Genomic DNA, 72,089 nt, shown 5'->3' on the forward strand with positions numbered 1-72,089 from the left:
GGCCTATCTATAGCCCTCAATCCCATTAAATCCCATGTACTCATCCAGAAGTCTCTTAAAAGACCCCAACGAGTTTGCCTCCACCACCACCGACGTCAGCCGATTCCACTCACCCACCACCCTCTGAGTGAAAAACTTACCCCTGACATCTCCTCTGTACCTACACCCCTGCACCTTAAACCTGTGTCCTCTCGTAGCAACCATTTCAGCCCTTGGAAATAGCCTCTGAGAGTCTACCCTATCCAGACCTCTCAACATCTTGTAAACCTCTATCAGGTCACCTCTCATCCTTCGTCTCTCCAGGGAGAAGAGACCAAGCTCCCTCAACCTATCCTCATAAGGCATGCCCCCCAATCCAGGCAACATCCTTGTAAATCTCCTCTGCACCCTTTCAATGGCTTCAACATCTTTCCTGTAATGAGGTGACCAGAACTGTGCACAGTACTCCAAGTGGGGTCTAACCAGGGTCCTATAAAGCTGCAGCATTATCTCCCGACTCCTAAACTCAATCCCTCGATTAATGAAGGCTAGTACGCCGTACGCCTTCTTGACCGCATCCTCCACCTGCGAGGCCGATTTAAGAGTCCTATGGACCCGGACCCCAAGGTCCTTCTGATCCTCTACACTGCTAAGAATGGTACCCTTCATATTATACTGCTGCTTCATCCCATTGGATCTGCCAAAATGGATCACTACACACTTATCCGGGTTGAAGTCCATCTGCCACTTCTCCGCCCAGTCTTGCATTCTATCTATGTCTCGCTGCAACTTCTGACATCCCTCCAAACTATCCACAACACCACCTACCTTGGTGTCATCAGCAAACTTACCAACCCATCCCTCCACTTCCTCATCCAGGTCATTTATGAAAATGACAAACAGCAAGGGTCCCAGAACAGATCCCTGGGGCACTCCACTGGTCACTGACCTCCATGCAGAGAAAGACCCCTCCACAGCCACTCTCTGCCTTCTGCAGGCAAGCCAGTTCTGGATCCACAAGGCAACAGCCCCTTGGATCCCATGCCCTCTCACTTTCTCAAGAAGTCTTGCATGGGGGACCTTATCGAACGCCTTGCTGAAGTCCATATAGACCACATCCACCGCTCTTCCTTCGTCAATGTGTTTGGTCACATTTTCAAAGAACTCAACCAGGCTCGTAAGGCACGACCTGCCCTTGACAAAGCCGTGCTGACTACTTTTGATCATACTAAACTTCTCTAGATGATCATAAATCCTGTCTCTCAGGATCCTCTCCATCAACTTACCAACCACTGAGGTTAGACTCACCGGTCGGTAATTTCCCGGGCTGTCCCTGTTCCCTTTCTTGAATATAGGGACCACATCTGCAATCCTTCAATCCTCCGGAACCTCTCCCGTCTCCATCGACGATGCAAAGATCATCGCCAAAGGCTCCGCAATCTCCTCCCTCGCCTCCCACAGTAACCTGGGGTACATCCCATCCGGTCCCGGCGACTTACCAACCTTGATGCCATTCAATAGTTCCAACACATCCTCTTTCTTTATGTCCACATGCTCGATTCTTTCTGTCCACCGCAAACCAGCAGTACAACCACCCAGATCCCTTTCCACCGTGAATACCGAGGTAAAGTATTCATTAAGCAGCTCCGCCATTTCTAACGGTTCCGCACAAACTTTTCCCCCTTCACCTTTTAAGGGTCCTATGCCTTCACATCTCATCCTTTTACTCTTGACATATTTGTAGAAAGCCTTGGGATTCTCCTTAATCTTACCCGCCAAGGTCTTCTCATGACCCCTTCTCGCTCTCCTAATTTCCTTCTTAAGTTCCTTCCTACATCCCGTATACTCCTCTAAATCCTTAACACCTCCTAGCTCTCTGAACCTTCTGTACGCCTCTCTTTTCTTATTCACCAGGTTCATCACAACCTTCGTGTACCACGGTTCCCGTACCCTACCAACACCCCCCTGTCTCATCGGAACGTTGTCATGCAGAGCTCCAGACAAACATTCCTTGAAAATCCTCCACTTTCCTTCGGTACTTTTCCCCAAGAATGCCTCCTTCCAATTTACCCGTCTAATTTCCTCCCTGATGACACTGTATTTCCCTTTACTCCAGAGAAACACTTTCCTAGCCTGCCTGATCCTATCTCTTTCCAATGCTATCGTGAAGGAGATAGAATTATGATCGCTATCCCCAAGATGCTCACCCACCGAGAGATCCTCCACCTGTCCAGGTTCATTAGCCAGCACCAGATCAAGTACAGCCTCTCCTCTAGTAGGCTTATCCACAGACTGTGTCAGGAAACTCTCCTGGACACACCTAACAAACTCCTCTCCATCCAAACCCCTAGCCCTAGGGATATTCCAATCTATGTTTGGGAAATTAAAATCTCCCATCACGACAACTCTGTTATTCCTACATCTCTCCAGGATCTGTTTCCCCAATGCTCCTCAACATCTCTGTTACTATTGGGCGGCCTATAGAAAACACCCAGCAAAGTTACCGACCCCTTCCTGTTCCTAACCTCCACCCACAGAGACTCCGTAGTCAATCCCTCCACGGCGTCCACCTTCTCTACAGCCGCGACACTATCCCTGATCAACAGTGCCACTCCCCCCCCTCTCTTGCCTCCCTCCCTGTCCTTCCTGAAACATCTAAAACCCGGCACCTGAAGCACCCAGTCCTGTCCCTGAGACATCCAAGTCTCCGTAATGGCCACCACATCACAATTCGAAGCAGCAATCCACGCTCTAAGCTCATCCACTTTATTCACTACACTCCTGGCATTAAAATAGACACATCTCAGACCTTCAGCCTGAGCACTTCCCTTCTCCATCACTCGTCTAACCTCCCTCTTACCCTGTTTACGTTCCTTATCTATTTGCGAGCTAACCTCCTCACTCTCAGTCCCCTCATTTCGATTCCCTCCCCCCAACCTTTCTCGTTTAAAGTCTCTCCAGTAGCCTTAGCCAACCTTCCCGCCAGGGTATTGGTCCCCCTGGGATTCAAGTGCCACCCGTCTTTTTTAAACAGGTCACACCTGCCCCTAAAGAGGTCCCAATGATCCAAGTACCCAAATCCTTGTCCCTTGCTCCAGTCCCTCAGCCACGCATTCATTCTCCACCGATTCCTGTTCTCACTCTCCCGCGGCACAGGCAGCAATCCCGAGATTACTACCTTTGCATTCCTCTTTCTCAGCTGTCTACCTAACTCCCTATATTCTCTTTTCATGACCCCTTCCCTCTTCCTACCTATGTCAGCAGTACCTATATGCATCACGACCTTCGGCTCCTCTCCCTCCCCCTTCAGGATTTCTGGGACTCGACCAGAGACATCCCGGACCCCTGCACCAGGGAGGCAAACCACCATCCGAGAGTCCCGTCTGTGTCCGCAAAAACGCCTATCTGACCCCCTCACCGTAGAGTCCCCAATTAGCACTACCCTCCTTTCCGTACCCTTTTGCACTACTGGGCCAGGCTCAGCTCCAGAGACACTGCCACCGCTGCTTCCCCCAGGTGGGCTGTCCTCCCCAGTAGTACTCAGACAGGAGTACTTATTATTAAGGGGCACATCCACCGGGGTGCTCACCATCAACCGAGCTTTCTCCTTCCTCACTGTTACCCAGTTACCCTCCTCCCGTGGTCCCGGTGTGACCACCTGCCGATAGCTCCTGTCAATGACCTCCTCACTATCCCTAACCCGGCGAAGGTCCTCGAGCTGCAATTCAAGTTCCCTAACATGGTCCCTTAGGAACCGCAGCTCAACACACCCAGCACAGATATGGTCGTCCGGGAGGCTAGGAGCCTCCAGGACCTCCCACATCCTACATTGGGAACAACATACTGGCCTCACACTCATAATTGCCCTTTTAAACACACAGGGAAAAAAAAAGTGAATGAAAATTTTAAACTTACCTTTCCTCCTCCTGTTTTCTCCAAAGCCCTGCTCTCACTGGGTCTTTTTTTTTAGGTTAGAGGAGGAGGGAGGGTGGGATACTCTACAAGTGTAGAGTATCGGGATTCCTCTCTGTTCCAATTTATTGGGGAAAAAAAAAATCTCTCTCTCCCAGACCTCCCTGCGCGACCACTTCCGGGTTTAGATATTTAAAAAAAAACCCCGCGAAAAAGTAAGTTAAAAAATAAAAGCGCTTACCGGCAGCACTCCTCTCGCGAATCTCTCCCTCTCTGCTGTACTTCCAAGAAGCAATGAGCTGCTTGCCCCTCCAGCATGCCCTAGTATTTTTCAATATCGTTGCACATGACTTTATTAATAAATAGCTTGCAGATAACTTCCATTAAATCCATATTTTCTTTCTACAGATGTATTCAAAAATATATCAGTTCACACTAATCTGTATAACTTTCAAACTCGGAAATGCTCAGCTATTCATCTAGCCCATTTCTCAATCTCTGCCATTTCCCAAATTATTATTTTTGCCGCATTTACTTGAGTCACTGACACACGGAGTGATATGATGTGACACCTGGACGTAAGAATCGGTTCACATAATTTTATTCGAGTACAATCGCTGATAGAGTAGCATTCGGTGAAAATTTTATAGGTAACAAATCTCAACCAGAATAAATCTAAAATGGATTATTACAAATGTCAGTTAGATTTGATTAACCATTGCAACAAAACGCAGTCAGATAGAATCTGCAGTGCCAAAACTGTTGATGAGCTGTGTCGAGTAGTTGACTTGATGTAGTCAAAATAATCAATAGCTGATCTCACTTGTATTAACGCGAGTGACCATCGGGATAATCAGTTGCACGGTGCTAAATGTGGCTGGGACAGATCTGCCACAGGGAATTTCCTGGCATGCGCTCAGGGCTTTTAATCAAAATATTATTTCTTTCAAGGGATACGTGTAGAAGTCCAGTCCATGAAATGCGGCTGTATATAGTTGTTAAAGATAAGCATGCACGGTATTATTTATTCTAAGCAGCCAGAAATAAGACTCATATGCAGCAAGGGATGACAAAATGTCAGTCTGCCAGCTAGACTTGGATCAGATTGCAAAAGGTTATACATTCACTATATATTATATTATTGCCAGGTGGTTAGAGTACCCTACGATATATTCTGTGATCCAATTTGCCCAACTTTCTTACTGTATTTAAATGTTCACACAAGGCACAATTCATAAAAGTTTATATGTGTTAATATCTGGTCATATCTCACATTTTGGGAACAAGCAGCGTTTTTAATCTAAATTTGACTATTTCATGCAGAGTAAAATAATGACCAAGGAACTTTCCAAATGGTGGCAGTGAGAAAATGAAAGGCTGAGAATGAGCCCATCACATGTCACAACCACAGAACAGTATCTGTCCCAAAGCAAAACTAGAGCAATGGATGAATTATTGAATGTGAACACATCATGGAAAAAAAACACAGCTGCACATTTAATCATTTAAGCAAGTATTAGAAGGATGTAGTAACATACCAGGAACTCCGACCACAGCCAGGATGGGATAGTAAATATTTTCTATCTCCAGTATTACAGTGAATACCACATGCATTCCCATTATTTCTTGTCACTTTTGAGCTGCTGCTCCCTGCTGGTGTCTGGGCTGATCGACTCACTCAGACCAAGATATAGCACATTAACTTCTGTCTCTTATAAACTGATGGGGAAAATCTCCAGTTACACAGTAACACAGTCGAAGGAGACAGACACTAATTACAGTCATTGAACAAACAAATTCAGTTCACCCCTTCAATTTACAATTTTGAGATCAGGAAATGCATTTTAGATTTTGTATCTCGTTTATCTGAAGTCTGGAACTAAAGTTGCCAAAAACATTAAGTATGATGTCATAATGCAGCTTTCATATTATTTATCATTTCCCAACAGGTGTAAAATAATGAAAACTCTTTTTGGAACTTCAATTAGGAGACGTGGACTACTAACCAATATTTATTTGAGGGAGAGAATAGTTAAAACCGTTCCTTTTCTGAATGAAATTAAACTTAAGTTAGTGGAAACAGTCCTTTTCTTCTGGGTTTACAAATGAGAAGCAAGAAACACATTTGGATCGTTAAATGTCGACAATGTTGGCACTGCAATAAGACTATTTGGTGCATTTGGTCGTGGGTGACACAAAGTAGTGTGCAGTATGTCGGCCACAGTTTTCCAATTTTGTGTTAGGTGTTACAGAACCACATTTTTGGTTTAACCTACATTCTAGTCAAAAAAAACTTTTTACAGACCCTTTGATAACGAATCCTTAAATACGATCAAATCAGTAGGACAAACTCTTGAAAATTTCATCACCAGTTTACCATAGCGAAAATTTCAGGTTGCAAACGTGATTACAATAAAAATATGTTTTACAAAACGTTTGAGCAGAATCGATGAGCACTTCAACACTGTGAAGCAGGATTGTGTGTTTGTGTGTGTGTGAGTGTGTGTACGTATGTGTGTGGTTGTGTGTGTGTACGTGTGTGTGAATGTGTGTGCATGTATGAGCGTTTGTGTTTATGCGTGTATGAGTGTGTGTGTGAGAGCGTGTGTGAGTGTTTATGTATGTGAGTGTGTATGTACGTGTGCATGTGTGTGTGTGTGTGAGTGGGGGGGGGGGCGGTGGGGTCAGCAGCAGTGACGTTACAGGAAACTTGTAAGTGTTGTGTTGTTAAATGTTAATTTAAGTGGCATTGTGTCAAAATCCAGCTTCTTAAATAATGAAAAGTTATGTTCAATGCAGAAAGAGAATAAGAGGAATCAAATTATTGTATATATAAATGAATAAGACTATAAGATATAGGACCTAAAGGAGGCCATTAGGCCGATCATATCTTCTCCACCGTTCAATCATGGCTGATAAGTTTCTCAAACCCATTCTCCCGCCTTTTCCCCGTCACCTTTGAAAACGTTACCAATAAAGAACCTATTTATCTCTGTCTTAAACACATTCAATGACCTGGGCTGCACAGCCTTCAGTGGCAATGAATTCCACCGATTTGCCATGCTCTAGCTCAAAGCAATCCGCCACGTCTCCTCTTTTTATCAATAACATAATTAAAGATATGTCATGGCGGCGAATCTCAGCTCAGTGGAATGCTTGTCTGGTAAAATATGCAAGTCCATAGATGATATTAGTGTCCTAGACAACTCCATATGAAGGACCTTATGTCAGCTGCAGATAATTGAGTTCTGGTCTTCAGAGCTGGAGTGGGCGATTGAGTCACTGTGGCTCATCCGGAGGCTGAGAGCTACAGGGATAGTACGTTCACAGAGTTGCACAAAGTGGATGCAATCAGAGAATGGGTGTCACAAGAATTATAACAGAGATGGCAGATAATGCAGGAGTCCATTGGGAATCCACTCATGGATCGCTTTTTAAGCTTTGGAAGCTGCTCAGGCCGTCTGTCCCTAACAGTGGTGCAGTCAGAGCCAGCTTTATGCAGCGGTAACATGTTATTCATGTGCTGGGGAATGGACATCCGTTTTTGTGTCAGTATGTTTGACCCAAGGATGAAATGTTGCATCAAAGATGGGCCGCACAGTGGTTAGCACTGCTGCTTCACAGCTCCAGGGACCTGGGTTCGATTTCCGGCTTGGGTCACTGTCTGTGTGGAGTTAGCACATTCTCCTCGTGTCTGTGTGGGTTTCCTCCGGGTGCTCCGGTTTCCTCCCACAGTCCAAAGATGTGCGGGTTAGGTTGATTGGCCATGCTAAAATTGCCCCTTGGTGTCCTGAGATGCGTAGGTTAGAGGGATTGGCGGGTAAATATGTAGTGATATGGGGGTAGGGCCTGTGTGGGACTGTGGTCGATGCAGCCTCGATGGGCCAAATGGCCTCTTTCTGCACTGTAGGGTTTCTATGATTTCTATGATGTCAAGCATGCCATAGAACTGGCTGCAGCAAATTATTCCACGGAGTATGAAAAGCAATTGGTTTTTGTACACATTGGTGCCGAGATGAGGTCCTGCAAAGAAAATGTATGGAGCTTTGTGGACAATTTGCATGTTGGATCATGGATGCATAACTCTAAGGGTAACTCCTAGTGCTAACTGGGAATACATGAATAGAGGAACACGGCAGATGAATTCCTGGATCCACAGATGGTGCAGGAATGCGGGGGTTAGTTTCATGCTGCATTGGAATGGACTATGGAAAAAAAAACAGGTGTACAATCCGGGGATGTTGCACCTGACCAGAGATAATACTTCGTTCTCTTTTGTTATTGCTGTTTGGAGGTCTTTCAACTAAATCAGCAGAGGTGTGGGAAGCACGAGGAGACTTTCCAGCGGCATACCAGGATGCACAAGGCACTGGACGAGAGATAAAAAACTAATATGGAGAACTGCAGGTTATTAGGTGAAGTCGCAGTTAGTTTCAAAACTGAAATCTTTAGCATTCCACATGCAAAGGCCTTCATCGGATTTTGAGCCAAGCCAGTTGATGGATTTTATGCATGCATCATCCGTGATCCAAATGAATAGGAATATAGGCTTGAGGCTTGACATGAACATGTTTCCAGTAATGTTTCAGCAGTTCTTTTACTGAAAGACTTACTAACCTGCAGGTATATCCTTTGCGTTCATTTTTTTTCCATCAGCAATGATGCTCTTTATCAGCAGCAGGAACCTAAGTACCAAGTTCAGAGTATTCCTTATCTTGAACTGATCCACTCAGAGTGATAATGTGACGAGTGGATCACGAATGTTCTTTATCTGCAGTTGCAGAGTAATGATGTTGAGATGCCGGCGTTGGACTGGGGTAAACACAGTAAGAGTTTTAACAACACCAGGTTAAGTCCAACAGGTTTATTTGGTAGCAAATGCCATTAGCATTCGGAGCGCTGCTCCTTCTTCAGATGGAGTGGATATCTGCTCTCAGTAAGAAGTCTCACAACACCAGGTTAAAGTCCAACAGGTTTATTTGGTAGCAAATACCATAAGCTTTCGGAGCTTGCTGCTCCTTCGTCAGATGGAGTGGTCTCTGTTCTCCAACAGTGCACAGACACAGAAATCAAGTTACAGAATACTAATTAGAATGCAAATCTCTACAGCCAGCCAGGTCTTAAAAGGTACAGATAATGTGGTTGGAGGGAACATTCAACACAGGTTAAAGAGATGTGTATTGTCTCCAGACAGAACAGCTGGTGAGATTATGCAAGACCAAGGGCAAGCTGTGGGGATTACTGATAATGTGACATAAATCCAACATCCCGGTTTAGGCCGTCCTCAAGTGTGCGGAACTTGGCTATCAGTTTCTGCTCAGCGACTCTGTGTTGTCGTGTGTCGTGAAGGCCGCCTTGGAGAACGCTTACCTGAAGATCCAAGGCTGAATGCCCGTGACTGCTGAAGTGCTCCCCCACAGGAAGAGAACAGTCTTGCCTGGTGATTGTTGAGCGGTGTTCATTCATCGATTGTCGAGCGGTGTTCATGAATGAACACCGCTCAAAAATCACCAGGCAAGACTGTTCTCTTCCTGTGGGGGAGCACTTCAGCAGTCACGGGCATTCAGCCTTGGATCTTCAGGTTAGCGTTCTCCAAGGCGGCCTTCACGACACACGACAGCGCAGAGTCGCTGAGCAGAAACTGATAGCCAAGTTCCGCACACATGAGGACGGCCTAAACCGGGATGTTGGATTTATGTCACATTATCAGTAACCCCCACAGCTTGCCCCTGGTCTTGCATAATCTCACCAGCTGTTCTGTCTGGAGACAATACACATCTCTTTAACCTGTGTTTAATGTTCCCTCCAACCACATTATCTGTACCTTTTAAGACCTGGCTGGCTGTAGAGATTTGCATTCTAATTAGTATTCTGTAACTTGATTTCTGTGTCTGTGTACTGTTGGAGAACAGAGACCACTCCATCTGACGAAGGAGCAGCAAGCTCCGTAAGCTTATGGTATTTGCTACCAACTAAACCTGTTGGACTTTAACCTGGTGTTGTGAGACTTCTTACTGTGCTTACCCCAGTCCAACGCCGGCATCTCCACATCATATCTGCTCTCAAACAGGGCACACAGAGACACAAAATCAAGTTACAGAATACTGATTAGAATGCGAATCTCTACAGCCAACCAGGTCTTAAAGATACAGACAATGTGAGTGGAGGGAGCATTAAGCACAGGTCAAAAAGATGTGTATTGTCTCCAGACAGGACAGCCAGTGAAATTCTGCAAGTCCAGGAGGCAAGCTGTGGGGGTTACTGATAGTGTGACATAAACCCAAGATCCTGGTTTAGGTCATCCTCATGTCTGCGGAACTTGGCCATCAGTTTCTGCCCAGCGACTCTGCGCTGTCGTGTGTCGTGAAGGCCGCCTTGGAGAACGCTCACCCAAAGACCAGAGGCTGAATGCAATGGGACCCTGTGCGAGAACCTCTCCGGCTATGTCGAGGGCATCCTGAAACCCATTGTACAAAGAACCCCAGCTTTTGGCGTGACACTATGGACTTCCTACAGAAACTCAACACACATGGAGCAGTTTAACCAGGAGCACTCCTCTTCACAATGGATGTCTCAGCACTCTACACCAGCATCCCCCACGATGATGGCATTGCTGCAAGGGCCTCAGTACTCAACGTCGACAACTGCCAGTTTCCAGATGCAATTTTACAACGCATCTGCTTCATCCTGGACCACAATGCCTTCACCTTCAACAACCAATTCTTCATCCAGACACACAGAACAGTCATGGGCACCAAATTCGCACCTCAATATGCCAACATCTTCATGCACAGGTTCGAAGAAGGCTTCTTCACCGCACAGGACCTTCAACCGATGCTATACACTAGATACATTAATGACATTTTTTTCCTTTGGACTCATGGTGAACAATCACTGAAACAACGATATGATGACATCAACAAGTTCCATCCCACCATCAGACTCACCATGGACTACTCTCCGGAATCGGTTGCATTCTTGGACACACGCATCTTCATTAAGGACGGTCACCTCAGCACCTCACTGTAGCGCAAGCCCATGGATAACCTCACGATGCTCCACTTCTCCAGCTTCCACCCTAAACACGTTAAAGAAGCCATCCCCTATGGACAAGCCCTCCGTATATACAGGATCTGCTCGGATGAGGAGGATCACAACAGACACCTCCAGACCCTGAAAGATGCCCTCATAAGAACAGGATATAGCGCTCGTCTCATCGAGCGACAGTTCCGACGCGCCACAGCAAAAAACCGCACCGACCTCCTCAGAAGACAAACATGGGACACAGTGGACAGAGTACCCTTCGTCGTCCAGTACTGCCCCAGAGTGGAGAAACTACGGCATCTCCTCCGGAGCCTTCAACATGTCATTGATGAAGACAAACATCTCGCCAAGGCCATCCCCACACCCCCACTTCTTGCCTTCAAACAACCGCACAACCTCAAACAGACCATTGTCTGCAGCAAACTACCCAGCCTTCAGGAGAAAGTGACCACGACACCACACAACCCTGCCACAGCAACCTCTGCAAGACGTGCCGGATCATCAACAGGGATGCCATCATCTCACGTGAGAACACCATCTACCAGGTACACGGTACCTACTCTTGGAACCCGACCAACATTGTCTTCCTGATACGCTGCAGGAAAGGATGTCCCATGGCATGGTACATTGGGGAAACCATGCAGACGCTACGACAATGGATGAATGAACACCGCTCGACAATCACCAGGCAAGACTGTTCTCTTCCTGTGGGGGAGCGGGCATTCAGCCTCTGATCTTCGGGTGGGCGTTCTCCAAGGTGGCCTTCACGACACACAACAGCGCAGTCACTGAGCAGAAACTGATGGCCAAGTTCCGCACACATGAGGATGGCCTAAACCGGGATCTTGGGTTTATGTCACACTATCAGTAACCCCCACAGCTTGCCTCCTGGACTTGCAGAATCTCACTGGCTGTCCTGTCTGGAGACAACACATATCTCTTTAACCTGTGCTTAATGCTCCCTCCACTAACATTGTCTGTATCTTTAAGACCTGGTTGGCTGTGGAGATTCGCATTCTAATCAGTATTCTGTAACTTGATTTTGTGTCTCTGTGTGCCCTGTTTGAGAGCAGATATCCACTCTATCTGACGAAGGAGCAGTGCTCCGAAAGCTAATGGCATTTGCTACCAAATAAACCTGTTGGACTTTAACCTGGTGTTGTTAAAACTCTTACTGTGTTGCAGAGTAAGGCATAGTTAGTAGTCTCACAAGTTCTCAAACGAAAAATGCTTTATGTTCCAACACAATTATTTTAAGTTCGCTATCTTTTAACTGAGAAAATGGGTGACGAGAATCAAAGAACAAATGTTTCTTGAAAGTTAATTTATTTTGGTGATTTACAGAAATCCTGTCTCTGTTAACATTGATCCGGCAAATGCTTAAAGGAAATCATACTGTGCTGTCAGTAAGGATCGTTCTGCAGAGTAGGCTGCCATTTGGCCGATCGTCTCCCGGTTGGCTCTTTCAAGGAGCTCCCAATTTCCAGTTCTTCAACCTGTGCTCTTTACACATAACGATTCTCCATTTTTCCCTTTGAAGCGTCACGAAATATGCTGATGTTTGTTAGTTAACGGAAAGTGAGTGGCTAAGAAAATATGAACATTTACTGATCTTTCCTAATTTGCCTTGAGAAGTTGTGGGGCCACATTGTTGAACACTTTGCAACTAATTTGCAGTCTGTGAAATTGAAGCGTTCATGGTGAAATATCTGCAGCTTCTGACCAAACAACATGGAAAGAATAGGGATATAGTTCAAATCAAGAAGTGATGTTGAAGGGAATATGCAATGGCTCTTCACAAGTATCTGCCACCCGTACCTATCTAGGAAATGGAGATCGTTGGCTCTCAAATTGATGTTAAAATGCGTTGGCGAGTTACAGATTGCTCATTCATTGTGTGCCTGTGGAGTTGATATCCTGTATCTTTGGCCTGTACCCACGAGGCTTCATGGCATCCACAGCCAATGTAAAGTGTTCAATAAAGCATAAAATATTGGAGTAGAATTAGGCCATTCGGCCCATGGATAATTCCGCTATTCAATCATGGCTAAAAAGTTTCTCAACCCACTTCTCCCTCTAACCTTTGATCCCCTTACCAACCTAGAACCTATTTATCTCTGTCACACTCAATGATTTGGTCTCCACAACCTTCTGTGCCAATGAATTGCATAGATACACTATCCTCTAGCTGAAGAAATTCATCCTCATCTCGGTTTTAAAGTGTCATCCCTTTAATATGAGGCTGTGCTCTCCGATCCTTGTCTCTCCTACAATGAAAACTTCATTCACACGTCCACTCTATCCATGCCGTTTAGTACTCTGCAAGTTTCAATGAGACCCCCTCCACCCCCCGCCCCCCCCCCCCCCCCACCCCCCCATCCCCCAAAGCCTCCCACAGCCTTCTAAACTCCATCGGGTACAGACCCAGAGTCTGAGAATACTCCTCATACGTCACATTATAAATTCCTGGGATCATTCTTGTGAACCTCCTCTGGACACTCTCTCGGGCCAGCACATCCTTGCTTAGATACGGAGCCCAAAAATACTCTCACCAGTGCCTTATAATGCCTCAGCAGCACATCCCTGTTTTTGTATTCTAGTCCTCTCAAAATGAAGAACATTGGATTGCCTTCCTAAGTACCAACTCAACCTGCACGTTAATGTTAAGACAATCCTGTACTAGGATCCCAAGTCCTTTTGCACTTCTGATTTCTGAATTCTATCCCCAGATAGAACATACCCTGCACCTCTATTCTCCCCACTAAAGAGAATAACTTCACAATTCCTCTGTTGTATTACATCTGCCACTTTTATGCCCATTCTCCTAACCTGTCCAAGTCCTTCAGCAGCCTCCATGCCTCCTTAATACTAGTTGGCACTCCACCAGTCTTTGTATCATTTGAAAACTTATCTACAATGACCTCACATCCTTCATCTTGATCATTGATATGTCAAGTGAAAAGTTGTGGTCCCAACACTGCCCCCTGTGGATCTCCGCTCGTCACTGGCTGTCATCCAGATAAGAACATTTTTATCCCCACACTCTACTTCCTGCAAGTCAGCCAATCTGCTATGCATGCATTTACGTTGCCTCTAACATCAGGTCTTATCTTATTCAGCAGCCTCCTGTGCAGCACCTGGACAAATGCCTTCTTGAAAACCTAATAGATAACATCAACTGGCTCTCCTTTGTATAACCTGCCTGACACCTTCTCAAAGAATTATAAGCCATTTGTCAGGCATAACCTTCCCTTGATGAAACCATGCTGACATTGACCTACGTAACCATGCACTTCCAAGGATTCCAAAACCCCATCCATAATAATGGATTCTAAAATCTTTACAATCACCAAGGTCAGGCTAACCAGCTGTGGAAGTTAGGTTACAACAATTGGGAAAATTAAAGTTCAATAATTGTAAAAAAATCTGTCAAGTAATGGAAAATGATTATTAGCCAAACACGGCCTTCAGTGAGGCCAACACTGACGTATGCAGGATAAGCGAGTATGTCTAAAATCTTGTTCTAAAAACACTGCATTCCAGGTCAGGACAGTAGGATTAAAACAAAAAACAAGTTACCATGGCAATTACGAAACAGCAAGATATGGGGACATATTACACTAGTAAAGGATTTGTTTTCTATTGGATAAGAAAGGGCAAAAGGGCAAAAGGGCTATGCTATGATTGGTGGATATGTATGCCAATGAAAGATGTGAAAAATCTCTTGTTCCTGATTTGCTGTAGTTGACTATAATTACTGAGCTGTTTCTCTGTAACCTCAGAGCCACTCCGGTCAATCTGATTTGGCCATGGAGAGTTCTTCTTGTGAACAAGTAATTAAAGCCCTTACATTGGATGCATGGTGTCCAGCGCTGTTTGTGTTAAGAGTCAACTGCGAGCCTTTAGATTGCTGTTACCCAAGAGAAAACTAACAGTTTTTGGAGGTTCCACCGAGATTACAAACCCCTGGACTCTCTACATGGTAAGAAAACATCGGAGACAACGGCTGCCTGATTTTTGGGCATTGAGGCAACTTGGCCAGGGGAATGCACATGTTGTCCTGTGTGGCGTTACCAGGTAGGCATGAAGTGGGGGTTCTAGTCCCCTGAGGGTACAACTAAATGATGGGGGTTGGACCCCCTGTATGTCAGGGTTCGAGTCCCTGGAAATCCGCGGTCCTGATTTGATTGATTAATTAATTCCAAATTGATTCAGATCTTTTTGCTGTTATACCCTTTGCTGCCACATGATGGCACTGAGCCAGATGATCTCGCGCTGCTCGTCAGTGTTTTAACCCTTTGTTAGCCTTTTTCATTCATGTTGAATGTTTTGGCTGTGTTAGTTTTTTGTCTGTGTGTAACCGTTTCTCACGCCGGGCGGCAGGATAGAACAGATCCCCTCTTTGGTCATGGGAAATTCATTAGGGTCGACATACGAACCTCCTTCAAAGAGACTGCATTGAGACTTTGGGATGGGTGTTAAGAGTAAAGGAAAAGAAAGGTAAGAGAAACGTGGAGTGGTCTGCAAATTTCCACTGGCGAATGGAGATGCAGAAGCGGTTGCATGAGTCCAGGAAAAGGGGTTTAGAGAATGCTAGAAGATCTGAGGAACTAAGGAATTGTTAGCGAGATGATAAAGCCAAGATCTCGGTTGTGCAGCTCCTCACAAACAAAACAAATCACTTTCTGCAGAACAGGATGATGATGAGGAGGAAGGTTGGTCGCCCCGTATCCTCCTCCACCGAACTCACAGTTGAGCCCAGCTGAAGCCACACAAAATCTCCCCCCTCCATATGGGTGGACCCTCCCTGCCGTTGTTTCTGACAGGACTATCAGTGGGGATTCCCCCCTCGCGGGCCCCTCAGGATTCGTAGCAGCTGAATCTCCAAAAACCCCCATCTTATCCCCAACCAGATCCCAGGCCCCCCCCCCCCCCCCCCCCCGCCCGCACCGGTGTGACAATTGCCCCTCCGTGCCTTTCCCAGACCCCGGGGAACACCCTTGATCCCTTAGATTTTTTTTCTATGGGCTGTATTTTAATAGTCTGGACTCTAAACGTACATTGGCATAGGATACATAGCACGGTACAGAACCTGAGAAGGATGTATTATGTAGAGAGGTTTCGCTCGGTGTTCATGAATTGTTTGGATATATCTCAAAACGCTGGAATGTCAGCGCTTGTAGATATTCTTGTACCGGGGTTGCATCCTGATTTGAAGAAAATGTTTGCAATGACTTGTGTTGGGTGGGAGGCAAGACAGGACCTACCCAAGCTTGTTGGAGCCCTCCTGCACTGTGAATGCCCGTTCCAGTACCAGAAGCCAAAATCGAGAAGTAAGGATACAGATAATGTATTATACACCGGCCAGTTGGGGTAGAGGTGGAGGACATGGGCTAGGGATAAGGAATTCAGCTCGCCGAGGCAGCGACGCAAGAGCCTGTTTCACCTGCGGTCTCCAGCGACACTGATCCCGGGGCCGTATCCAGAGACCTTCAGCTGTGCCATCCCCAACAACTTCCTATACCATGCACCGGCATTTAATTTAGCCATAAATGTCAATATGTTACTGCTGCTTAAAATGTTGTAGAATTTACTTGTATAATTTGCTATGTAATGTTCTTCCTGGGATAGCACTTTTTGCTTTTTGCTTGTTTTGATTTTCTTGACCTTGTGAAGCTTCAGTTTTGCTGTGTCATTATCAGTACCCAGTATTAATTTGGAATGTAATTTCCATTCGCTAGCTGCCAGCGAATTCTGTCTTTATTTTCACAATAGTAATTCTGTAGGATTTATGAAATTGTAATTTAATACAGCTGCGAATTTACTTTGCTGATGACTTTAATTCTTGCATTTGATGTTTGTAATTTTATCTTTTTCATGTGTGAACAGATGTTTATAACTGCTGTTACAGAAAAGACCATGCTTTAACGATTACAGTGAGAAAAAATCTGCAGTCATTTGGGGGATGGGACTGCTCAGTAAACTGGCGATTCAGATCCCCATGGGGGTCAGAACTGTATCCTAATCTTAAACATCAAACATAAATACAAAAATAAATAATCACAGTAATAAATTAGTTTTAAAAGCATAAAATCAATTAACTGGAAGAGACCAAAGTTAAGAGAATGAAATAAATACCTGGTGTACATAAATAATAACTAACATGAAATAACACCAGGAACTGCAGACAAATGTGATAACATGGTAAGTACAAATATTTCGGGCAGTCATTTTCTTTTCCTTTTGATGATCAATATTGAAAGATTGGGAGCAATTTGACTTTTGCCATTTGCCTAGAATGAGCGATTTTGGTTTTGCTGCTCATTTTCCATCCCTCTCAGAAAGTCAGGAGAGAGGTGTAACTGGTGGTGAACTCTGATCACCCATTTTACACTATCGCCATAAACTAATTTCATTGAATCTTGGGATTTATTCGGGTACTTGCCACGGTCTTGTTGCTGTTGAAATTATAGATAGTGCCAAATTGTTTCAGATTGAGTTATATATTTTAAGTGTTAAAATAAGCTACTGCCATTAGCATACTAAGGGTTATCTCGAATAGACAACCTTCTTGAGATCATCCAGGATCCACAACAATAGCTGTATGGCGTTAATTGGAACTAACTTCAGTTGCCATAATGCTTATTAGGTTGTGTCAAAAGTTCAGAGTGCTACTACTAGAAAGATTCTATCAAATGCAGATATAGGTATATGCATGGAATCCCAACTATGCTGAAATCAGCCATCCCCTCCAGGACCTCCCCCCTCTCCCTACCCGCCCACCCCCCCCTCCCCCTACCCGCCCACCCCCCCTCCCCACGCCCCCACGCGGCCCCTGACAATGTCCTCTGGCACTCTTTTCATGCAAGGAAATGGGGATTGAAAACAGCACCTGAAGAAGGAGCCTGAGACTCCGAAAGCTTGTGCTGCCAAATAAACCTGTTGGACTTTAACCTGGTGTTGTGGGACTTCTTATTGCCAACCCCAGTCCAACGCCCGCATCTCCACATCGCGAAGCCTGTACTGCAGGGGAGAGAGAGCTAGAGCGCCCTCCTCTGGTGCCAATCTTGTACTGCAGGCGAAGGAGAGTTAGAGCGCCCTCCTCTGGTGCCAATCTTGTACTGCAGGCGAAGGAGAGTTAGAGCGCCCTCCTCTGGTGCCAATCTTGTACTGCAGGCGAAGGAGAGTTAGAGCGCCCTCCTCTGCTCGGAAGAGCGATACGGCAGAGTGGGAGAAACAGCGCCCTCCTGTGGTCTCCTGTGGTGAAACAGGCAATTATGATGCAAACATTTGATTTGTAGCTTCTTGCGGTCTGAGAATTGGGCAGGAGCCGTGCCAAGCTGTAATACAACCAAAAAAAATAGAGGGCGAGAGAATTGTGAAATTTTGAGCTAATAGGGAGAAAACCCAGTGAGAAATGTAGGCTAAAACAACACCCTTAAAATCAGATGAGGTCTTGAATTCCTCAAATTTTGGGGAATGATCAATGGCCAAGGTCATTCTTTAAAAAAAGATAAGAATTTGACAGAAAATTGGGCTCTTTGTGTCTGCATTAATCTAAAAATGGCAAAATGTTGCATCTGAAAAGCTGTAAGAAGGTGAAGGGACTGTGATAGTCTTTAGCAGGTATGGCTGAGAAATGGGATATTTAAAAGTGATTAATATGTTTTAGTTTTGGATTAATCTTAACAAAGATTAACAGTTGTCCAAAGATGTGCGGGTTAAGACCATAAGACCATAAGACATAGGAGCGGAAGTAAGGCCATTCGGCCCATCGAGTCCACTCCACCATTCAATCATGGTTGATTTCAACTCCATTTACCCGCTCTCTCCCCATAGCCCTTAATTCCTCGAGAAATCAAGAATTTATCAATTTCTGTCTTGAAGACGCTCAACGTCTCGGCCTCCACAGCCCTCTGTGGCAATGAATTCCACAGACCCACCACTCTCTGGCTGAAGAAATTTCTCCTCATCTCTGTTCTAAAGTGACTCCCTTTTATTCTAAGGCTGTGCCCCCGCGTCCTAGTCTCCCCTGTTAATGGAAACAACTTCCCTACGTCCATCCTATCTAAGCCGTTCATTATCTTCTAAGTTTCTATCAGATCTCCCCTCAACCTCCTAAACTCCAATGAATATAATCCCACGATCCTCAGACGTTCATCGTATGTCAGGCCTACCATTCCTGGGATCATCCGTGTGAATCTCCGCTGGACCCGCTCCAGTGCCAGTATGTCCTTCCTGAGGTGTGGGGCCCAAAATTGCTCACAGTACTCCAAATGGGGCCTAACCAGTGCTTTATAAAGCCTCAGAAGTACATCCCTGCTTTTGTATTCCAAGCCTCTTGAGATAAATGACAACATTACATTTGCTTTCTTAATTACGGACTCAACCTGCAAGTTTACCTTTAGAGAATCCTGGACTAGGACTCCCAAGTCCCTTTGCACTTTAGCATTATGAATTTTGTCACCGTTTAGAAAATAGTCCATGCCTCTATTCTTTTTTCCAAAGTGTACAACCTCGCACTTGCCCACGTTGAATTTCATCAGCCACTTCTTGGACCACTCTCCTAAACTGTCTAAATCTTTCTGCAGCCTCCCCACCTCCTCAATACTACCTGCCCCTCCACCTATCTTTGTATCATCGGCAAACTTGGCCAGAATGCTCCCAGTCCCGTCATCTAGATCGTTAATATATAAAGAGAACAGCTGTGGCCCCAACACTGAACCCTGCGGGACACCACTTGTCACCGGTTGCCATTCTGAGAAAGAACCTTTTATCCCAACTCTCTGCCTTCTGTCTGACAGCCAATCGTCAATCCATGTTAGTACCTTGCCTCGAATACCATGGGCCCTTATTTTACTCAGCAGTCTCCCGTGAGGCACCTTGTCAAAGGCCTTTTGGAAGTCAAGATAGATAACATCCATTGGCTCTCCTTGGTCTAACCTATTTGTTATCTCTTCAAAGAACTCTAACAGGTTTGTCAGGCACGACCTCCCCTTACTAAATCCATGCTGACTTGTCTTAATCCGACCCTGCACTTCCAAGAATTTAGAAATCTCATCCTTAACGATGGATTCTAGAATTTTGCCAACAACTGAGGTTAGGCTAATTGGCCTATAATTTTCCATCTTTTTTCTTGTTCCCTTCTTGAACAGTGGGGTTACAACAGCGATTTTCCAATCCTCTGGGACTTTCCCTGACTCCAGTGACTTTTGAAAGATCATAACTAACGCCTCCACTATTTCTTCAGCTATCTCCTTTAGAACTCTAGGATGTAGCCCATCTGGGCCCGGAGATCAACCGGTTAGGTTGATTGGCCATGTTAAAATTGCCCCTTAGTGTCCTGAGATGCGTAGGTTAGAGGGATTAGTGGGTAAAATATGTAGGGATATGGGAGTAGGGTCTGGGTGGGATTGTGGTCGGTGCAGACTCGATGGGCCGAATGGCCTCTTTCTGTGCTGTAGGGTTTCTATGATTTCTTTCTTTCTATGAACTGTGCAACTTTTAGAAGCAGGGAAGTTAAAAGGAGTTAAAATGGAAGACGTTCAAAATGGGAGGCAAATCTTCTGCCAGGAAGAGAAATATGCAGAGCAGCTTGGTTGGAAGAAATAATCCTGCAGGAGGATTAACAGTGCAAAGAATGGGGCATAAAAGTATAGTGGAAGTGACAGAAGGAGTGATTAATCTGTAGGTGGATGGAGCCAGAAAGTACGTCAAGGGTGAGGTCTGCACGGCATGGGCAGTGGAGTTGGGCCAAGTCCCTCTCGGGACCTCGACACCCCAGGAGCAGCCAAGGAATGGCGGGAGAAGCATCCGGAGGGTGGAGCCAAGTGAACGGTGAGTGTATCAAATCCAGCGCAGTGTGAATTCGGGCCTAGTCTCCCCGGGAACTGGAGCCCGCAGGAGCAGCCAGGGAATCATGGGAGAAGCATCTGGAGAGTGGAGCCTAGTGATCGATGAGTGCATAAAATCCTGCATGGTGTCAATTCGGGCCTAGTCTGGAGGGTGGAGCCTAGTGACCGGTGAATATATAAAATCCAGCGCAGTGTGAATTCGGGCCTAGTCTGGAGGGTGGAGCCTAGTGACCAGTGAGTGGATAAAATCCAGCGCGGTGTGAATTCGGGCCTAATCTGGAGGGTGGAGCCTAGTGACCAGTGAGTGGATAAAATCCAGCACGGTGTGAATTCAGGCCAAGTCTGAAGGGTGGAGCCTAGTGACCGGTGGTGTATAAAATCCAGCACGGTGTGAATTTGGGCCTAGTCTGGAGGGTGGAGCCTAGTGACCGGTGAGTGTATAAAATTGCAGCATTTTCACCGGGAGAAGCTTCTTCTGACGTCAGACTTTCAAAAGAGAGAGCGGCTCCTGATTGGTTCTTTATAAATCAGGTGACCCATGTCCTTAACCCGTTCATTCCCAGCTTCACAGGAGTAGAATCGGAACTACATTTTGGAAGGTGAGAGTTTTTTTTCCACACGTATTAGAGAGTAGCAAGGTAGACTTAACATTTATACCAACCTGTACTAATCAGGAGACATATTAATTTTAGGGGAGTTATTATTCATGAGAGCAGCAGCAGTATTTTTTTAGAAGGGCCTAACTAATGTTTAGGTTTTAATCTAACAACCAATACAGGGAGAGAGATGTCAATTGGTGGAGTTGTGTGCTACTCCTGCATGATGTGGGATATCATGGACACTTCAAGTGTCCCTGAGGACTACATCTGTGGGAAATGCATCCAGTAGCAGATGCTCACCGAACACATGGATTGGTTAAAGCAGCAGCTGAAGGACTGAGGAGGACACAATTAGCTGAAATTGTTATGGATAATAGCTACAGAGATGTGGCAACACCCAAAGTGCAGGAAGATAAATGGGTGACCACCAGATGGGGTAGGCAGACAGTGCAGGGGTCCCATATGGCTGTCCCCTTATCTAACAAGAATGCTGTTTTGGATATTGATGAGGGGGAAGGTCCATCAGGGGACAGCAACAGCAGTGGCCAGAGCGAAGGCACCACGGCTAGCCCTGCTGCACAGAGTGGGGTTACAAAACGTGTCAAAGCAATATTGGGGGATTCAATAGTCAGGGCCACAGACAGGCACTTCTGTGGCCGCGATAGGGACTCCAGGATGGTAGTTTGCCTCCCTGGTGCCAGGGTCCTGGATGTCTCTGGGCGGGTACAAAGTATCCTAAAACAGGAGGGAAATCAGGCAGATGTCATTGTCCACATTGGGACGAATGACACAGGTAGAAAGAGTAGCGAGGTCCTACAACAGCAATTCAGGGAGCTAGGTGGAAGATTAAAAAGCAGGATCTCTCAGGTAGTAATCTCAGGATTACTCCCCATACCACATGCTAGTGAGGCTAGGAACAGGAGATAGTGCAGCTGAACACGTAGATAAAGAACTGGTGCAGGAGGTAGGGATTAAGAATTGTGGATCATTGGGATATCTTCCAGGGAAGGTGGGGCTTGTACAAGAACAGCTGAACTGGAGGGGCACCAATATCCTGGCTGGGAGATTTGCTCGTATGGTTCGATTGGGTTTCAACTAATGTGGCAGGGGTTCAGAATCAGAACAGTAATCCAGCAAGTGTGGAGACTGGAGATAAGCATGGGACCAAGGCCAGGCTGGCTAAGAGGAAGAGCAGGCCGGGGAGGTCGGACTCAGCGGACCCGGAGGTCTGGAGTGCATCTGCTTCAATGCAAGGAGTATAACAGGTAAGACGGATGAACCCAGAGCCTTGATTCTTGCGTGGAACTTGGATGTGGTTGCGATAACGGAGATTTGGTTAAAAGAGGGACAGGACTGGCAGCTAAATATTCCGGGATATAAGTGTTTTAGGCGAGACAGAGGGGAAGATGAAAGAGGTGGGGGAGTTGCAATACTGGTTAGGGAACACATTACAGCTGTACAGAGGGAGCACACCTTGGAAGAGTCAGGTAATGAGACACTGTGGGTAGAAATCAGAAACAGGAAGGGGGTAGTCACTATTATGGGGGTGTACTACAGGCCTCCCAACAGCCCTTGAGAAGTTGAAGAATGGATATGTAAGCAGATTCTGGACAGATGTAGAAATAATAGGGTTGTTGTAGTGGGAGACTTTAATTTTCCTCATATTGACTGGAAATCCCTTGGGGCGAGGGGTCCGGATGGTGAGAAATTTGTTAAGTGTGTCCAGGAAGGTTTTTTTGGAACACTATGTTGATGGTCCGACTAGAGAGGGGGCTATACTGGACCTGGTACTAGGGAATGAGCCCGGTCAGGTCGTCAAAGTAGCAGTGGGGGAACATGTGGCGAACAGTGACCAGAACTCCGTAAGATTTCGGATACTCAAGGCAAAGGACAAGTGCTTTCATATGGTTAAGGCGCTAAATTGGAGGAAGGCTAATTACAACCGGATGAGGAAGGATTTGGAGGCTGTTGTTTGCTGTTTGAGGGTAAATCCACATCTGGCATGTGGGAGCCTTTTAAGGAGCAGTTGATCGGAGTGCAGGACAGGCATGTGCCTATGAAAAGGACAGGAAATGCAGGATTCAGGAACCGTGGATAATTGTTAGGAACCAGGGAAATTGTTTGTCTCGTCAAAAAGAAAAAGGATGCATACATGAGGTCTAGGCAATTAAAAACAGCTGAAGCATTTGAAGAATTTAGGGAAAGTAGAAAAGAGCGCCAACAGAGAGTTAGGAGGCAAGAAGGGGTCACGAAATATCCTTGACAGGATTAAGGAGAATGCCAAGGCATTTTATATATATATTGGGAACAACAAGGTGGCGAGAGAAAGAGTTGGTCTACTTAAGGACAAAGAGGGAAGTTATGTGTAGAATCAAAGGAAGTGGGTGAGATCCTTAATGAGTATTTTGCATCGGTATTCAAAGGAGAGGGACATGTTGGTTGATGGTGTCTCAGAGGGGTGTGTAAAGCCTTTAGAACAAGTCATCATTATGAGGGAGGAAGTGTTAGGTGAATTAAAAAGCATTAATGTAGGTAAATCCCCAGGGCCAGATGGCATCTCTCCCAGATTACTGAGGGAGACAAGAGATGAAATTGCTGGGCCTCTAACAGAAATCTTTGTTTCTTCGTTGGCCACTGGTGAGGCATCAGAGGATTGGATGATAGCCAATGTTGCCCCGTTATTCAAGAAGGGTAGCAAGGATGACCCGGGTAATTATATGAGCTTGACGTTAGTGATAGTGAAACTGTTGGAGAAGATTCTTAGGAATAGGATCGATACACATTTGGAACTGAATGGTCTTGTTAGCAAAAGACAACATGGGGGTTTTGTACGTGGGTGGTCATGTCTCACTAATTTAAATGAGTGTTTTGAGGTGACAAAAATGGTTGATGGGGGAAGGGCTGTGGATGTTATCTACATGGACTTCAGTAAGGCATTTGACAAGGTCCCTCATGGCAGGCTGGTGCAAAAGATTCAATCTCATGTGATTAGCGGTGAATTAGCTAGATGGATTCAGAACTGGCTTGGCCATAGAAGACAGAGGGTAGCCACGGAAGGGTGTTTTTTCTGAATGGAGGTCTGTAACTAGTGATGTTCCACAGGGATCAGTGCTGGGACCTCTGCTGTTGTAATATATATCAATGACTTGGAAGAAAACATAACTGGTTTGATTAGCAAGTTTGCGGATTATATTCAGATTGGCAGAGTTGCGAATGGTGATGAAGATTGTCAGACTTATCTTGATAGGCATATGAACAATGGGGAATAGAGGGATACAAGCGGTTGGTTTAGATAGGTAACCGTGATCAGTGCAGGCTTGGAGAGCCAAAGGGCCTGTTCCTGTGCTGTACTGTTCTTTGTTCTTTGTTGACTCATCGTAGTTAAGTCGGCAACAATGACATCACTGAAGCTGTGAGCTAAGAAACCACTGAAACTGAGAGAGCTGCAGGAATCACGTTTATAAAAAACATTCTGAAAGGGACACTAACGTCACACACAGCACTGGGTGGGAGGGCCTTAACCTGCTCAGTTTCTGACCTGAGCATGTTCACCTGGTCATGGTGGTGCCCAGGTTTTCCCAGGGAACACCATTTTGGTGCTGATGTTGATGCAGGAAGCTGCAACCCAGAAAGTCCTGATCATGAAAAATCCAACAGCCTGTTTCCCAGGGGCTGGATTGCAGGGACGTGCCACTGCGTCCTGACTTCTGAAATGGTAAAGACACTCGCTGTGCTTGGCCTGGGAGAGAGCATCTTTCCCTATCGGAGAAACCTCATGTTCGCCCACACGACTTGATTCAATTTTCAGACTCGATTCAGCCTTCCATTTCCACTTGTACCGTGAGGTTCCTGCTGGTGGTGCTACTGAGCTCTGTGTAGCCATTCAACAGTGCCACCGACAGGAGACCTTGGTACTGTCACTCTGATCCAAATACAGAGTTGTGATTTATAGTCCTTATATATCTGCTCATGCGCTAAATGCTGGACTTCAATTTCTTGACTGAAATGTGTTCATTTGATAAAATCTCTAAGTTGCACCATAAATTTGGGGAATTATTTTTAAACTCTGGAGGTGACTAACATTGCAAGATAATTACCGTTGAGGAAGACAATTTAGCCCATCAATGGAGGTGGAATCTGCAGTTCTCATTGCAGCATTAACTATCACTTAAATGATGCCAATCTTTTGCACCCTCTGCTCTCTGTACCTGTTCCATGCATTGAGCACTCTAACCCTGACGTGGAACCTAAATTTACTGTTCTTAGTTTGAAGCTCTGTTCCCTTGTCGTACTCCTGCAGTCTCGTAATTAAAAAAAAGCGTTTTCTGTGTCATTAGGTATCTTAGAATTTCTAGAAGATAACTTCTTTGATTGGAAGGTAGTGGCACAGTGGTATTGTCACTGGGCTGGAGACGTAGGCTGATGTTCTGGGGACCCGGGTTCAAATCCTACCACGACAGGTGGTGAAATTTGAATTATTTTTTAAAATTTTGAATTAAAAGTCTAATGATGACAATGAAACCATTGTCCTTTAGGGAAGGAAATCTGCCAACCTTACGTGATCTGGCCGACATGTGACTCCAGATCCACAACTTAAATGCTCTCTGAAATAGCTGAGCAAGCCATTCAGTTCAAGGACATTTAGGGATTGGTGGGCTGCACCAATGTGAGCGTGAGTGGAAAGTGTCACCTGTCGGGTATGTCACCCCCAAACCCAGTCCCTCCCCCTCCCAACATTCTGTCATCTCCAAAAGGGGTTACTGGAACCAGAGCCCATGCTGTAGGTGGGGCTTTTGGGTTAATATGTAAGAGAAGATATTATGGAAAGTGTATCTTGTGAAGAATGTTGCAGGAGCCTCGCCATCTCTATAATTGTACGTTGTCTTTCCCAGGTCGTATTGCACAGACGTACAGTGAAAAGTGTGTGGTTATTTTGACAGGGCTGCTGGGCCTCAAGCAGGAACATATTACTTCAGGTAAAACACTCTTGCAGTCTCTCACCATCAACATTTGCTCCAATTTATCAGCATTCAACTTATCTTTCTCTCTCTGTCTTCAGCTGTCGTTCAAACTTTCCGTGACCTTGTATGGCTGTGTCCCCAGTGTACGATGACTGTGTGCCAGGTGCTACCAGGCTGCGAGGAGAACATTCAAGACAGTGAGGTATGTTAACAGGGATGTGATAACAGTTTGTGTTTATGGAAGTCTCACAACAACAGGTTAAAGTCCAACAGGTTAGCCTTTGGAGTCTCGGGCTCCTTCACCAGGTGAGTGAGGACTTGTGTTCACAAACAGGTCATATATAGACACAAACTCAATTCACAAGATAATGATTGGGATGCGAGTCTTTACAGGTGATCAAGTCTTAAAGGTACAGACAATGTGAGTGGAGAGAGGACCAAGCACAGGTTGAAGAGGTGTGTATAGTCTCCAGCCAGGGCAGTTAGTGAGATTTTGCAAGCCCAGGCAAGTCGCGGGGATTACAGATAGTGTGACATGAACCCAAGATCCCAGCTGAGGCCGTCCTCATGTGTGCAGAACTTGACTATCTGTTTCTGCTCAGCGATTCTGCGTTGTCGTGTGTCGTGAAGGCCGCCTTGGAGAATGCTTACCCGAAGATCAGAAGCTGAATGCCCGTGACTGTTGAAATGTTCCCCGACTGGAAGGGAACTCTCCTGCTTGGTGACTGTCGAGTGGTGTTCATTCATTCATTGTCGTAGCGTCTGCATTGTCTCCCCAATGCCTCGGGACATCCTTCCCTGCAGCATATCAGGTAAACAAAGTTGGCCGAGTCACAAGAATATGTACCGTGTACCTGGTGGCTGGTGTTCTCATGTGAGATGATGACATCTGTGTCGATGATCCGGCATGTCTTGCAGAGGTTGCTGTAGCAGGGTTGTGTGGTTTCGTGGTCACTGTTCTCCTGAAAGCTGGATAGTTTGCTGCAGACAATGGTCTGTTTGAGGTTGTGCAGTTGTTTGAAAGCAAGAAGTGGGGGTGTGGGGATGGCCTTGGCGAGATGTTCATCGTCATCGATGACATGTTGAAGGCTCCGGAGAAGATGTCGTAGCTTCTCTGCTCCGGGGAAGTACTGGACAATGAAGAGTACTCTGTCCGTCGTGTCCCGTGTTGGTCTTCTGAGGAGGTCAGTGCGGAGTTTTGCTGTGGCACATCGGAAATGTCGATCAATGAATCGAGCGCCATATCCTGTTCTTATGAGGGCATCTTTCAGCGTCTGTAGGTGTCTGTTGCGATCCTCCTCCTCTGAGCAGATCCTTTGTATACGGAGGGCTTGTCCGTAGGGGATGGCTTCTTTAACGTGTTAAAGGTGGAAGCTGGAGAAGTGGAGCATCGTGAGGTTATCCGTGGGCTTGCGGTACAGTGAAGTGCTGAGGTGACCATCCTTGTTGGAGATGCGTGTGTCCAAGAATGCAACCGATTCCGGAGAGTAGTCCATGGTGAGTCTGATGGTGGGATGGAACTTGTTGATGTAATCATATAGTTGTTTCAGTGATTGTTTGCCATGAGTCCAGCCACTTTATGGTGGCCTGCAATGTCCCAAGTTCAAAACCTTAGCCAGTCTCAGCCAGATTCATGCATTTGATCTTGTTGCCCCCACGCTGGGTTTAAGTGCGTGGCTGAGAGGGAAACACTGAGCCAGAATTCCCACAGCTGTTCAGCCCATGCCCGTGCCTTTTAGAATCATGTGGATATCAGACAAGACCGGGATTGGGTTATCTCCATTGTCATATAGCTTACCAATACACTGTGGACTCAAACAAATAATTGAATAACATTTAAACAGATTGCTACAGAAAAGCTTAGCCCTCGGAGACTTGCAGGATTTGAAGTAAAGCTTTAGAGAATGGTTCTTTTCCAAACAAATTAACTAAACCTCCCTCTCTGTTCTTCCCTCCACCCCCTCCCCTCTCCAACCAGGGGAAGCAGGCCCTGGTGGCACAGTAGTTAGCATTGCTGCCTCACAGCACCAGGGACCCGGGTTCAATTCAAGCCTCGGGTCACTGTCTGTGTGGAGTTTGCACGTTCTCCCCGTGTCTGCGTGGGTTTCCTCTGGGCGCTCCAGTTTCCTCCCACAATCCAAAGATGCGCGGGTTCGTTTGATTGGTCATGCTGAATTGCCCCTTAGTGTCACGGGGATTAGCAGGGTAAATATGAGGTGTTACGGAAATAGGGCCTGAGTGGGATTACAGTCAGTGCAGACTCGATGGGCCAAATGGCTTCCTTCTGCACTGTAAGGATTCTATGATTCCTATCTGGCTACTCAGGATGCATGAAGAGCAGGTTCCCAATGCTCCTTACATCTTGGAGGAGTTTGTGAACAGTCTGAAAATGGAAACCTCTGCAGCAGTGAAGCTGGAGCTGCTCACAGCGATGGTGCGCCTGTTCCTGAGCCGCCCAGCTGAATGTCATTATGTTATTGGTATGGGTTGTGTGAATGCTCTGAGGGGAGGGGGAGTGTGGTTGCACAGGGGAGAAGAGGAATGTCATCTTTCCCACCTTGTCCTAAAGGCCACAATGCCTGCTTGCAGTTTGGTCCAATAGGTGCCTGGCATTGGTAGACTTTCAGTCTGTGAATGGGTCGTGTGGGACTGGGTCAGTTGAAGATTCTGTAAGATGGTTGCGGGCAGAAATAACTTGAGGTGTTAAGTTATAACATTGGTATGTTATAGGAAAACATTAATATTATTTCACAGGAATAAATAATTTTGAGGAATGATTGAAATTCTGCAGCAGTCTCACTTCATTACTCTGTCTTTTTGTCCGATGGCAGTTGTAAATTGGTGTCTTGTTACTTGCAGCCATGTTTCATTGAGACTCAGTTGTTGTGGGCTGTGTATTGGGCAGCAAAGGCAGTTGCTGTTTAAAAACTGTGAGATCCTTGGTGCAGAGGTGTTGTTGATGTGAGGCTTCACATTGTTGGCAAGTCTTTAATTGGTCAGCATGAACTTGTTTATGTTGGAGAGTCTGTATTTTAAGATGTGCAAGAGCAGCATCTGCACATGAGGCAAAGAATGAAGTGATGAGTGGGAAAGTCTTTTGTGATTTCATGGTATTTAAAAGGGCTGAAAAGCATAAGTAGCGAATCTTATTCACAGTAACTCCTCTCACTGCTGGTGTAAAAACCAGCACCTAGTTAGGAAATCTTTCTGCTTCTTAGTTTAAAAAGTGAGTTTCCAGTCTTTCCTCTCTGGCCTGTTTAGCCACAACACCAATGGAAAGGAGTTACCTTGTCCCAAAAAAGAGTTCAGTGCACTTTGAGTGGAAGTTGTGAACATGGTCGATCTTGGAGATAACTGAACACAAGGCCAGAAAAACCACCCATCATTGGATCAGCTGCATGATCACTGGGTGAGAAGAAAATCCAGAATAGCCAGTCTCCATGGGAGCTGGACTGTCCTTACACGGGAATAAATATTTTCATGATTGTGTAATTTTTAGGAAGGCCTTGTGGGGAGTACTGCAGAAGGGTTGTTCCTCTTGAAATGATTTATTCCTGTTGAAATAATATTAACGTTTTCCTGACAGGTCTTGGAATGTTATTCAGACTGAGCAAAACCTACTTTAGGTTCCTATGATTTTCAAACTATAATTTATTTAATCATTCTATTTTTAAATCATGGCACTTTGTTGTTTTACAAACTTGTGGTTTTCTACCTCCCCACTTCCTTGCTAATCTTCTCTTAACTCTCCAGAAACCATTGACCCCTTCTTTAGCTGCATAGTTACTGGTCATCCTCCAGTACTTTTCCCAAAATATGATTATTGATGGCCTGTACAAACATAGGAGCTTCACAGCCAAAACCTGATCCTATTCACACCCAGTATGTGCATCCTGACCAATGTATTGCCCTTCATTATGCAGAACATCCCGTCTCTGCCTTGACATAGAAACATAGAAAAACTACAGCACAATACAGGCCCTTCAGCCCACAAAGTTGTGCCGAACATGTCCCTACCTGACGTTAGTAAACCCTCCACATTGCATTCAAACGTGGAATCTTTCTAGTCTGTGTAATTCAGCTACTTGCTGGATGAACTCAAATGAACCTTCACTTTGTCCATTGATGCCAAAACTGAGATGCGTAGAAATTCCTTCTCGCAGAAGAGAGGGTAGTGGATGCTGGGTCATTAGTAGTATTTAAAGTGGAGGTGGATAAATATTTGATAGATCGAGGAATGGAGGGCTATGGGGAAATGGCACAGAAAAGGAGCTGAGACTGGCATAGATCAGCCATGATTGTATTGAATGGTGGGACAGGCTTGAAGGGCCTGGTAGCCACTCCTTCTATTGCTTGTGTTCTTGTGATTTTCCAGCACTTGGCAGTAGATGTCAGCATAAACAACAATTGATGACAAAGAAGGTCATAACCAGTGTTCTTACTAGACTTTCACTCGCATATTTTCACTGCATGTCTTCTCAGCTGTTTCAGTGCAGACTGGGAATCAAATCTGACACCTCATTGGATTTATGGCTCGGGTAGTGTGTTTACGAATCGTCTGTGGGTTTCTAAGATTGCCGACCATATCTGCTGCTGTTCTCACCACAGACATTTGTTCACTTTTGTTGACAGAGGAAGAGCTGGATATGGCTGTGCGTGATCGTGGGTTGCTGTACTATCGGCTGCTTCAGCAAGGAGTTGACGAGGTCACGCGAGTAGTCTGTGGAGTTTGCGTGTGCAAGAAAACTTTCTCTTCGGAACCGATTGTTCATTTCTAAGCCGCCTTTCACTTGATATTCAAAGCACTATATACGAACTTTTTATAAAGGAAAAGAAAGCATCAAATTTTAGCAACTGAGCCCCAGAGAAGTGTTACATAATCTGAATTGGCAAAATTGGTTGATGGATAAATGTTGACCGGGTTATCAGGTCTACTCCCCTGCCCTTTGCCTAAACAGGCAGCATACTCTGTTTAATGGAAGAAGTCCAACAGGTTTATTTGGAATCATGAGCTTTCGGAGCACTGCTCCTTCATCAGGTGAGTTAGTTGCATTCACTGTCTGAAGTAATGCATGAAACGTACTGGAGAACGGCTGGGTTCAGGGGAGTTGAGAGCAAATTGTTTAGTTTCAGTTATTGTTCTGAAAGGAGCTTTCCCCTTTTCCCCAACCAGATGGAGATAATACCAAGTTTGGTCAATTTTAAACTACTGTTTGCTGGTATATTAGTATCCTTATACAGGATTTAGAGCTTGTTCATTGTGGTCAATCTTTATGTTAACTTTCATCAAATTTCAGTTGGATCTGCGACAATAGTATTGGTTTTATACTCTGTGTATTGATGATTGCTGCAGAGCTCTGTGCCACTTGCAATATGGCGCCTTTTCCAATAGAAACTGTTCAGCAAGTGAGGCAATTCGGTAGTGACCTGGTTGCAGACCACCTGATGTGGAATGTTGTACAGACCAGCAGTGCATGCATTTGTCTGTACCTCTGCCAAAATCCCTGTCTACAAACCTGACGTGGAGATGCCGGCGTTGGACTGGGGTAAACACAGTAAGAAGTTTAACAACACCAGGTTAAAGTCCAACAGGTTTATTTGGTAGCAAAAGCCACACAAGCTTTCGGAGCTCCAAGCCCCTTCTTCAGGTGAGTGGGAATTCTGTTCACAAACAGAGCATATAAAGACACAAACTCAATTTACATGAATAATGGTTGGAATGCGAATACTTACAACTAATCAAGTCTTTAAGAAACAAAACAACGTGAGTGGAGAGAGCATCAAGACAGGCTAAAAAGATGTGTATTGTCTCCAGACAAGACAGCCAGTGAAACTCTGTGGGAGTTACAAATAGTGTGACATGAACCCAATATCCCGGTTGAGGCCGTCCTCGTGTGTGCGGAACTCGGCTATCAGTTTCTGCTCAGCGACTCTGCGCCGTCGTGTGTCGCGAAGGCCGCCTTGGAGAACGCTTACCCGAATATCAGAGGCCGAATGCCCGTGACCGCTGAAGTGCTCCCCAACAGGAAGAGAACAGTCTTGCCTGGTGATTGTCGAGCGGTGTTCATTCATCCGTTGTTGCAGCGTCTGCATAGTTTCCCCAATGTACCATGCCTCGGGACATCGGGCACCTTCTAACAACTTACCCATTAAAGATGTTAGGCTCACCGGTCTGTAGTTCCCAAGCTTTTCCCTGCAGCTCTTCTTAAACAAAGGCACAATATTTGCTACCCTCCAATCTTCAGGCACCTCACCTGTGACTATCGATGATTCAAATACCTCTGCTAGGGGACCTGCAATTTCCTCCCTAGTCTCCCACAATGTCCTGAGATACATTTCATCAAGTTCCGCGGATTTATTTACCTTGATGTGTTTTAAGACTTCTAGCACCTCCTTCTCTGTAAGATGTGCACTCACTATTTATTTCCCCAAGTTCCCTAACATCTATGCCTTTCTTGACAGTAAATACCAATGAGAAATATTCATTTAGGATCTCATCCATCTCTTGTGGATCTGCACATAGATGACCTTGTTGATCCTGAAGAGGCCCTACTCTCTCCCTAGTTACCCTTTTGCCTTCATGTATTTTCTGAAGCGCTTTGGATTCTCCTTTGGCTTATCTGCCAAAGCAATCTCGTGCCCCTTTTTGCCCTCCTGATTTCTCTCTTAACTCTACTTAACTTTTGGGCAGATCTATCATTCTCAATAGCGCTCTTAAAACTAATGGAATTTTGATTACAAAGTGATCCCTCACTAATACTTCTGTCACTTCCCTTTTTGTCCCAAGAGGAGGTCAAGTTTTGCCCCTCTCTAGTCGAGCCATCCACATACTAAATGAGAAATTCCTCCTGAATTCACTCAACAAAGTTCTCTCCATCCAAGCCCCTAAGGCAATGGTGGTCCCAGTCAATGTTGGGAAAGTTAAAGTCCCCGACTATTGCCACCCTATTTTTCTTGCAGCTATCTGTAGTCTCCTTATATGTTTGCTCCTCAATTTCTAGCTGACTATTTGGGGGCCTGTAGTACAATCCTATCAAAATGCTCTCTCCCTTCCTTCTTTCTCAGTTCTACCCATATAGACTCAGTGGGTCAACCCTCGGATAAATCCCCTCTCAGCACTGCTGCGATATTCGCCCGAAACAAAAAACGCAACTCCCCTCCTCTCTTACCTCCGGTTCTATCTTTCCGATAGCATCTGTACCCTGGAACATTGAGCTGCCAATCCTGCCCCTCCCTTAGCCATGTTTCAGTAATCAAATCTGACACCCCATTGGACTTATGGCTCGGGTAGTGTGTTTACGAATCTTCTGTGGGTTTCTAAGATTGCCGACCATATCTGCTGCTATTCTCACCACAGACATATGATGATTTGTGTTGACAGAGGAAGAGCTGGATAATGGCTGTGCGTGATAGTGGGTTGCTGGACTATCGGCTGCTTCAACAAGGAGTTGAATTGGTCAAGCGAGTTGTCTGTGGACCAAAATCTGATCCATCCTTGGAAGTAATATGTGGTAAAGCCAATGAGGCAGTCAATGCCTGGGCCAAAGACTTTAACACACTAATACCAACCTATGGTCAAGAGCAATGGGGTCGCTTAACGGCACAGAAAGGGGACTCCTTAGAAATCCTGCAGGTGTCAGCAGTGAAGTCAGATGAGACAGGTAAGGAGTTAATTAAGTTTCGCTCCAGGCCGGAACTGCTTACCAATCAATTATGAAATGGCATCCTATGCATCAGTGTCGTGTCTTTCTATTTGCAAGTCCCAGTTCCTCAGCCTTCTATCTCTGACATTGGGTTATTATGAATTCCACCAGGAGTGGCAGCTCCTCCAGTCAGTGACCTGCCCTTTGGAACTCTCTCCTATCATCATGTTGCCTTTCTATTTTTTTTCCTGACATCAAAAGCTCTTCAAGTTCTATCTCTTGGGCTGTGATTTCAGTCCATCCACTCTCTCCTGCTCAGTGCCATGTTGTAAAAATCTTTTATTTGAGGGGTTATCTGTAAATGCAAGTTCTTACCGTTAATCCCCTGTTGCCACCTGTTTCAAGTTCATTTTTAAAATATTTGCTCTGGTGTAAAATTTGTCATCAGTTTAGCAATACATTTACTGTTGGAAGGTAGAAACCAGTCGGAGGACTCTCACCAAACACTTAGTCATTCTCCATTAGCTGCACAGATCCCTGTATAATTTTGAGTAAGGTTTATTGTTCAGTGTTGACCATCACCAGATGTTGGAACTAGTACTAAGCTACTACACTGAGACTGATATGTCCCTTAGCAAGTGTTTGTCCCAGAGACTGATGAGTGTGTTTTAATCGGTGCTCCGACATATCAAGAGTTGCTGGAAGGAAAGCCTTTTACACACTGCTCCACTCTGATCAATACTTAATGTGGAACAGATGTAGTTTAAAGTTTTCTCCATGGCTCTTGTGTAGACTACTTGGCATACCTGCCTGAAGTGTTGTATTTGCAGTGTTCATATACCATAGTAACTCAGCTCTCTGATGTATAAACAGCCTACCTGTTTGCCAGAAATGAGACTGGGTCACTGTTTTTAATTGAACTGTTAATTGTGTTGTGGGAAAAATGCCACTTTGTGAGTCAGGCTTGAAGGTTTCAACAATACAGTTTTATTTAATGAAGCTTCATGGAGAAAAGGCACTAACAAGCAGCAAAACCTTCTCTCAATGAGACAATAGGAGCGGTCCATCTTTATCCCCTTTACACAATAGATGGACCAGACATCTAGCCATTATCACATCGTTGTAATCAAGTAGGTGCTCGATCGTTAAACACATCGTTATAGACAAATACAGACAGATATAGACATAAGCATGTTAACATCGCATTGTTCTATGAATGGATACATTTCCTACGTCAGTGACTATCACTGACTTTAGTTTCAGTCTATTCATACAGTAGTTTACAGTAATTGGTTTTCCTGCAGTTATGTATTCCCGATCCCACCTGTAGTTAATCTCATTATCTATCCCTATTGTCCTTATCTTTCAGCCCTGGCTGGTTTCCTGTAGGATTTGATTCCTGCATGTTTAACTTTGGATAGCTGTCTGTGCTTTATGTTTTAATCTCAGGTGGCTGTTTGTACTGAAAGTCAGTGTCCGTTTAATGTTTCTTTCCCAGGTGACTGTGTGCCAGGCAACCATCTTAAGTGTACCCATCTGTATATTTTTCCTCCTTCAATTGCGAAAGGCAAAGGGGACATACAAGTTACCATTAAGCAGGAGAATAGCAGCGAAGAGCTGCTCAACAATTTCACCACTGTTGTTATGTCCATAATACAGGCCTTGGATGAGACGAAAGGTTAGACCTCGAATACATTTCAGTTGCTGCTGGAAGAATGCTCTCCTTACTGAGACAAAAGCCAATTTAATCTTTCACTCATTAATGCTGTAAGATGTTGGAGGAATAGAATAATTCCAGTGTTTGCCTGTCTGGCTGGAACTGCAGAAATGATTAATCTTGCAACATCGTCTTGAAATGTTTTGATGTGAAGCATTTTACAAATACAACAGTTTTATTTTTGAAGTACAAGACACATTGGTGAAGCTAATTAATAGCCAGTGAACATTTCAATCGAAATTCTAAGTGGGTTTAGTCCAAGGAACTCCAGTTCTTAGGAGTTTGCGTGTGCAAAAAAACTTCCTCTTCTGAACTGATTGTTCATTCCCAAGTCACCTTTCACTTGATGTTCCAACACACTATCCTTGACTAACGTTTTATAAAGGAAAAGAAAGCATCAAATTTTAGCCAGTGAGCAGCACGGAAGTGTTACTTAATCTGAATTGGCGAAATTGATTGATGGATAAATGCTGGCCGGGTTATCAGGTGTACTCCCCTGCCCTTTATCTAAACAGGTGGCATACTCTGCTTAATGTCTCTCTCAAAGGATGGCATCTCCAACAATATTGTACTCCCTACTGCTGCGCAGAAGACTCTGTGCTCATCACAAGACTTAAATTTTCAACCCTCTGACTTGGAGATGGGAGTGCTATCGCTGAGCTGACAGAACTTGGCTTGTACAGATGGACATCAAGCTTCTTCTCCTTGGGTGGCTTTGTAGCTGAATGCATGACTCAGCGTGGACTAAATAGACTCATGATATGCCAGTGTGCTTCTCAATTTGTACAGGGACAACACCTGATTACTCCTGAGGATGAAAAAATCGCACAAAACAGCTGTCCCTGATCAACCTCTTCAGCAAAATATGGCTTTATTTTTAATAGAAAGCTCACGATAAAGCATCCGCGGTAACACTTTCATGAACCACAATGTGCACAATTTTTAGATTAAATGTTTGTAACATGAGACTTCAATGAAATAATTGGATGTTTTTATCCCTAAAGCTTTCCGGAAATGCCAAAGGGTTGTAATTGGCATACACCATTGTCCATAACGTAAATATTAAAATGTTGTAAGGTCATTCCTAAGCTCAATAATTCATTTTTAGTGGTGGAATATTTTGTCTGGTTGATTTTGAGCCTTCCTGTAACAACACAGCTCCAACCCCTACATCGCTGGCGTCGATGGCGACTTTGAAGCATTTCAGGAAGTCTGGCATGGCTAAAGAAGGTGTGGTAGTTAATCCTTGCTCTTAAATTCTCAAATGCCTCCTGGCATTGTTCTGTCCTCCGAAATTTCACCTTTCAGTGCTTTTCCCTTTCAAGTTTAAGCCTTTCAGGATTGCAAATATTAATCTGAATACTCCCAAGGTTCCAAGGAGCTGGGCCACATCATCTGAGGTTACATCTACTAGGGTCACGCCATACTGAGTTGCTCTTTCTGGGGTTGAACTTTCCTGACTTTCCCCACGATGATGGCATTGCTGCAACTGCCTCAGTACTCAACACTGACAACTGCCAATCTCCAGCAATTCTAAAACTCATCCGATTCATCCTGGACCACAATGTCTTCACCTTCAAAAACCAATTCTTCATCCAAACACATGGAACAGCCATGGGGATCAAATTCGCACCTCAATATGCCAACATCTTCATGTACAGGTTCGAACAAGACTTTTTCACCACACAGGACCTTCAACCGATGCCATACACTAGATACATCGATTACATTTTCTTCCTTTGAACTCATGGCAAACAATCATAGAACATAGAACAGTACAGCCCAGAACAGGCCCTCCGGCCCACGATGTTGTGCCGAGCTTTATCTGAAACCAAGATCAAGCTATCCCACTCCCTATCATCCTGGTGTGCTCCATGTGCCTATCCAATAACCGCTTAAATGTTCCTAAAGTGTCTGACTCCACTATCACTGCAGGCAGTCCATTCCACATCCCAACCACTCTCTGCGTAAAGAACCTACCTCTGATATCCTTCCTATATCTCCCACCACGAACCCTATAGTTATGTCCCCTTGTAATAGCTCCATCCACCCGAGGAAATAGTCCTTGAACGTTCACTCTATCTATCCCCTTCATCATTTTATAAACCTCTATTAAGTCTCCCCTCAACCTTTCCGCATAAGACCTACCCTCCAAACCAGGCAGCATCCTGGTAAAACAACTATATGATGACATGAACGAGTTCCATCCCACCATCAGACTCACCATGGACCACTCTCCGGAATCAGTTGCATTCTTGGATACACGCATCTCCATCAAGGACGGTCACCCCAGCACTTCACTGGACCGCAAGCTCACAGATAACCTCACGATGCTCTACTTCTCCAGCTTCCACCCTAAACACGTTAAAGAAGCCATCCCCTACGGACAAGCCCTCCGTATACACAGGATCTGCTCAGATGAGGAGGATCGCAACAGACACCTCCAGACGCTGAAAGATGCCCTCATAAGAACAGGATATGGCGCTCGACTCATCGATCGACAGTTCCGACACGCCACAGCAAAAAACCGCACCGACCTCCTCAGAAGACAAACACGGGACACGGTGGACAGAGTACCCTTCATCGTCCGGTACATCCCCGGAGTGGAAAAACTACGACATCTTCTCCAGAGCCTTCAACATTACATCGATGAAGACGAACATCTCGCCAAGGCCATCTCCACACCCCCACTTCTTGCCTTCAAAGAACCGCACAACCTCAAACAGACCATTGTCCGCAGCAAACTACCCAGCCTTCAGGAGAACAGTGACCACGACACCACACAACCCTGCCACAGCAACCTCTGCAAGACATGCCAGATCATCGACATGGATGCCATCATCTCACGTGAGAACACCGTCCACCAGGTACAAGGTAAATACTCTTGTGACTCGGCCAACATTGTCTACCTGATACGCTGCAGGAAAGGATGTCCCGAGGCATAGTACATTGGCGAGACCATGCAGACGCTACGACAATGGATGAATGAACACCGCTCGACAATCACCTGGCAGGGATGTTCCCTCCCTGTCGGGGAACACTTCAGCAGTCAAGGGCATTCAGCCTCTGATCTTCGTGTAAGCGTTCTCCAAGGCGGCCTTCAAGACTCACGACAACGCAGAATTGACGAGCAGAAACTGATAGCCAACTTCTGCACAAATGAGGACGGCCTCAACCGGGATCTTGGGTTCATGTCACGGTATCTGTAACCCCCACCACTTGCCTGTGCTTGCAAAATCTCACTAACTGCCCTGGCTTGAGACAATTCATACCTCTTTACCCAGTGCTTAAACCTCTCTCCACTCACATTGTCTGCACCTATGAAGACTTGATTGCCTGTTAAGTCTCGCATTCCAACCATTATCTTTGTAATTGAATTTGTGTCTATAAATGCCCTGTTTGTGAAACAAATCCTGCACTCACCTGATGAAGGGGCACTCCGAAAGCTCGTGCCAAATAAGCCTGTTGGACTTTAACCTGGTGTTGTGAGACTACATACTGTTCCTGTCGTAATGAATTCCAAAGGTTCACCACTTTCTGGGTGAATAAATATCACCTCTTCTCTGTCCTAAATGGTCGACCCTGTATCCTCAGACTGTGACCTCTGGTTCTGGACTCCCCCACCATCGGGAACATTCTCCCTGCATCTACCCTGTCTAGTTCTGTTAGAATTTTATAGGTTTCATATAGATCCCCGTCCTTCTTCTGAACTGCAGCGAATAAAATCCTAACCGACTCAATCTCTCCTCTATCCCAGTGCTGCCATCCAGGAATGAGTCAGGTAAACTTCTTCTGCACTCCATCTGCAGCAAGAGCAGGTGTACGCTCTTCATTTATAAATGTTCAGGAAATAGTTTATCTTCCTGCTCAGGGAATGGTGTATCACCACAAACGAGTTTCAGACCTGGGATCAGACAGAAAACAGGATCAGAAACACAGCGGGATCAGAAATTCACCAGGTTCACACCCTTCATCCAATCAGACATTAACCAGGTTCAGAACCTGCTGGGATCGCGGGATCAGACACTCGCCAGGTTGAGACACTGCACGGGGTCAGACACTCACCAGTTTCACTCACTCCCCGGGATCAGACACTAACCAGTTTCCCACACTCCCCGGGATCAGACTTTAACGGTAGCACAGTGGTTAGCATTGCTGCTTCACAGCTCCAGGGTCCCAGGTTCGATTCCCGGCTCGGGTCACTGTCTGTGTGGAGTTTGCACATTCTCCTCGTGTCTGCGTGGGTTTCCTCCGGGTGCTCCGGTTTCCTCCCACAGTCCAAAGATGTGCGGGTTAGGTTGATTGGCCAGGTTAAAAATTGCCCCTTAGAGTCCTGGGATGTGTAGGTTAGCGGGTAAATATGTGGGGGTAGGGCCTGGGTGGGATTGTGGTCGGTGCAGACTCGATGGGCCGAATGGCCTCCTTCTGCACTGTAGGGTTTCTATGATTTCTATGATTAACCAGATTCAGACCATCTCGGGATCAAACACTAATAGGTTCAGACCCACCCCAGAATGAGGCACTAACCAGTTTCAGAAACTACCCAGGATCAGACACTAACCAGATTGAGACACTGCTCGGGAACAGACAATAACCAGGTTGAGACACTCCCCAGAATCAGACACTCCCCGGGATTGTTAATTGTTAATTAATTAATTAACAGATTTTGGCAAGGTGTAAAAGTAACTGGGTTGTTGTGGTGGGAGATTTTAACTTCCCCTATATTGACTGGGACTCACTTAGTGCTAGGGGGATGGATGGAGCCTCCAGGAGGGCTTCTTGAAATCTTGAAACAGTATGTAGATAGTGCAACTAGGGAAGGTGCCATACTGGAGCTGGTATTGGGGAATGATGTGGAGATGCCGGCGTTGGACTGGGGTAAGCACAGTAAGAAGTCTCACAACACCAGGTTAAAGTCCAACAGGTTTATGTGGTAGCAAATACCATAAGCTTTCGGAGCAATGCTCCTTCGTCAGATGGAGTGGTCTCTGTTCTCAAACAGGGCACAGACACAGAAATCAAATTACAGAATACTGATTAGAATGCAAATCTCTACAGCCAGCCAGGTCTTAAATGTACAGACAATGTGGGTGGAGGGAGCATTCAACACAGGTTAAAGAGATGTGTATTGTCTCCAGACAGTACAGCTTGTGAAATTGTGCAAGTCCAGGAGGCAAGCTGTGGGGGTTACTGATAATGTGACATAAATCCAACATCCCGGTTTAGACCGTCCTCATGTGTGCGGAACTTGGCTATCAGTTTCTGCTCAGTGACTCTGCCCTGTCGTGTGTCGTGAAGGCCGCCTTGGAGAACGCTTACCTGAAGATCCCAGGCTGAATGCCCGTGACTGCTGAAGTGCTCCCCCCACAGGAAGAGAACAGTCTTGCCTGGTGATTGTCGAGCGGTGTTCATTCATCCATTGTCGTAGCGTCTGCATGGTTTCCCCAATGTACCATGCCTCGGGACATCCTTTCTTGCAGCGTATCAGGTAGACAACGTTGGCCGAGTTGCAAGAGTAGGTACCGTGTACCTGGTAGATGGTGTTCTCACGTGAGATGATGGCATCTGTGTTGATGATCCGGCACGTCTTGCAGAGGTTGCTGTGGCAGGGTTGTGTGGTGTCGTGGTCACTGTTCTCCTGAAGGCTGGGTAGTTTGCTGCGGACAATGGTCTGTTTGAGGTTGCGTGGTTGTTTGAAGGCAAGAAGTGGGGGTGTGGGGATGGCCTTGGCGAGATGTTCGTCTTCATCAATGACATGTTGAAGGCTCCGGAGGAGATGCCGTAGCTTCTCCGGAGGAGATGCCGTAGCTTCTCCGTTCCGGGGAAGTACTGGATGACGAAGGGTACTCTGTCCACCGTGTCCCGTGTTTGTCTTCTGAGGAGGTTGGTACGGTTTTTCGCTGTGGCACGTCGGAACTGTTGATCGATGAGTCGAGCGCCATATCCTGTTCTTATGAGAGCATCTTTCAGCGTCTGGAGGTGTCTGTTGCCATCCTCCTCATCTGAGCCACATTGTCCTCCTCCTCCTCCTCCACCCACATTGAATGTACATTTAAGACCTGGCTGGCTGTAGAGATTTGCATTCTAATCAGTATTCTGTTATTTGATTTCTGTGTCTGTGCCCTGTTTGAGAACAGAGACCACTCCATCTGACGAAGGAGCAGTGCTCCGAAAGCTTATGGTATTTGCTACCAAATAAACCTGTTGGACTTTAACCTGGTGTTGTGAGACTTCTTATTGGGGAATGAGCCAGGCCAGGTAGTCAATATTTCAGTAAGGGAGCAGTTCGGGAACAGTGACCACAATTCAATCAGTTTTAAGGTACTGATGGATAAAGATAAGTGTAGTCCTCAAGTTAAGGTGCTAAATTGGGGGAAGGCTAATTACAACAATCCTAGGCAGAAACTGAAGAATGTAGATTGGGCGCAGATGTTTGAGGGCAAATCAACATCTGGCATGTGGGAGGCTTTCAAGTGTAAGTTGATAGGAATTCAGCACCGGCACATTCCTGTAAGGATGAAGAATAAGTATGGTGAGTTTTGGAAACCTTGGATAATGAGAGATATTGTGAGCCTAGTCAAAGAGAAAAAGGAAGCATTTGTCACATGGGATCAGAGGTGAGCTGGCAAGGTGGATACAGAACTGGCTCAGTCATAGAAGACAGAGGGTAGTAGTGGAAGGGTGCGCTTCTGAATGGAGAGCTGTGACAAGTGGCGTTCCTCTGGGATCAGTGCTGGGACCTTTGCTGCTTGTAATATATATAAATTATTTGGAAGAAAATGTAACTGGATTGATTAGTAAGTTTGCGGACGACACAAAGTTTTATGGATTTGCAGATAGCCGATGAGGACCATCAGAGGATACAGCAGGATGTAGATCAGTTGGAGACTTGGGCGGAGAGGTGGCAGTTGGAGGTCAATCCGGACAAATGTGAGGTAATGCATTTTGGAAGGTCTAACACAGAGAGGAAATATACAGTAAATGGCAGAACCCTTAAGAGTTTGACAGGCAAAGGGATCTGGGAGTACAGGTACACAGGTCACTGAAAGTGGCAATGCAGTTGGAGATGTTGACAAGAAGGCATATGGCATGCTTGCTTTCATCGGCCAGGGCATTGAGGTTAAAAATTAGCAAGTCATATTGCAGCTTTATAGAACCTTAGTTAGGCTGCACTTGGAATACAGTGTTCAATTCTGGTTGCCACACCACCAGAAGGAGGTAGAAGTTTTGGAGAGGGTACAGAAAAGATTTATCAGGATCTTGCCTGGTATGGAGGGCATCAGCTCTGAGGAGCGGTTGGAGAAACTTGGTTTGTTCTCACGGAGGTTGAGGGGTGACCTGATAGAAGTCTACAGGATTATGAGAGGCATGGACAGAGTGGATAGTCAGAAGCTTTTTCCCAGGGTGGAAGAGTCAGTTACTAGGAGGCACAGGTTGTAGGTGCGAGGGGCAAGGTTTAAAGGAGATGTACGAGGCAGATTTTTTACACAGAGGGTTTTGGGTACCTGGAACTCATTGCTGGGGGAGGTAGTGGAAGCGGATACGGTAGTGACTTTTGAGGGGTGTCTTGACAAATACATGAATAGGATGAGAATAGAGGGATATGGTCCCCGGAAGGGTAGGAGGTTTTAGTTAAGTCGGGCAACATGGTCAGTGCGGGCTTGGAGGGCCAAAGGGTCTGTTCCTGTGCTGTAATTTTCTTTGTTCTTTTGTTCTTTGTTCTTTAATCCAGTGAATACTCAATCAACAAAAGCCATTATAACCCCTGTCCAGTGGGATTATAAATCCACTGATTTAATCTACGGATACTTGCCACTTCAGAATTACTCATTGAGATAAGGTCTTAACTGTGTCCAGTGTCGCCACGGCGGGCGGGACATCTCATCAATGAGGGCACATGTTTTTCCTGCAATGATGACATTTGATTTGATTTATTATTGTCACATGTATTGACATATAGTGAAAAGTATTGTTTCTTGAGCGCTATACAGACAAAGCATATCATTCATAGAAGGAAACGAGAGAGTGCAGAATGTAGTGTTACAGTCATAGCGAGGGTGTAGAGAAAGATCAACTTGGTACAAAGTAAGTCGATTCAAACGTCTGACTGCAGCCGGGAAGAAGCTGTTCTTGAGTTGGTTGGTACGTGACCTCAGACTTTTGTAACTTTTACCAAATGGAAGAAGGTGGAAGAGAGAATGTCCGGGGTGTGTGGGGTCCTTAATTATGCTGGCTGCTTTGCCGAGGCAGCGGGAAGTGCAGACAGAGGGCATTATGAGGACATCATGAGGGCCTTCCCACATCACCCCCAGCCCTTTTCTGTCTATCATGAATTTGACCATTACCTTATCCCCTGGTGTAGGTAACTTAGGAGTGTTCGTTTCTGCTAGTTTCATCCACTCTCTGTGCTGCTGCAGGGTAACCAATGTCTTTCAACAGAATGTAAACGATGAACTAAATCCCTCATACGCTGTAACTCTACTCCTCAGCTAATTTCAAATTCTCCCCCGCCTGTTATCACATCCTCTGAGAGGCCCATTGCTCTTCCTGTCATTAGTTCAAAAGGGATTAACTCTGTTCTTCGAGAAGGAGTAGCACTCGTAACAATATTGCAGGCAAAACCCACTCCTAATTGTTTCCTTCTTCTATAATAGCCTTAGCTGGACTGATCTTCAATATCCTGTTCATCCGTTCGAACATTCCTGAACTCTGGGGGTGGGTAGGGTATGTGAAATCTTTGCTTTATTCCCAACATTTTACAAACTTCTCTTAAAACTTTCCCAGTGAAGTGGGTTACTTGATATCTAACTGAATAGGCATTTCCCACTTGGGTATTGTCTCAATTGTCAATATCAAGGCCTCTCTTTTAGCTGTAGCATCTTTGCAAGGGAATGCTTCTACCCACCAGGTAAACTGATCAATGATTAGCAGGCAATAAGTCTTTCCTTGCACTCTGGGTAAGGGCCCTATATAATCCAAATGGAAATTCTCCCAAGTTTATTTAGGCCGTGGCTGATTTCCCATCTTGACTTTGCAGGGACGACGTATTTACACAACAGCTCTTTGCAAGCACCTTTGACAATATCTCGCCACATCTCTTCCCATATTCTTCAACCATCAACATTCCCTTATCAGATTGTATGTGTGGTCCCTGCCCGTGTATGCTAATCCATGATATGCCTCCAATAAGATCTGTTGTATTACTTCTGGGGTTATTATTCTGTCTTCCCTTCTCCATACACCATCTTGACCCCTCTGCCTTCCACGTTTTTCCTATTCCTGTTCCTCTTCCCATTCCTGTTCCTATATTAGTTTCACACCACTGTCTGTGACTTCCCTGGCTTGTGCTGCTACCACACTTGCTGTTTGAATTTCTCTGGGCTGTGTTCCAACAGCTCCTTCGCCGCCTTATCTGCTTTATCATTTCCCCTCTGAGCCTGCGTTTTTATTTTCTTGTGTGCCTGTACCTTTATTACTGCTGCTTCTAAGGGGCCGTGAGCTGCCTGAATTAAATTCATGATAAGCTGTTAATGCTGAATAAGTCCCCCACAGATGTTACAAATCCCCTTCTTCCCTAATATTGACTGGAAAAACTATAGTTCGAGTACTTTAGAGGGGTCGGTTTTTGTCCAGTGTGTGCAGGAAGGCTTCCTGATGCAGTATGTCGATAGACCAACAAGAGGTGAGGCCACATTGGATTTGGTACTGGGTAATGAACCAGGCTAGGTGTTAGATTTGGAGGTAGGTGAGCACTTTGGTGACAGTGACCACAATTCGATTACGTTTACTTCAGCAATGGAAAAGGATAGGTATATACCAAAGGGCAAGAGTTATAGCTGGGGGAAAGGAAATTATGGTGCGATTAGGCGAGATTTAGCTGGCATAGGTTAAGGAAGGAAACTGCAGGGGATGGGCACAATTGTAATGTGGAACTTGTTCAAGGAACAGCTACGACGCGTCCTTGATAAATATGTACCTGTCAGGCAGGGAGGAAGCAGACGTGTGAGGGAACCGTGGTTTACTAAGGAGGTTGAATCTCTTGTGAACAGGAAGAAGGAGACTTATGTTGAGATGAGACGTGAAGGCTCAGTTAGGGAGCTTGAGAGTTACAAGTTAGCCAGGAAGGACCTAAAGAAAGAGTTAAGAAGAGCCAGGAGGGGACATGAGAAGTCTTTGGCAGGTAGGATCAAGAAAAACCCTAAAGCTTTCTATAGGTATGTCAGGAGTAAAAGAATGACTAGGGTAAGATTAGGGCCAGTCGAGGACAGGAGTGGGAAGTTGTGCGTGGAGTCTGAAGAGATAGGAGAGGCATTAAATGAATATTTATCGTCGGTATTCACACTGGAGAGGGACAGTGTTGTTGAGGGGAGTACTGAGATGCAGGCTGTTGGACTGGATGGGATTGATGTTCATAAGGAGGAGGTGTTAGCAATTCTGGAAAGGGTAAAAATAGATAAGTCCCCTGGGCCGGATGGGATTTATCCTAGGATTCTCTGGGAGGCTAGAGAGGAGGTTGCAGAGCCTTTGGCTTTGATCTTTGTGTCGTCATTGTCTACAGGAACAGTGCCAGAAGACTGGAGGATAGCAAATGTTGTCCCCTTGTTCAAGAAGGGGAGTAGGGACAACCCTGGTAATTATAGACCGGTGAACCTTACTTCTGTTGTGGGCAAAGTATTGGAAAGGATTATGAGAGATAGGATTTATAATCACCTAGAAAGGAATAATTTGATTAGGGATAGGCAGCACGGTTTTGTAAAGGGTAGGTCGTGCCTCACAAACCTTATTGAGTTCTTTGAGAAGGTGACCAAAGAGGTGGATGAGGGTAAAGCGGTTGATGTGGTGTATATGGATTTCAGCATAGCGTTTGATAAGGTTCCCCATGGTAAGCGTTTACAGAAAATACGGACACATGGGATTGAGGGTGATTTAGTGGTTTGGATCAGGAATTGGCTAGCTGTAAGAAAACAAAGGGTGGTGGTTGATGGGAAATATTCATCCTGGAGTTCAGTTACTAGTGGTGTACCGCAAGGATCTGTTTTGGGGCCACTGCTGTTTGTCATTTTTATTAATAACTTGGATGAGGGCGTGGAAGGATGGATTAGTAAATTTGCGGATGACACTAAAGTCGGTGGAGTTGTAGACAGTGCGGAGGGAAGTGGCAGGTTACAGAGGGACATAGATAAGCTGCAGAGCTGGGCTGAGAGGTGGCAAATGGAGTTTAATGCGGAAAAGTGTGAGGTGATTCACTTTGGAAGGAGTAACAGGAATACAGAGTACTGGGCTAATGGCAAGATACTTGGTAGTGTGGATAAACAGAGAGATCTGGGTGTCCATGTGCATAGATCCCTGAAAGTTGGCGCCCAGGTTGATAGGGTTGTTAAGAAGGCGTACGGTGTGTTAGCTTTTCTTGGTAGAGGGATTGAGTTTCGGAGCCAGGAGGTCATGCTGCAACTGTACAAAACTCTGGTGCGGCCGCATTTGGAGTATTGCGTACAGTTCTGGTCGCCGTATTAGAGGAAAGATTTGGAAGTGTTGGAAAGGGTGCAGAGGAGATTTACCAGGATGTTGCCTGGTATGGTGGGAAAATCGTATGAGGAAAGGCTGAGGGGCTTGAGGTTGTTTTCGTTCGAGAGAAGAAGGTTAAGAGGTGACTTAATAGAGGCATACAAGATGATCAGAGGATTAGATAGGGTGGATAGTGACAGCCTTTTTCCTCGGATGGTGTTGGCTAGCACAAGGGGACATAGCTTTAAATTGAGGGGTGATAGATATAGGACAGATGTTAGAGGTAGATTCTTTACTCAGAGAGTAGTAAGGGCGTGGAATGCCCTGCCTGCAGCAGTGGTGGACTCGTCAACGTTGAGAGCGTTCAAGTGGTTATTGGATAAACATATGGATGATATTGGAATAGTGTAGATTAGAGGGGCTTTAGATTGGTGATGGGCGATATAACTCACGAGGCTAGAGATGCTCGAGGAAATAAAGGCTTTTATTGACTACTACAATAGAGCTACCATATATAATACACGATCCCAGACTGAAGGGTCCCAGACAGAGCAGTGACCTTTATACCTCTCCCAGGAGGCGGAGCCCAACTGGGATGTACCATAATAACTATATTACAGGTAGAACAGCCCAACCCTAACCCCAGCAGTAACATGTAGAACAGCCCAACCCTAACCCCAACAGTAACATATATACAGACTCATAGTACTGGCCAGACCCTGGCTCAGTACTACCTGGTGGGAACCAACGATGGTTCACCACATTCACCCCTCCTTTGAAGACAAAGGCCGGCGGGGTACAAAAAAAACCACAGAACAATTGGTCATCAGTCTATAAGTTCAGACGGTCAGGGGGACCGCACCGTCGTTGTGACCTCCTCAACACCGGCGATGACACCGGAGTAGGCACTCGCGGTGGCGTTCTCCCCAAGGCGGTGTCCAATGGCTCCTCCAATGTCTCACGGGCCGGTTGACCCCGAGGTGGTGACAATCCGCTGAACTCGGACACGCCTTGAAGTGACGACCATCTCCTGGACTCAGGCAAGCTGTACACGGGAGTAAAAGGGTTAAGTGATGGTCCCGATGCTGCCCGCGCCATGTCAGGAGGGGAAACAATAGTTGGGGGGTCTCTAACAGGAGGTATGGGAGTGACAGGGGTTTCCAAGCCCCCTGCTGGCGCCAGGTCTCGAATCGAGACCGTGTCCTCTCGCCCGTCAGGGTATGCCACATAGGCATACTGAGGGTTGGCGTGGAGGAGATGGACCTGTTCAACCAAAGGGTCGGACTTGCGGGTCCTAACATGTCGCCGCAGGAGGACAGGTCCTGAGTACGTCAACCAAGACGGTAATGAGGTCCCAGAGGAAGACTTCCGAGGGAATGAAAACAGTCTCTCATGGGGAGTAGTGTTGGTTGCCGTACACAGGAGTGAGCGTATGGAGTGGAGCGCATTAGGGAGCACCTCTTGCCAACGGGAGACTGGAAGGCCTTTTGACTTCAACGCCAGTAAGACAGCCTTCCAGACTGTAGCATTCTCACGTTCCACCTGTCCGTTACCCCTAGGGTTGTAGCTCGTGGTTCTACTAGAGGCAATCCCGTATGAGAGCAGGTATTGCCTCAAGTCATCGCTCATGAACGATGAGCCCCTATCGCTGTGGATGTAACAGGGGTACCTGAACAGGGTGAAAAGATCACGAAACGCCTTGATAACCGTGGCAGCGGTCGTATCAGAACAGGGAATGACAAAAGGGAATCGTGAGTACTCATCAACCACATTGAGGAAGTACACATTCCGATCTGTCGAGGGAAGGGGGCCCTTAAAATCCACACTCAGTCTTTCGAAAGGACGAGTGGCCTTAACGAGTTGTGCCCTGTCAGGTCGGTAAAAGTGCAGTTTGCATTCCGCGCATACCCGGCAGCTTCTAGTTATGGACCTGACATCCTCCACCGAGTAGGGTAGATTCCGGGCTTTTACGAAGTGGTAGAGCCGAGTGACCCCCGGATGGTAGAGGTCATTGTGGAGAGCCTGCAATCGATTCTCCTGCATACTGGCGCATGTTCCACGCGACAGGGCATCCGAGGGCTCGTTGAGTTTCCCTGGACGATACATGATGTCGTAATTATAGGTGGAGAGTTCGATTCTCCACCTCAAGATCTTATCGTTCTTGATCTTGCCCCGTAACGTGTTATTGAACATGAACGCCACGGACCGCTGGTCCGTGAGCAGGGAGAACCGTTTTCCCGCCAAGTAATGGCGCCAATGCCGGACGGCCTCCACAATGGCCTGGGCCTCCTTTTCCACCGCTGAATGTCGAATTTCGGGGCCTTGGAGGGTGCGAGAGAAAAAGGCGACGGGCCTGCGCGCCTGGTTAAGTGTGGCGGCCAGGGCGAAATCAGATGCATCGCTCTCCACCTGGAAGGGGATGGACTCATCGATAGCGTGCATCGTAGCTTTCGCGATGTCGGCTTTTAGTTTTTCAAAGGCCAAACGAGCCTCTGGTGCTAGGGGAAAAGAGGTAGACTTGATGAGCGGACGGGCTTTGTCCGCGTAATTGGGAACCCACTGTGCGTAGTAAGAGAAGAAGCCTAAGCATCTTCTCAGTGCTTTTACGTGAGTGGGCAGGGGGAGTTCGAGGAGGGGACGCATACGGTCTGGATCAGGGCCAATGACCCCGTTTTCCACCACGTATCCAAGGATAGCTAAGCGGCGCGTGCGAAATACACACTTCTCCCTGTTGTAGGTCAGATTCAGGCGAGATGCAGTGCGTAGGAATCTAAGAAGGTTGGTATCGTGGTCCTGCTGGTCATGGCCGCAGATGGTGACGTTATCCAGGTACGGGAAGGTAGCCCGCAGTCCGTTATGGTCCACCATTCGGTCCATAGCACGCTGGAAGACCGAGACCCCATTGGTGACACCAAAAGGAACCCTTAGAAAATGGTACAAGCGACCATCCGCCTCAAAAGCCGTGTATTGTCGGTCCTCTGGGCGAATGGGGAGCTGGTGGTAGGCAGACTTTAGGTCGATGGTGGAGAACACCCGGTACTGCGCAATCTGGTTGACCATGTCAGAAATGCGCGGGAGGGGATACGCATCCAGCTGCGTGTATCTATTAATGGTCTGACTATAGTCAATGAGTATCCGGGGTTTGTTCCCACTCTTGACCACCACGACCTGCGCTCTCCAAGGACTAGCGCTAGGTTGTATGATCCCTTCCTTGAGGAGCCGCTGAACCTCAGATCGAATGAAGATCCGATCCTCAGCGCTGTAACGCCTACTCTTAGTCGCGATGGGCTTGCAGCCTGGCACGAGATTCTGGAATAAGGAGGGTGTGGTAATCTAAAGCATCGAGAGGCTACAGCTGGAGCGCGTTGGGCAATTTGGAGGCTGCTGTTCTCCCACTGAAAGCGGAGGGAGTGGCCCACCGTACTGTAGGGTTACACTCTTCAAGTGGACCATGAAATTTAGTCCGAGGAGTATTGGCGCGCAAAGGTGCGGTAACACCAGGAGCTTGAAGCTCTCGTAAACCGTGCCCTGCACTGTTAGATTTACCACGCAACTCCCTAGCACGGTGACAGACCGGGACCTTGACGCCATTGAAATTGTCTGCTTGACAGGCTGGATCTGGAGGCCACACCGCTACACGGCGTCTGGGTGAATAAAGCTCTCCGTGCTCCCGCTGTCAAACAGACTATAAATCGTGCATTTGTTTACCTGTATGTCCATCATGGACTTGTCGAGTCTGTGAGGCTTTGCCTGGTCCAGGATGATTGACGCCACCGTTGGTTCATGAGCGCCACTGCAGGCAGCTGAGATGGATGATGGCGACCCCTGCTGGTCATTCGCAGTCGGTGCCGACCAAAATGGCTGCTCCCATAGGTCGCACGTGGGCGATGGTGCCAAAATCAGCGACCACTGGTGGTCGCGCGTCTCTTGCGACTCCGTCTTCTGGAATGGCGACGTCCTGGCCTCGCACGTGGAAGAAACCCTTGACAATGCCGACGACGAGGAACCCAGCTCCGGGGAGTCACACGCCGCACTGCTGTTCCTGGATGTAAGTTTGGATTGACATACCTTCGAATAATGCCCCTTCTTGCCGCAGGCGGAGCACAACACCGCTTTAGCGGGACATCGCTGCCGAGTGTCCTTCACTCCCCCACAGAAGTAACACCGCGGGCCGCCTGGAGCTGCTGCTGTCGTCAGGCCCGAGGGTGGGCACGCCATCACGCAGCTTTTCGGACCCGCCGGATGAAGTGGGGTTTGTGACTGCCCCTGCCACGCTGTGTCCACGTGGTCGTCGGGATACACCGCCAGGCTTTTGGAGGCCGTTTCTAGCGTATCCGCTAGCTCTATAGACTTAGTGAGGTCGAGATTACCTTGCTCCAACAGCCGAAGTCGGATATAAGACGTTCCGATTCCCGCCACAAACGCATCTCGAGCGAGGTCGTTCATGTTCTGTTCTGCCGACACTGCTTTGCAGTTACAGCCCCTGGCTAGCTGTAGGAGCTCGCACGCATACTGTTCCGTCGTTTCGCCGGGCTGCCGTCGTCGAGTGGCTAAGAGATATTGAGCATGCATCTTGTTTGGCGGTTTAATATAGCGCTTCTTAAGAAGCTCGAGGGCCCCTTTGTAGTCGGTGGCCGCACGGATCGCTAAATATACAGCGTCGCTTATAATCGGACCTCTCAGGGACAAAGGAGGGGAATTATGCTTAGAACCCAAGGGAATAGGGGAGATCCTAAATGAATACTTTGCATCGGTATTCACGAAGGAGAGGGACGTGTTAACCGGGAGTGTCTCGGAGGGAGGTGTTGACCCGTTAGAGAAAATCTCCATTACAAGAGAGGAAGTGTTAGGTTTTTTAGGGAACATTAAAACTGACAAAGCCCCAGGGCCTGATGGCATCTATCCTTGACTGCTCAGGGAGACGAGAGATGAAATTGCTGGGCCTCTGACGGAAATCTTTGTCGCTTCTTTGGACACGGGTGAAGTCCCTGAGGATTGGAGGATAGCGAATGTGGTCCCGTTGTTTAAGAAGGGTAGCAGGGATAACCCAGGAAATTATAGGCCGGTGAGCTTGACGTCCATGGTAGGGAAGTTGTTGGAGAGGATTCTTGGAGACAGGATGTATGTGCCTTTAGAACGGAACAATCTCATTAGTGACAGACAGCATGGTTTTGTAAGAGGGAGGTCGTGCCTTACAAATTTGGTGGAGTTTTTTGAGGAAGTGACAAAAACGGTTGACGAAGGAAGGGCCGTGGATGTCGTCTATATGGATTTCAGTAAGGCATTTGACAAAGTCCTTCATGGCAGGTTGGTTAAGAAGGTTAAGGCTCATGGGATACAAGGAGAAGTGGCTAGATGGGTGGAGAACTGGCTTGGCCATAGGAGACAGAGGGTAGTGGTCGAAGGGTCTTTTTCCGGCTGGAGGTCGGTGACCAGTGGTGTTCCGCAGGGCTCTGTACTGGGACCTCTGCTATTTGTGATATATATAAATGATTTGGAAGAAGGTGTAACTGGTGTAATCAGCAAGTTTGCAGATGACACGAAGATGGCTGGACTTGCGGATAGCGAAGAGCATTGTCGGGCAATACAGCAGGATATAGATAGGCTGGAAAATTGGGCGGAGAGGTGGCAGATGGAGTTTAATCCGGATAAATGCGAAGTGATGCATTTTGGAAGAAATAATGTAGGGAGGAGTTATACAATAAATGGCAGAGTCATCAGGAGTATAGAAACACAGAGGGACCTAGGTGTGCAAGTCCACAAATCCTTGAAGGTGGCAACACAGGTGGAGAAGGTGGTGAAGAAGGCATATGGTATGCTTGCCTTTATAGGACGGGGTATAGAGTAAAAAAGCTGGAGTCTGATGATGCAGCTGTATAGAACGCTGGTTAGGCCACATTTGGAGTACTGTGTCCAGTTCTGGTCGCCGCACTACCAGAAGGACATGGAGGCGTTAGAGAGAGTGCAGAGAAGGTTTACCAGGATGTTGCCTGGTATGGAGGGTCTTAGCTATGAGGAGAGATTGGGTAGACTGGGGTTGTTCTCCTTGGAAAGACGGAGAATGAGGGGAGATCTAATAGAGGTGTACAAGATTATGAAGGGTATAGATAGGGTGAACAGTGGGAAGCTTTTTCCCAGGTCGGAGGTGACGATCACGAGGGGTCACGGGCTCAAGCTGAGAGGGACGAAGTATAACTCAGATATCAGAGGGATGTTTTTTACACAGAGGGTGGTGGGGGCCTGGAATGCGCTGCCAAGTAGGGTGGTGGAGGCAGGCACGCTGACATCGTTTAAGACTTACCTGGATAGTCACATGAGCAGCCTGGGAATGGAGGGATACAAATGATTGGTCTAGTTGGACCAAGGAGCGGCACAGGCTTGGAGGGCTGAAGGGCCTGTTTCCTGTGCTGTACTGTTCTTTGTTCTTTGTTTGTTCTTTGTACCCTCGCGTGGAGGACCCGGAGTCTGTCGTCGTCTGTGGTGACCGCTGCGGAGGCTTCGAGGTAATCCTGAAAACATTTCAACCAGTGGTCGAAGGTGTTGGAGGCGCCCGCCGCACGTGGGTCCAGCGTAAGACGTTCGGGTTTAAGCATTTGCTCCATGCTCTCTGTATCGTTTTCTTTTTTTTTAAACGACGAGAGTTCAATTAGTCGTCAATAAAATTGATGCGCGATATAACTCACGAGGCTAGAGATGCTCGAGGAAATAAAGGCTTTTATTGACTACTACAATAGAGCTACCATATATAATACACGATCCCAGACTGAAGGGTCCCAGACAGAGCAGTGACCTTTATACCTCTCCCAGGAGGCGGAGCCCGACTGGGATGTACCATAATAACTATATTACAGGTAGAACAGCCCAACCCTAACCCCAACAGTAACATGTAGAACAGCCCAACCCTAACCCCAACAGTAACATATATACAGACTCATAGTACTGGCCAGACCCTGGCTCAGTACTACCTGGTGGGAACCAACGATGGTTCACCACAATTGGTACCACTGGTCGGCGCAACATCGAGTGCCGAAGGGCCTGTACTGCGCTGTAATGTTCTATGTTCTATGTTCTAAGCTGTCATGTGGTCATGGACTGGGCCAAATGTGTATGGACTGTCTGTAAACATGTTTCGTCGCTTTCCTTTACCCCCATTCTAGAGCACTGGTTACAGCTAACAACTCTGCTACTCGTGCTGAATTACTCCCTGGGATTTGTTCTCCTGCAATCACTGTTCCTTCATCATTCACCACCGTTCATGCCGTGCAGGATTCGCCACTAACATACTTTCTGGCTCTATCTTCCCCTGTGAGTGGTTGTTTTTCTAACCCTCCACTTGCTCCTTCTGTCACTTCCACTATATATTCATGTTGTGCTCCTTGCGCTGTTGGCCCTCCTGCAGGATTTTATCTCACACCTTTGCATATTTGCCGACTGGTGAAAGATTTGCCTCCCATTAGAAACTCCTTTTAACCTCCCTGCTTCTAAAAGCTGGACTGTGAAACGACTTGTGCTCCTGTATCTCTCCATACTGCTCCTTCACCAGTAGCTTTTACTTCCTTAATCAGATCCTGTTAAGGTTCGGCAAATACAGAAGAATCTTCCATAACATTCCGACAGCAATTAAAAAGCTCCAATATTAGTCTTACCCCTTCCGGGTGAGAAGTCATTGTACATAAAACATAACCGTGTTGCTGCTCTCGGGAATTCCTGTTTTTCTTACTGACTTCAGCAACTTAGTAACATCTTCGAAACAGAAATCAAATCTTTCAATTTGATTCCAGGCAGTAACTTATTTTGATTCCTCGTTCTTTATCTTAAATAACAACATATTTTTTAAAGAATACTCCCAAACTTAGAAAACAGTGTTGTGAGCTCTCAACTGTCCATTAGTGTCCACCTTATCTCTTTTTTTAAAAGCTTGCTCCATCATCCATAGCTATCATCGAAACTGCATTTTCGTTTTAGAATCCCTTTAAGTGTTTCTCTTTTATTGCCACTGTTCATAGAAACCCCACAGCACAGAAAGAGGCCATCTGGCCCATCGAGTCAGCGCCGACCACAATCCCACCCAGGCCCTACCCCCATATCCCCACACTAATCCCTCTAACCTACGCATCTCAGGACACTAAGGGGCAATTTTAGCATGGCCAATCAACCTAACCCGCACATCTTTGGACTGTGGGAGGAAACCGGAGCATCCAGAGGAAACCCACGCAGACACGAGGAGAATGTGCAAACTCCACACAGACAGTGACCCAAGCCGGGAATCGAACCCAGGTCCCTGGACCTGTGAAGCAGCAATGCTAACCACTGTGCTACCGTGCCGCCCTGTTGATCTCTTTATCCTTCAAATGAATCCCACCTTTAATTCTGTTCTACGTTGTTACTCTCATCTCTTCTATGATGTCTCTTTTATTACTCTGATCACTTCCTACATCTCATCTGCACATCACTTTCCTGTTCCTTTTCCTTTAAGTGTTCATTTATTCCAATGGATTATTTCCCTCAGCTCTTATTATACTAATCTGCCAATCATTAAACACACTCCCATTCCATTTTACGTAACACTTCACTCAATGCCTAAATGTTCTTTCCCCCCCTCTCCCCGCTAGGTGTTGATTTTAGCTAATATTTAGCTACACTTAAAAGCTACTGCAAAATCTTGAAACACAAGACAGCACGGTAGCACAGTGGTTAGCACTGCTGCTTCACAGGTCCAGGGACCTGGGTTCAATTCCCGGCTTGGGTCACTGTCTGTGTGGAGTTTGCACATTCTCCTCGTGTCAGCGTGGGTTCCTCCGGGTGCTCTGGTTTCCTCCCACAGTCCAAAGATGTGCCAGTTAGGTTGTTTGGCCAGGCTAATAATTGCCTCTTGGAGTCCTGAGATGCATAGGTTAGAGGGATTAGTGGGTAAATATGTAGGTATATGGGGGTAGAGCCTGGGTGGGACTGTGGTCGGTACAGACTCGATGGGCCAAATGGCCTCTTTCTGCATTGCAGGTTTTCTATGATTCTATGAAAGATCCATTTTGTCTGGGACAGAATGGGTTAATTCTCTACTTGTTTCAAAAAGATGTCTTGGTACATTTTCTCAGAAGGATGTAATCACGTCAAAACTCTGTACTTCTGGATCAAAGACTAATCCTTACCTTTTCATTGTTAAGATTAATCTGAAACAAAATTTTTCATAATCACTTTTAAAATCCCAATTCTCAACCATACCTGCTAAAAACTGTCACACTCTCTTCACCTGCTTACAACTTTTCAAACGCAATGCTTAGCCATTTTTCAGAATAATGCAGGCAGAAAGAGGAAAACTTTCTGTCGAATTCTTGTCTTCTTTATTTAAAGAATGGTCTTGGCCATTGACCATTCCCAAAATTGAGGAATTTCCAGATTTTATTTGACATTAAAGTGTCTGCATTAATCTTCCTTCTGCAGTCACCTGCAATTCCCAAGCATGCAGAAGAGGGTGCACTGACCCACAGCCTGTCTACCATTCGCTCTCTCCCTCCACAAACCAAATGGTGGCACAGTGGTAAGCACTGCTCCCTCATAGTGCCAGGGATCAGGTTCAATTCTGGCCTCAGGCCACTGTGTGTGTGGAGTTTTGATGTGGAGATGCCGGCGTTGGACTAGGGTAAACACAGTAAGAGTTTTAACAACACCAGGTTAAAGTTTAACCTTTAACCTGGTGTTGTTAAAACTCTCAGTGTGTGTGGAGTTTGCCATTGCCCAGCCTGTTTTAACATCTGCTGCCAGTTTCCCTACCAAAGGAGGTCGCTCTGACTTTCCAATCTGCACTCTCTCTCTCTTCTTGTCATAGACTCTGTCTGATCTCACAGCCTGTTCCACTGTTCTCCCTCTCTCTCTTTCTCTCTCTCTCTTTCTTCGTGTTTTAGCAACTTGAGTCCAAGTTTCAGCACACCCGAGGCTCTCACTACTGTCCCGCCCACACTGCTGGGGGAGCTCTCTCTCTGGTGCTCTCTTTTCCCAAGCACCCCGTAGCACAACCTCACCAATGCAACGATACTTTCCTTCACCCAATGGTACGGCTCTCTCTGTTTCTTGGGTGCTTCCCAGGGCACGTCTCTCTCTCCGGCTCTGCTGGTGAAGCGATCGGGGGTCTTTTGCATCCCTGGTTCTTCGTTTTGTGCGTCCAAAACTCCCCAAATCTTCCCTGACTGGGCGCCTTTCTCTCTGGGTCAGCTGTACAAGGCGGTAGCCTGTGCACGTCCACGCCCTCCCTCTTTTTTTATTTAACACAAGTGTTGTAAAAATTTATTTATGATCTTTACAAATTCTCTTTCACCGTCAAATTACAGCACATCACTTTTTACAGTTTCAGATCAGTCTCCTCCATTTGGAAATTCTGGCTTTGGTGCTTCCAAATTGATATTAACCCATCAGGTAATGTAAGGAATAATCATTAAGACAACATATATTGGAAGGAATAATTATTAGGACAAGTAGGAGATAATAATTAACATAGAAGAGATAATCACTACTTAAGAAGCTCTCATATATCACATATCTTATTAAGCATACACTTGTACCCTTTTAAGTGCACAATACCTTAGCAGGTCAGTACACATGGATACTCACATAAATGAACATAAAGGCTAAAAGAAGTCAAGCAAACACACAGAAGCTGAAAGTAATTTCTTAAATAAACGTGAGAAAGTAAAAAGACTTGGATGCCCTACAATGGTTGAACAAACAACAACCTTGGCTGATTAGACAATAAACTTCAGATAAGAAGGCAAGATGTAACCACAATGATATCATAGCACATTCATTAGTGACCAATCAGAAAGAAGGCAGATAACGTAGGTCTAGTAAACCATGGTGGCTAACGAAAAGTGGCCTTGGGGTCTGCAACAAAAAAACCTTGACTGTAAGATAAGAATGATGAAATATGAAGCTAAATGTGTATAAAAAAGACTGTGAGAGCACTGGTTTTTTGGATTCATCTGGAAATCCCGGCTTTATTGAAATGTATTAGCTAATAAAGCCTTGCTGCCTGGAAGATCAAGACTCAGACTCTCTATTCTGATTGATGAACTCTTCTTGCCGTCCACGGGGAACCACGGCAAATCTGGCACTTGCGAGCAGGGCAGAGTTGAGGTCGTCCGGTGACTCAACCCCGGAGGGATCGAGGGAGACGGTGGTCCGACCGGAACCGAGAAGTCCCCAGCCGGCCTTCTGTCAACAAGGTAAGCAGACTTGCATGCATGTAAATCCTTGTTGTCAGAAAGGGGTTTTGGAGGCCTGGCGCACCCGGTTCTCCACTGGTCCTGGATCTCACCTGCCCAAAAGATAACCTGCATTGGTAAAGTTAAAATTGTGTAAAATATTGAGAGACTGAGTCTGATCGGAAGGGTAAATTTTGCATGTAAAAAGCACGCTTTAGTTTTATGTACTGTATTGTCCACGAATGGGTAAAAAGTGAGACGCTACAAAAACTGAACGCTAATTGATGCAATTAGGTTAGTCGAGCGGTTTGGAGCGGGCTTCCAGGTTACGACTTGCCCAAGGAGAGTAAGTGTAGGCAAGCCTGCCAGTCCAAACCTACCCAGGACCTCGGAGAGAGAGACGTCAGCCGAGAGGAAGGAGAGATCTAGGAGAGATTGGTCTCCTACCTGATATAGTAATTAAGGACCTACGTTGATCGCCGGAAGAAGAGAGGGGATAGGTAGTGAAATAAAGTAAAGGGGCTACAAGGAGAAGCCTGAAAAGGTTGATCTGGAATAGCGGTGTAAGCAGCTGTTGGTAAATGTGGAGTGTAAAGCAGGATCACGACAGTGATGAATCACGTAGGAATATTGCAGTAATAGATTTCTTAAGTAGTGGTGTTAACACACATTTTTTTAGAGAAGATCTAGTAAAAATAGTTGGAGGAGGTTTTAGGGAGTGGTATGAGGGTGAGAGAAATGCCCTGCTAAGAAGAATAACTGAAGTAGTTAATTTGGAGGAAGTGAATAAGGAGTGGCCATACGTAAATTGGGACGAAATAATATACAAAAATTGGACGAGTGAAGCAGTAGAAGAAACATTGACAGAATTAATAGAAGAAATCAGACCAAGTAAGGCTCTGTTGGAAATCAGTGAGCAAGTGGAGGCATATTATCCACTAGCAGAAGAAAAAGGATTATCACCAGGAGAGGGAAGAACAGGGAAGCAAATACTGAGACCTCGGTTGGAAATACAGGTGTCAGTCAGGGAAGTGCAGTGGGAAGATAGTCCAAGGACAGAAAAAGGGAAAACAGTATATCGCATAAAAATAACAATAGTGCCAAATACCAACATATCAGAAAATATTAAGCCGCAAGGCAGTGCAAAGAAACAGAACATGCCATATCAAACTAAGACACCGGTGGAAATTCTGGGAGAAAAGTACCCAGCCCTGAAAGGAGACATAGCCCATATCTCCCAAAAATGGACCAAAAGAACAAGTAAATTAAACACACAGTGGCCAGAGGGAGGCACCTGGTGTACAGAAAGATGTGAGGATCAGAAAGGACTGGTAAAGAACTATAAACTAAGGGATAAATCACAAAAGAGAAATCAGAAAAGAAGAAAAGAATTGGAGATACTAACATTATTTGAAAAGGAAGGAAAAGAGAAAAAGCGCATATGGAAAATGCAAATGCCAGTTCAGATTCAGGAAAAGGAAAAATTGAAAGACCCAAATATAGCCTCGCCCCCTTATAAGGAAAACCAAGATTTTGCTGGGCTGTATCCAGTAATAAAGGGGACAGTGAATTTTGAGGGGGAATATGAAGAAAGGGACATGACCCGCGAACAATGGGCAAAGCAGGAGGTGGAAAGAAAGGTAAAAAGGGAAGAAGAAGGTGCTAAAGTGGAAGGAGACCTGGATAACATACGCAAATAGAAAAATGGAGGAAGAACAGAGTAAAAAAGGTGAGGAGGCAGTGGACAGTGAGTCAAGGTGTGAAGAGGAGGAGGGTAAGGAAGAATGGGATGAAAAATGTAAATATAGCAAGGGAAGTGCAGGAAGAAAAGGAAGCAAGACAGGGATACAATGGGTACCCCCGATGAAACTTATATGTGAAGAATTGGATGAGAAAGACTCCACCAGTTTAAGTGAGGAGGACGAAGAAAAGGTAAGAAAGTTAAGAAAGTTAAGAAAGTCAAATCGAAGAAGGAGACCACCTACCAAGTTTGGAGAAATAGAATGGGAAGACCCAAAAGCATTCCCCGTAGTTGTAAAAGGAAATAGGACACAATACATTCCGTGGGCAGGACAGGACCTACCCAATTTAATTAGTGAATTACCAAATATCATGGATGGGGCTGGGAGGTGGATTGGACAGCTGGAGGCAGGAATGGTAGGAAAAAGAATGGCCCTAGGAGATATCAAAGCTCTCCTAACAAAAGTACTGGGAATGAATCAAATGGCTGAAGTCATGAGACTTGCTGGAATTCCTACTGCAGCACTCGATCCAAATGTGGATGGAGTGCTCATAGATGAATACCGCCCACTAATTTGGCGAGCACTAAGGGGATTGTACCCTAACCGTGTAGATCTGAAATCACTAAAAGGAAACCCACTGGGAGAGGAGGAAAATGCTGCAACATATGTTGAAAATCAGTTAAAAAGGTGGAGAAGGGACACAGAAAGAGACATCCTGACAGACCCCCTAACTAATGCCATGTTCCGAGCAGCCATCTTAGAAGGCCTACCGGCTTCAGCTAAGTCCAGATTGGATGAAGTAGTAGGCCTGGAATCAAAAACTTACAGGGAATTTCTGGACTATGTTATCCACGCAGTAGAGAGACACCGTAAAGAGGAGAAGAATGCAGATAAACAATTAAAAGAAGTACACCGTAAGCTCCTGCAGGCGCAGTTAGAAGAAATAAAAGCTAAACAAAAGTCAAAAGAGGACCCCACCCCCAAGAAAATGGCACCCATAATAACTGAAGTGATTACTGAAGAAACCCCCAACCCAACACCAGAGAGGGGGGGAGAGGGATGTCAGCCTATTATAACCTATAACATCTCTGGTTTCCCGATGCCCATGAACCAAGGGGGATACAATCCAAATTATCAGACCACATATCTACCTCAAAATCAGAATAATTGGAACGGAAAAGGACAGGGACAGGGAAAAGCACCCTATCAGAACCAGAGGGGACAAAACCAAGGATATAATCAAGGCCCCAGGCAGGGAGGACCACCTGGCCCTCCAGGGGTAGGCTGAGGATGTGGGGAAACAGGACACATAAAAAGGAATTGTCCCCAAAACAGCTATAGACAAGGAGGTCAACAACAAATGAGTCAGCAAATGATGCAAGTGCCAACCAGTGACTGCCCAATGAGTCAGGGGCCAGTAAATCACCAGAGTTTCCTATAGGGAGGCCCAGAGAACCCCGAAATGGTAGGCCAGTATGTACAAATAACGGACACAGCAAATCAAGAACCTGTAATCAATGTTAGAATAGGGGGGGTTGAGATCCCCATGATGATAGATACAGGAGCTACTTGTACGTGCATACAAGAAAAATATGCAGGACACCTACCATTGTCAGGTCAGTTTGTAAAAACTATGGGGTCCTCGGGGAAAGCAGTATTGACTCAAATGACGATGCCGGTGCCTATCACCGTTGGAAACAAAACCACTCATGTGCCTGTGTTAGTATGCAATAAAACACCACTGAATTTGTTAGGCCGGGATGCAATCTTAGGGTTAGGGTTAAAATTAGAGTGTACAACTCAAGGAATTAATCTGACAGGCATGTACGTAATTAGGGTAAGGGGAGAAGAGTGGGCCAATGTATATTGGCTAGGGGACATAGAAGAACAAATTAAAAAGCAGGTATGGGAAATTTGGGGGACATTTGTAGAGGCACAGATTCCAGACGCCGAATGGCCAAAAACTGAACTACATAGCACAATGATTTTTGATAAAATACAACAGTCAGAGATACAGGAGAAGTGGAATAAAGAGGCAGGACAAGAACAGGAAATAAATTCAGACAGCATTTTAATCGGACCAGAGGGAGCAGTCCTCACAATTAGAAAGAATGAATGGGTCAGAAAATGGTTCTCAGTGCCTGAGACAGAACCACATGTTACGCTAAAGGTGAATCCTGATTACAGACCAAAGGATTTGGGACTTATGACGTTTAGGGCACAGGAACTGGAATTTATTAAAGCAAACAATGAGAATATTTGGATGTCGACTGACGGACAAATGATGAAAATATCTGTTAATGCAAGGATGACTGGAAGACCAAAAGAGGTAAAAATAGAGTTAAAAGATAAAGAAGTAGAGCAAGAATGGAGAGCAAAGTTCGAAAAAGATTTAGATTCTCTCCCTGAGGAATTGTGGTCAAAGAACGACACAGATGTAGGCAAAGTTAAAACAGCTACCCCAGTCGAAGTAAAATTGAAGCCAGGATGTCAAGGACCTTATAATCCACAATATCCAATCAAGGCAGAAGCAGTAAAAGGCATAAGAGAAACAATCAGAGGATTAGTAGACGCAGGGGTGTTAAAAGAAACCCGAAGTAAATGTAACACACCCTTATTACCAGTTAAAAAGGCAGATGGGGAAAAGTGGAGGTTAGTACATGACCTGAGAGCAGTTAATGAAGTAGTTGAAAATATGCCAGTAGAAGTCCCTAACCCCTACACCTTATTGACTAACATACCGTCTGAAAGCAGATGGTTTACAGTAATAGACTTATGCTCAGCGTTTTTCAGTGTGCCCTTGGCACAAGCGAGTCAGTACTTATTTGCTTTCAAGTACGAGGGAAAACAGTACACATACAATAGAATGCCACAAGGATTCAAACACTCCCCACATGTATTCAACCAAGTGTTGAGAGCAGATTTGGCAGGGATACAACTAGAAGGAACACTGATACAATATGTGGATGACTTGTTGTTGTGTACAGAAACAAAGGAACAATGTCGGGAATAAAGTTTAAAACTGCTGGAAAAACTGGCGAAAGGAGGACATAAAGTGTCAAGAAAGAAATTACAGTTCTGTCAAAGAAAAGTAGAATACCTTGGAAGGGAAATAACTGTTGGACAAAAAAGAATAGCTCACCAGCAGATAGAAGCAGTATTGAAAATCCCAAAACCACAGACAGTGAGACAGATGATGACATTCTTAGGAATGACAGGATTTAGTTCAGAATGGATAGAAAACTATGCAGAAAAAACACAAGCGTTAAGGAAAATAATGAAAGAGGCCGGATGTGAGGAGTTAAAAGCGATCTTGATATGGGACAGGGAGGCCTCAGAGGCATTTGATAACATGAAACAAGAGATGGTGCAAGCACCAGCACTGATGCTGCCTTCGTATGATAAACCCTTTGACCTTTTTGTTAGCAACAGGGAAACAGGATTCGCAACTGCTGTGTTAATGCAGGACAGGTGTAAAGGAAGAAAGAAACAAGCAATAGCTTATTATAGCACCAAGTTAGATGATGTGGCCCTGGGGTACCCTCCATGTTATCAGGGTTTGGCAGCTGCTTGGTGGGCTTACGAAAAAGCAGCTACCATCACAATGGGATATTTAATAAACATACATGGACACCACAAAGTAGCTGAATTGATTGAGCAAGGAAAATTTGTGCTGACACCTGGTAGGATCCATCATTATCGAATGCTAACCACATTTCCAGATATCACGATAATAAAGTGCAACAGAGTAAATCCAGCTGATTACATGCCATTACCTCATGAAGGAGAAGAACATGAATGCTTAAGAGAAGCAAAAACATTTATGAAACTGAGAGAAGACTTAAGAGCAGAGGGACTAGTGACAGAAGAGAAGAGGACACTGTATGTAGATGGCTCATGTTACAGGGATCACTTGGGAAACCACGCAGGCTATGCCATAGTTGAACAAAGACCAGGAGGACTTGAAGTTATAGAAGCAGAAAAATGTGAACAGCCCTGTTCGGCCCAACTAGCAGAACTTAAGGCACTAACCAGAGCATGTGAATTAGCAAAAGGGGAGGCAGTAGAAGTGTATACAGATTCGGCTTATGCACATGGAGTGTGTCATCTGTTTGGATCAATCTGGAAACAGAGAGGCTTTATGAAAAGTAGTGGGGGACCAATACAGCATGAAAGTCAAATAAAAGCCTTAATACAAGCTATGATGGGCCCAAAAGAATTGGCCATAATCAAATGTCAGGCACACAAGAAAGGAAAAGATAATGTGACTAAAGGAAATGCAAAAGCTGACAAAGCAGCCAAGAAGTAGCAGGATGTGCATCAACTACAATAGCTCCAGTAGAAATAGCAGAACCACATCCAGGACCAGGGGTAGGGAGTATCATTCCCCAGCCCACGTTAGATGACGTAATACAATTACAGGAGGACGCTGGAATAGCTGAGAAGACCATGTGGAAAGAAAGGGGAGCGATACAAGGACAGCAGGATAGACTGTGGCGAAATGGAGAGGGGATGGTAATAGCACCCACAGCATTACTAACCTTACTGATAAGTGAGGCACATGGAGTTGACCACTGTGCAAGAGGAGAAGTGATCAGGAAGATTAAGAAGGAAGGATTTTGGTCACCATTGATTACATGCTAAGTCAATGTGAGGTGTGTGCGCAGAACAATATCAGGAAAAGCATAACTGCCCCAATAGGACATATACCCATTCCTGAGGGACCATTTAAACACCTGTGTATGGATTATGTGGACATGGTGAAAAAGATAAAAGGGAAAAGATATATGTTAGTAATCATTGACAGATTCAGCAGATAGATAGAAGCAACACCATCTAAAGATCAAGGGTCAGGAACAGTGATCAACTTCCTGACAAAAGAAGTCATTCCAAGATTTGGCATACCAGCCCAATTAAGTTCAGACAATGGATCTGCGTTTGTAGGAAGAGTACTGAGAGAAACCCTCTCAGTGCTCCGAGTGAAACAGAAATTTGGCTGTGTCTACCATCCTCAGTCACAAGGAATGGTAGAAAGGGCAAATGGAGTTCTTAAGGCCAAAATAAGCAAGATCTGTAGCGATACAGGGAAAAACTGGATTGATGCCCTACCACTAGCCTTAATGCAATGCCAAAGTCAGGAGAATAGAATAACACACTTAAGTCCACATGAGATGATGATGGGGAGACTAATGCCCGTGCCAAAGATTAGGGGAACGGGAGGCCCTACATTAGAATGTTTAGATCAGGACACTAAAGAGTACATGCAGCAATTAACTGTTATACATAGAACTATATTTGAACAGGAAAAAGCCAAAGAGGAAGAAAGCCCAGCGGCTGACCACCGAATCAGACCTGGAGATCGAGTATACATCAGGAAATTCCGAAGGCGCTGGGACGAACCAAGAAGCGAAGGACCTTTCGATGTTACCAGAGTTTCACCCACAGCCTTACAAGTAGAAGGCAGTACACTGTGGTACCATTTAAATCATTGTACTAGGACAATACCAGGTATAGGGGAAGATAGAGAGGCTGTCGAAGTTGAAAGCCCGGAGAGAAGTAGTAGTGGGGACGAAGAAAACACAGGAGAAAGTTCCAATAGTTCTGTGCCAGATCAAAATAGAGATGCAGAGAGGGAGGATAGTGAGGATAACATTGAGTTTGATTTGGATGATGGGCCAGATGATGTTCCTGGTCCTAGTACAGGAAGTGGGGAAGAAGGGGCAGCAGCTCCCGCCCCCTTCCCGACTTGGGACTTGGAAACCATTGCCACCAAAGACTTCCTGGGTGAATAATAGAAAAGAGCAATTTATAGCAGACACAACACTAAAAGTCCGAGAAGGAAGAAAAATGTGGAAAATAAAAACTAAGGAATTAGCAAACAGCAAGATGAGTAAGGAAGGTAATCGGGATTCTACCTATTATCAACTAAGAAAAAGAAATCACAAGCGGTCAGTAGCAGCAGATACAATTTGGGAAAAAGCACAAAGAAATGAGTGGTGGAAATGGGCTAAATACACAGGATACAAAAATAATAACGGGAAAGAATGTGTGATATGTGCTTCAGAGAAACCTCGTACTTGGATAATAGATATACCTTGGGGATCAAAGAATTGTAGAGATTGGCAGCAAAAATGGAATAAAGAAAATTTTCAAAGTAAATATCCAACCTATGAGCGAAAGTACACTATAGGGGGCCAAACATTCACTGCTCAAGTAATAAATTGTTCAGAATCCACTTGCAATAATTTGTGCACTGGGAAGGCACCTGTGTGCCAATATCACTGTATCTTATATGCAGGGGTAGGAAGAGGTACATATAATTTGACCCACAGATGTCCAAAATGGCCTAGAACGACAGTAGAAGTAGCCCCAAAAGAATGGAAAATGAAACCAGCTTTGTTGATTCAAGATTGTTACTGGAGGGAAAATAGTAAGGGAACTGAATTAGGAAATTACACCGGGGATTGTGAAAGAATATGGAACATAGGGGATGTCCGTAGTCTATATGTGCCACAAAAAGGGGGAACACCACCTCCCGCACAAGTCTTGGAATCACAGGTAAACCAATTAGCTGATCTGTGGTGGCTGTGTGATCCCAAAAAGGGGTTAATTGCAAAACTGCCAGTGGATTGGATTGGATTGTGTGCTAGGGTCATGCTGGCACAAAATACTGTCCTGCTACCGATGGAACATGAAATGGAAGTTCGAAGAGTGAGAAGGTCATACACACCTAATCCAGAAATAAAGTTAGATGCAATAGGACAACCTCGTGGAATCCCCAATGAATTTAAAGCGAGAAATGAGATAGCTGCGGGGTTTGAATCCATTCTAATTTGGATTACCCCCAACAAAAACACTGAATGGATTAATTACATTTATTACAATCAGCAGAGATTCATTAACTACACTGATGAGGCTCTTACTGCACTAGGTGAGCAGTTAGCTGCAACTAGCAAAATGGCTTGGCAGAATAGGCAAGCACTAGATTGGCTATTAGCAGAAAAAGGGGGTGTATGTGTTATGTTTGGCGAACAATGCTGTACATTCATCCCTAACAACACTGATCCAAAAGGTTCATTCACTAAAGCTATGACCAAATTATAAAATCTAAGGAAAGAAATGCATGACAATGCTGGATTAGGCCATAATATTTGGAATTGGCTTGATAATGTATTCGGACAATGGGGAGCATGGTTTGCAAAGGCAGGGGTTATAATAGTAGTAGTAATAATCATAATTGGACTAATCTTTTGTTGTTTACTGCCTGCTTTGAGATCTTTTATTACCAGACTAATGATGCGACAAATGGTAGTGCGAATAGAGAATGAACAAATCCCCGAACAAGAAGTCCAGGAATGGGGTCAAGTTGAATTACCCCCACCGAATAGACTCATGATAACTTTGATTGAGACTGACGCTCCTTGTTTTGCAATGTAGCACTAAAGACTGCAAAAGAGGGGAAGATCTGTTTCAATGCGTTAAAAGAAGATGGAAATTTGATTTGTATACCAGTGATCAGTATTTTCCTTCCTCAGGAACAAGGACTGTTGACACAAACTCTACCGCTCAAGTTCATGGTTCATCGAATTCGACCCAGGAAACTGAGCTATCAACTGAACTGACAAAACAAGAGAAATCACTGAAATTGAAGCTGAAAGACTGTCTAAACTAAATAGTAGTAGCGGCGACTAAGCGCGGGAAAAGAATTGTGTAAACTGTGATAAATTGTACTCTCCCTCCTTGTGATAGCATGGGAAAAGTAGGGGTAGGATGTATGGGGATAATACTAGTACTTAGTATGGGGGGTGGCAAGAGTAAAAATGAACAGGAAGAAGACAGATCGCATATAAATACTTACCTATATATGTCATATATGTATGCAGAAAGATTGAACATAAGCAAATGTTGGGTCTGCACTCATGTCCCAAGCCATTCCCAAGAAGGCCTACCACTCCAGTCTCTCCCCTTTCAGATTTCAGAAACTATAGAATGGATATTGAGACAAAATAAGACAGGGGAAGGAGGAAACATGACAATGTGGGAGTCAGCTGGGTATAGAATGACCAGGTTTGCTACATGGTACCAACCAACCTACGACCATTCCCAGTTCCCACCTGTACCGACGGTCCTAAAATCAAATGGACCAGGATCCTTCTGTTTAAAGAAAAATGTGGATGGAGCAAGAGTTGGAGAAAGTAAATGTCAGCAAATTGTAGAATGGCAACCACCTGTGAAAGATTTAAGTGCAGCTGGTATGTTCAAAATAGACTGGACTGAAATATGCAACATCACATCAAGCAACGTGTGGGAAGGAAAAGCTGTACAACCTTGGATGACGTTGGCTGATAACTTTACGGCCTACAATGGAACTTACTTTATATGCGGTACAAAGGCATATCCCTGGCTTCCTGCGAACTGGACAGGCTCCTGTTATCTGGGATATGTAGTGCCCTATATGCACCACATGCCTTCCCTACGAAGCTACCCTTCGCGAGCAAAACGAACAATCAGTAAGACTGACTGGTTCTTTATGATGGCCTTTCCATTACATGGGACAGGAAGAACGGCAAACGAGTTAATTCTGATGGCCACAGCCCTGGAACAACTGGCTAATATCACTGCAGCTGAAGCTCGATAAACAGGGCAAGCCTTGACAGAAGTATCAGCAGAACTGATGGCAGTCTGCACAGTAGCCCTGCAAAATAGACTGGCTTTGGACTATCTATTGGCCTCACAGGGAGGAACATGTGCCATAATTTAACAAGAATGCTGTACTTACATACCAGATAAATCTGAGAATATAACTAACCTTGAAAAGCATATCAAGGCACAAGCAGACCAACTCCAAAAGATAGGTCACGAATTCCATGATTATAACCCACCTGGATGGTTAGGATGGGTAGGAAATGGGATGTTTGATTGGATTTTTAAATCATTTATGTTACTGTTGCTTATAATAGTAGGGATAGCATTAGCAGGATGCTTATGTCGATGTGAAATTAACAGGGCAATGGACAGCATGTACCATTATCAATAGTTTGAAAATAAGAGGAGATAATATGACCCTAGATACCATACACATAGAGGGAAATACTTAAATGATCAAGCAAAATCAAGGAGGGAGAGATGTGTTAGTCCAAAGTGTATGAAATGTATTAATGCAAAAATGTATTTTAATGAACAATCAGGTAAAGGAAATCTGGAGGAGCAGTTCGCAATTAGGCTATTAATAAACAAAAAGGGATATTGATCCTACACTTAAGCTCCTCCACATTTCGTGAAACCAAACATAACTAAGACATATATTGGGAAAATATATCAAGAAATAGTTTAGTGAGACAATGATGTCTCAAAGAGGGGATATGTAAGGAATAATCATTAAGACAACATATATTGGAAGGAATAATTATTAGGACAAGTAGGAGATAATAATTAACATAGAAGAGATAATCACTACTTAAGAAGCTCTCATATATCACATATCTTATTAAGCATACACTTGTACCCTTTTAAGTGCACAATACCTTACCAGGTCAGTACACATGGATACTCACATAAATGAACATAAAGGCTAAAAGAAGTCAAGCAAACACACAGAAGCTGAAAGTAATTTCTTAAATAAACGTGAGAAAGTAAAAAGACTTGGATGCCCTACAATGGTTGAACAAACAACAACCTTGGCTGATTAGACAATAAACTTCAGATAAGAAGGCAAGATGTAACCACAACGATATCATAGCACATTCATTAGTGACCAATCAGAAAGAAGGCAGATAACGTAGGTCTAGTAAACCATGGTGGCTAACGAAAAGTGGCCTTGGGGTCTGCAACAAAAAAACCTTGACTGTAAGATAAGAATGATGAAATATGAAGCTAAATGTGTATAAAAAAGACTGTGAGAGCACTGGTTTTTTGGATTCATCTGGAAATCCCGGCTTTATTGAAATGTATTAGCTAATAAAGCCTTGCTGCCTGGAAGATCAAGACTCAGACTCTCTATTCTGATTGATGAACTCTTCTTGCCGTCCACGGGGAACCACGGCAGTAACCCGGCAGTTTCATTCTCATGAAGACTCTGGCCATGAAGAAGCTCAACAGGACACTGACGAAACCAATGAACAAAAGCAGGAATCTATTCGGCTTTGGAATGTTGGGGGCATTTGAGTGATCCAAGATTATGAACCCTAGTCCTCCCATTGTAAACAGAAAGCTAGAAGCAAGACCTTCCATGATGTATTGTCCATTCACTCTGTATGCTAAGAAGGCTACAGGCCTCTGGTGGCCATGTTCATCTGTCATTGATCCCACACTTGGAGGCTCCACAATGACATCATAAATTATACCGCCGGTGATGAGGAAGTAGGAGATGATGACTAACGCGTACACGGTCATGGCGGACGGCATATGCAGCCATCCCGGCTTCTTGAGCTTCACATTGGGACATTCCAGCACCATAAACGGCAACGCAAACACCGTCTCCATGTCCACTCACTGACCCCCACCCCCACCCTCCCTCTTTAAGCACAGTTCAGTTCTATAGTGCAACTGTGTTCCACAACCCCTCGTATTGATTCCGGTGAATCAGCTTACAGTCCTGATGGCCTGACAGCACCTCCTCTAACTAATTGGGGTGGTCAATATAAAAACATACTCAACCCCACTAAGGAGTTTCGTTCTGCCACTTGAAGCCAGTGATGTCACCCTCCTCCGCTGCACCTAAGTTGTTGAGGGAGTGCTCTCTCCATGCTGTGTATTGATAAACTTAAGCTGATGCAGAGACTCATGAAACATTGTGTACTTATTTTAAAACGTGACTTTATTAACCAAATGATTGAATGTGTGAATTATATCAAGTAGCCTAGCACTCCAGATAGGGGAAGTGGGCAGCCCAATGTCACACTGAAGAACAATGCTTTTGTGAGGGCAATTATGCATTTCCAATATCATATTTCCCACCTTGCTGGTGGCATTATCCAGTAAGTATTAATACAAATCAGTCAATAATCATCACTGTCATTAATACCAGCCAATAACAATGTACATCCTGACCTCATGGGATCTCATTTGTCATTAATTACAAAGTTACCTCCCTTCTGTTGACCAGCAACACAAGATGCTGGACAGTGAGACTGGAGAATGATTCCCACCGACTCGAACCCACGTGTCATTCGTCTGCCCCTGTGAATTTCCTTATTTCTGCCTTGCACCTGTGTTACCAGCTTTGGGCTGTATTGTTCTATTAATCAAACTGGCATTTGGTAGACATCTTGTTTGTCGCTGCATTCAGTGGAACCATTGGCTTCTAGAATGCAGGCACTGTTGTTACGACACAGAGGTTAATCCCCTTTCTCTCGCTTCATAATCTGGTAAAAATGTTTGGGAAGGTGTTAACTGTTCTACATTAATCTTCAGAGATTCATTAATGTAAAGACCTGATACTGGCTTCAGTGAATAATTGACAAGTTATTTTATTTAACCAACCGAAACTTTAACTAAACAAGTAACATATCAATTAAAGGAAGGTTCAACTGTCATATTGTTCAAATAAATACAAGGAACATTATTTTACCAGAACACTAATCACAGAATTTTAGTCACTCTGAAAGACAATATACAACAGACTTGATGGATTTCAGAAAAGATTTGGAGTTCTTCTATTGTTGTCTGATGTCTGCAAGCGCTGTCTGATTTGGTACTTTTCACTGTTAAATGGTGAGTTCTCTTAAAACATATCTGAAGCTGGCAGAGTTAAGGACTAACTGTTTCAGTTGATCGAACTGCCCTTAACTGCTTTTAACTGGTTCAGTTGATCTGATCCTGCCCTGGCTTCAGAGATATTTTTTCTGAGATGGCTGTTGCTCTCGCCTTTATACTTTCAATAACCTTGCAATTTTCTTACACCACGATTGGTCCGAGGTTGTCAACAACAGCAAATTCA

The 72,089-nt window shown here is 45.3% G+C and overlaps 1 long non-coding RNA gene and 1 pseudogene across 1 annotated transcript; one reads left to right on the forward strand and one right to left on the reverse strand.

The window, feature by feature from the left end:
• The first annotated feature begins 26,259 nt into the window (after positions 1-26,259).
• On the forward strand, positions 26,260-31,009 carry LOC144479295 (uncharacterized). The gene is made up of 3 exons (XR_013495492.1): positions 26,260-26,364; positions 26,448-26,551; positions 30,982-31,009. It is a non-coding gene; the product is annotated as an uncharacterized LOC144479295 (long non-coding RNA).
• Positions 31,010-70,147: 39,138 nt separating this feature from the next.
• On the reverse strand, positions 70,148-70,653 carry LOC144479218 (oligosaccharyltransferase complex subunit ostc pseudogene; annotated as a pseudogene).
• Positions 70,654-72,089: the final 1,436 nt, after the last annotated feature.

This window comes from Mustelus asterias, chromosome 25, assembly GCF_964213995.1.
Source record: "Mustelus asterias chromosome 25, sMusAst1.hap1.1, whole genome shotgun sequence".
Classification (NCBI taxonomy): Eukaryota; Metazoa; Chordata; class Chondrichthyes; order Carcharhiniformes; family Triakidae; genus Mustelus; species Mustelus asterias.